General features: G+C 34.5%; 7 protein-coding genes across 7 annotated transcripts; 5 read left to right on the top strand and 2 right to left on the bottom strand.

Annotated features, from left to right (window-relative positions):
• The first annotated feature begins 2,951 nt into the window (after positions 1-2,951).
• Positions 2,952-3,890, top strand: LOC105995497 (olfactory receptor 5AS1-like). The gene has a single exon (XM_013029211.1). It carries the CDS (start codon positions 2,952-2,954, stop codon positions 3,888-3,890), a length of 939 nt encoding a protein of 312 aa, XP_012884665.1.
• Positions 3,891-8,974: 5,084 nt separating this feature from the next.
• Positions 8,975-9,880, bottom strand: LOC105995368 (olfactory receptor 10AG1-like). The gene has a single exon (XM_013029072.1). It carries the CDS (start codon positions 9,878-9,880, stop codon positions 8,975-8,977), a length of 906 nt encoding a protein of 301 aa, XP_012884526.1.
• An 8,294-nt stretch (positions 9,881-18,174) lies between these two features.
• Positions 18,175-19,080, bottom strand: LOC105995439 (olfactory receptor 10AG1-like). Its single transcript, XM_013029152.1, has one exon. It carries the CDS (start codon positions 19,078-19,080, stop codon positions 18,175-18,177), a length of 906 nt encoding a protein of 301 aa, XP_012884606.1.
• Positions 19,081-23,238: 4,158 nt separating this feature from the next.
• LOC105995367 (olfactory receptor 5AS1-like) lies at positions 23,239-26,872 on the top strand. Its single transcript, XM_013029071.1, has 2 exons — positions 23,239-23,347; positions 25,893-26,872. The coding sequence occupies exons 1-2, from the start codon at positions 23,239-23,241 to the stop codon at positions 26,870-26,872; spliced, it is 1,089 nt and encodes a 362-aa protein (XP_012884525.1).
• Positions 26,873-37,972: 11,100 nt separating this feature from the next.
• LOC105995366 (olfactory receptor 1052-like) lies at positions 37,973-38,911 on the top strand. The gene has a single exon (XM_013029070.1). The coding sequence runs from the start codon at positions 37,973-37,975 to the stop codon at positions 38,909-38,911; it is 939 nt and encodes a 312-aa protein (XP_012884524.1).
• Positions 38,912-49,293: 10,382 nt separating this feature from the next.
• Positions 49,294-50,232, top strand: LOC105995365 (olfactory receptor 1052-like). The gene has a single exon (XM_013029069.1). The coding sequence runs from the start codon at positions 49,294-49,296 to the stop codon at positions 50,230-50,232; it is 939 nt and encodes a 312-aa protein (XP_012884523.1).
• Positions 50,233-56,472: 6,240 nt separating this feature from the next.
• LOC105995500 (olfactory receptor 1052-like) lies at positions 56,473-57,411 on the top strand. The gene has a single exon (XM_013029214.1). The coding sequence runs from the start codon at positions 56,473-56,475 to the stop codon at positions 57,409-57,411; it is 939 nt and encodes a 312-aa protein (XP_012884668.1).
• Positions 57,412-62,809: the final 5,398 nt, after the last annotated feature.

The following is a 62,809-nucleotide window of genomic DNA, read 5'->3' as shown; positions in this document are numbered from 1 at the left end:
TTATTTTCAGATAATATCTTTTGTTCTTTTTTTGGGCCAGTGAGCCTCTTACCTCCTATTCCCATTGAGACTGAAGAATTCTTTTGCAATGATCTGTTCACTTGTTTGTTGTTTCTATTGAGGATTACAATATGTTTTATAAGCATAGGTTATATTAACAATTTCTAGGAATAGTCATTAATCATAAATAAATTCTTAGCCATTATAGAGCTTCTGTGCATACTGAATCTGTTACCTTACATGACAACTCTACATCATATATGACAAAGGTATGACTTAATAGATAAGCATGGTTTTATTAACAAAGAAATATTAATATAAACACAAAGCATTTTCTTATGAATCAGAAATAAAACCCATGGTTTTAGATATTTAATATATTTTTCCAGATCTATTAAGTTATGTTTTTTGTTTAACCAAAGCATAACATCTAAAGCAGACAAGTCAGAGTTCTCAGGATTATACTGATTATGATATCTCATTGAATATAATCTCTTGGAGTTAGTGACAGAGGATCACCTGCATTGTGTATATTGTGTATATTTTATGTATATTTCTGAATGCTTTAATACTACATTTTTACTACTTCTAGTTGATGCAATCCCTTTTGTCCACAAATTCTTTCTTTGATTTGCTGTGTTTCTGGATCTTAGGAAGTTTTGACCATGCCTAGGCATTATAGTGTTTCCCTTACCCCTCCCTGTGATATTGTCATAGTATCTTACCTTAAATTGAGGACTTAGATATATATTGAATTGACTCTGGTTCAAGGTTATATATATAAAGATCTAGCATCAGTTTCAATTTTACCAGCTCTTTTTGTTCACCAGCACAACCATGTTCATTGTAGCATTTACTATAATCAAGATAAGGAATCAAACCAGATGCCTTTCATTGGACCAATGGTTATGAAAATGTGGTATATAACACAATGGAATTCTACTCATCCATCAGAGATATTGTGCCATTGATAAAGAAATGGAAATACTTGATAAAATACATTGAGTGAAGCAAGTCAAACCCAAAGAAACATAGGTTGCATGTTTTCTCTCATTTATGATAAAATGTGCCTATAAATCTACAAGTCAACACAGTGGATGTTGGTGAAACAACTTACACTGGGAAATGATAACTTATATGCATCTCTATGCATTCACACACAGTGAGACCAAAGGAGGATATTCTTATGACAGGATCACAAAGGCTCAATAATTATGTGAATATTAACATTTAAAATAATATTTACCAAAATGAACTCCAAGTACTTTAAACAAGAGGTTCATATTTCTTTGTTTCTGTTTTAGTTTTCTTTTCCTTTTGTCTTGTTTGTTCTGTCTTTGGGAGGGTAAGTGGAGCAAAGAAATGATGGGAAAAAGGGTGAACCAATGAAAAGTAATACTCAATAGACACTATGTTGAAAATGAGCTATAAAATTTTTGAGAGGGGATGTAAGGGAAAAACAGAGAACAATGAAGGGGTTACATTGTCCAAAAAGAAACATTACCTGACTGTTAGCCCTCTGTACATAACCTTTATAATAACAATAACAATACACACACACACACACACACACACACACACACACACACACACACATATATATATGTATATAATTAAAGCCACAAATTCTCCACAATACTAAGAAAAGAATAAGTAAACCATCTTTATCTCATTTGAAAAAGAATTTTATGTCCATTTGACTTTCTACAGGGCAAAGTCATTCTTTCCATACAGGCTGCTCAATTCTGTAAGAATTCTGTTTATAAAATGTGCTGGACTCCTGGGAGTTAGTGGCTCATGTCTGTAATTGTAGCTATTAAGGGGCTGAGATATGAGGATCATAGTTTCAAGCCAGCCCAAGCAAGTTTGAAGGTATGCCACAAGTGTCCCAGTACTAACCTTAGTGGATAAAGGTAAGAAACAGCACCCTGAGCACAACCCCAGGACTCACACACACAAACACACTCAGACACATGTACACACATGCACAAAAACACACTCAAATTTACCAAATACATAACTATAAAAAGAAATGGTACTGTAATATACTGAGTGTTGATCCATCTCTTTATAATCATAGCCCTGCTAAATGTGTACCTTCAAGAGAAAAAAAATATAGAAGAGGAAGAATTCTCATTAGTGGCTCAGTTAACAAAAATAAAAATATATTTGTTGTTTGTTTGATGAGGGGCTTGAAAAAAAATTAAAGAAGGATAAATCAATCTCTGTCCCTCATTTTACTAGCTGCTTCTTTAAATCTTGTCATCTCTTAGAATATTATTGTATATTACATTAATTTTCTCCCTCCATAAATACAAATTATTTTTATTGTAATGGTGATGTACAGAGGGGTTATAGTTAAATAAATCAGATAATGTGTACCTTTTTGAACAATGTCACCTCCTCCCTTGTTATCTCCCAGTTTTTCCCTTCCCAAAAGCCCTTGCCCCCAATTTGTGTAATTTATTTCCAACATAGCGTCCAGTAAGTATCACAGCTGAATTGGTTCAAATATAATGCTGTGGATAAAGAGAATGTAGTTTAATTGTGGGCATATCTTCCAACTGTTTTCTCAATTATCCTTTAGAAGGAGAAACATCAGTTTAGGATTGCAAAAATACAATGTCACCTCTATAGACCATTGTCATATTTCTCCTAATATCAAATCTCATTTCCTAAGCCAATTATTAACCCATCATATAAAATGCATAACTCATGAAATAATATATGCTAAGTAACACATTTTCTGAAAAAAGTGATAATTTTGCTTTCATTAAGTGAAAAGGCCAAACAAAATCATATCACATGGAGTGCCATATCTGTGACGTTTTTAACCGTGTATTTGCTTCTTTAAAAGGCAGAATAAAGATTGTGGTCCACTCATCACCCAGGTCAATTCAGATTGTCTGATTCCATTTACCTCCAATGAGAAAAAGAAGAAAACTCCAAAGATGTCAGAGAAAAATTATTCTGTGCCTACCGAGTTCATCTTTGTTGGATTCACGGATTCTCTCCCTCTCAGAATCACACTGTTCTCCACATTTCTTATCGTCTATTCATTAACAGTGGTGGGAAACACGGGCTTAATAATTCTCGTTAATACAGTTTCAAGTCTACAAACTCCTATGTATTACTTCCTTGGCAACTTGTCTTTCTTAGACATCAGTTACTCCACAGCAATTACCCCCAAAATGCTGGCCAACTTCTTGGCTGCCAGAAAGAGCATCTCTTTCTATGGCTGTGTGGTCCAGATGCTTTTCTTTGCTTGCTTTGCAGACGCCGAGTGCCTCATCTTGGCAGCAATGGCCTATGACCGCTATGCGGCCATCTGCAGCCCCCTGCTGTACTCCACGCTGGTGTCCAGGCGCGTCTGCCTCGGTCTCATTGTGCTGGCCTATTTCTGTGGAAGTGTCACGTCGCTGGTGCACGTCTCCCTCACGTTTCGGCTTCCCTTTTGTGGTTCCAACGTGGTCAATCATTTTTTCTGTGACATCCCTCCCCTCCTGGCTCTGGCCTGTGCAGATACCCACATCAATGAGCTTTTGCTCTTTGCTTTGTGTGGCACAATCCAGATCAGCACTTTTCTAGTCATATTCGTCTCTTATTTCCGCATCCTTTTAACCGTTTTGAGCATCAAGTCCTCGGGAGGCCGGAGCAAAACCTTCTCCACCTGTGCATCCCACCTCACAGCCGTCACTTTATTCTATGGAACACTGATGTTCACCTACTTACGCCCCACCACCAGCTATGCCCCAGACACTGATAAGGTGGTGGCAGTGTTTTATACAGTTGTCTTTCCTATGTTTAATCCAATGATCTATAGCTTCAGAAACAAGGATGTGAAGCATGCCCTTAAAAAGCTCTATGAACGAAAATGGATTTTCAAATGACCAAGAATTTAGGGTTTAGCTGGAGCTGGTGGCCCACACCTGAAATGCTAGCTACTCATCAGTCTGAGATCTGAAGACTTTAGTTTGAAGCCATACAAGTTAGGAAAGTCTTTGAGGCTCTTATCTCTAGTTAACTATATCCACATAGACACAAAAAGTCAGAAAAAGAGATGTGGCTCACTGGTAAATGCTAGCTTTGGCCAAAAATACAAACATAATCTGAGGAAAGGCACCCAAGCCCTGAGCTCAATCCCAGTACCAAAGCAAAAACAAACAATAAAACAAAACAAACAGAATAGACAGAAGAAGTATTTGGTCATAGGTTTGGATGGGTGTTAATCAAGTGGTAACATTGCCTTCTAGCAATTGTGAGGCCATAAATTCAAACTTCTATACTGCCAAGGAAATACAAAGGCCATGTGTTTCTTTCCAATCTCAAATGGTCATCCTCACCCTCAGAAACCAGATCATGCAAACTTCACTTGTAATTTATTACAAATTTGGCAATAATTTTTTAATGTGATATGTAAGTCACTTTGAGTAGCATGCATATACATCCATATTTATTATTCTAGTAAATAAGCATATCACAATTTATTTTTAACTTCTTTTACCCATATTTTATGGCTATTAATTTGAACAATAAAGTTAAATTTATTCCTGAATTTTTGTTCTATTGCTATTGTAAATGACATTTACTTCCCTTATTTTGTTCCAGGCATTTGCATAATTCTAGGTTCATGTCTTATATATACTTTTCTCTTTCATAAGTCCACCAATTGCTGGCACTAGTGGAATGTTTAGGATACTGAGAACAGTAAACACCAAAAACAAATTTAGAAATAGTGACTGCAGAAGACAACTATGATCTCAGAGTAGTAGGACAAATGTTACATTTATAGTTCATATCTATATGTTAAATTCTTGTGGATATAACCTTAGAAGATTCCAGGGAGTAGTCTTTAGGAAAATGAATTGTGAGAAAGCATATTGATAATATGAGATGTCAGAGCACCTGAAATTGTCATCTAAAATTGAAACATAATATCTTCAACCATGCCTTTAAGTTCCTCTAATTAATGTGTTTTGATGTTATAGTCTCTGCTTTTCTTTTGGTTCCTTACTGTCATGGTGTGCTCCAAAGTGTGCCCATAGTTGGCACTGAAGGCTCAAGTCTGTATTCCTAGTTACTCAGAAGCCTGAGATCAGAGGGTTGCAATTTGAAGCCAGCCTGAGCAGAAAAGTCTGCGTGACTCTTTTTTAGAAACAGATTCAATATAAAGCTAACCTATAGAGGAGTTACAGTTACATATGTCAGGCAATGAATACATTTCCTTTTTAACAGTGTCACTTTCTCCATTCTCTACTAGTTTTTCCCTCCCACCTCCTTCTCCAAGTTGTATAGTTCATTTCCAACATAGTATCTAGTGAGTTTCACTGCTGTATTGGTTCAGTCTTTCTGTGCTTCCCCTCCCCCACCCCAAATCAGGTAAACATACACAAGACAAAAGGAACAGAAATCGAAAACAGCCACAGAAGGGAATAAACCAAAGCAAAAAAGAAAAGAAGAAAAAAAGTGTCGCATTGACTTTTCTGCCCAGGCTGGCTTCGAATTGCAATGTTCTTATATCAGCCTTCTGAATACTAGGATTAAAGATATGAGCCACCAGTGAACTCCAAGAGAGGGAAGCAAGAGGATTTTTATTGTATTGTTTGTGGTTCTGCATGACTCTTACCTCCAGTAAATGACAAAACATGCCAGAAGTAGAATTGTGGCTTAAGTGGCAGAGCCTTGAGTAAGAAAAAATAGAAGAAAGAAAAAGAAAAAAGAATTCTCAGTGCTCAGAGACAGTGCTTGAGCCCTGAGATCAAGCCCCAGTTCTGGTATATATCTATATCTATATATATACAAAGAAGTGTGTTTAAAGCCCCTGGTTTATTCTCACACCAGTTCTGCTAGGCACAGAAACCCCATAGCTGTCCACACTCTTGACATAGAATGACCAAAGCCTTTCTCAGCTGTGGCTGCTCTCAATCTGTACCTCAGAAGCCTCATCAGGCTGCAGTGACACCTGTCTTTTATCCTTAAGCTTGAACTGAGAGTTTTTATAAATGAGGGGATATTGATCTTTGTTAAATGCTTTTCTGCATTTATTCAAATGATAATACGGTTAGGACCTGTGTTGTGCTAATGTGATCCATTGTGACTTCTGATTCACATATGCTGAGCCATCCTTGTGTCCTTGGACAGCATCTCACTTGATCAGGGTGAATGGACTTTTCAATGTGCTGGTAAAGACTTTGTTTATCTGAGTGAGATTAGCCTGTAGTCCCTTTTTTTTCTTTCTTTTTGGTATTATCTTGTTCTAGTTTAGGGATCAGGACAGTGTTGGCCTTACAGAATAAATTTGGAAGCACTCTTCTTACTATAAAATATTCTGAACAGTTTGAGTAGAATTGGTATCATAACTTGAATTGTTCTCTTTAAGCATACAAGATAGTTTTTTTTTAAACTTTTAATCCTGGAGTCACTTCAGGAAAACAGTGACTTGTTATTCCATCTATACATTTCTCTAACAGAAGTTTTTGTTTTTGTCTGGAGCAAGCATTCAGCTTCTGGAGTTCCAACATTTACAGACCCATTACTGAGCATCTACCACATATCTACCTTGTGGTAGCTACATACATGTTATTTGTCATTCAGTGAAGCTGCATGCACATACCATCCCCATCCAAAGTGAAAACGTAAGGGGTGGGGTTGCCCTGTTCAAGGCAAATCCCTCAGGAATGTAGGTATCTTCTCATGTCACCACTGAGTAAAAACAACTGAAAGATAATTTCATATGTTTTGTGGATTATTAGTAAATTATCTTCCTTTGCACCCTAATCCTTCTCCTAAATTCTAATCCTTATTCTTCATAGCTTCCACCAGTAACTTCTTCCCCACAGCGGACAATCAGCTAAGATATTTGTGACTTCTCTGATTTTGACAGACTAATGGAAATATTTTAAGGGATCATTCTCTTAAGGAGGTACAATGCATATAAATACACATTTTCTGTCCTGTCACTCCTCTGGGTATAAGACTAGAAACTGGACTAACCACTAGAGTCATAGCAAATTTTCCAATGCCTAGACCAGTTCAGAAAATCATAGTTTTTGATATTCCTTGAAACATTTGAAATACTTATGCTTGAGCTTATTTTAAACATTTTCCAAACAGAAAAAAATCCTAAAGTATATCTTTAGGACAGAGATACTTTAAAGTTTGAGATTTCTTCATTCCCTGTTGTGTGTTTATCAGATTACTTTTTTCAATGACCTGGTTGTGCTGAAGTCAATGAACATTTTATTGTTCTGATGTTTCTAAACAGTTTTGCTCAATTTTACAAATTTCTTTTCATTTACATTTATTTCTATTTACATTTTTTCCTTTGGAATGTCATACAAATCTTGTTCACAGCACGAATCAACTGGCATTCTGACAGCTGTAAATTTTGAACTAGGTATTATTGAATGATGAGGCATTACGGATTCATAGATGTGGAATAAGTTAAACACAAAATTACATGTTAGATGACATAATTACATATTCAAAAATGGAAAAATAAATTTAAGTGTTAAGAGAAGTTCCAAAGAATAATTTTCAAGTCAATGAAGTATCTCTGTTGGTCTTGAAGCTACATGGAAAATGTACCACATTTTTATGGCTTCAAATTTGAACATGTATTATTTTATATTATATGATATTGTCATATTCTTTATTACTAAATAAAAATTAGAAACTCTTAATATCATACATGGATGAATAAATACCAAAACCTTTTAAATTTTTGTCATGATATTTCTAATAAAATTATTTTACTAATGCATTTTAATTTACAAAGTTACTTCTTCTGGTCTTTAGTTGTACTTTTCTAGTAAACTATTATGAAACATAAATCCACCTTTATAATGCTTGAACAGGTTAACAGATTTGTGTCTGCAACAGATGATGCATTCAATAAATAATATATGCAAAAGACTGGACATTCAATAAAAAAATTGTAGTTTAAAATATGGGTAAGAACAGCCAGGTTTCAATGGCTCACACTGACAATTCCAACTTCTCAGAAGGCTGAAAGCCTAAGGAATGTGGATCAACACAAACTCAGGCAGAAAACTCCAGGAGAGTCATTCTCCAAAGCATCATCATAAATCTGGTCTGGAGTTTCAACTCAAGTAGCAGAATACCAACCGAGAAAGCAAATAAAACAAGTGTGAATCTCTGACTTCAAATCCCAGTAACACCAAGAAAAAAATGTGTGTGGGGGTGGGGAATGGGTGGCATATGTCTGTAATTTCAGCTACTGGGAAGGTAGAGACAGGAGGATATTATTCAAGGCCAGCTCAGGCAAAAAGTTAGTGAGACCTTTTATCAAAAACATGGTAAGCATGGTGTTACACACATGTATCATAGCCACTCAGAGGGTGGGTGTAAGAAGGCTGCTGTCTGAGGTCATTAGGGGGCTGAGAACATGGGAGATGTAATTTTTTTATTTTTTGGAGAATAGAGAAAAAATAGAAGCAGTACATGCATACTCAATATTAATTTTTAAAAGAATACTATTATTTGGTTGTCATAAATAATACTTATTGCTACATGTAAATTATTTCTATTACTATAAAGTCATTCCCAAAGAAAAAATTATGTTTCCCTAACACACTAAGAGAAGGATTACTACAATAAGCTAATAAAGACAGAAGGAGGGAAAGGATACTGATTGGGAATCTATACCTTCTCCATTGGCTACAAACACTGTCTGGTAGTACAAACAAACATAAGCCCCATTAAACTATTCTTGTGCTATTCAGGCCACGTCTCACCAAAATTACAAATGAAAGGAAAATTTGGTGTCAAACTATATCTTTACAATTGATCTGATTGCTACTTTGGTAACACTGAAATCCTTAAAAGAAAAATCCTGGGTACAATGGTGATGGTAAATCTATAATGAATTATTATTTTTAAAGAATATAAGGGCAAAATGTTCTCTTAACTAATTGACATAACTGTAAAGTAACATTTCTCAGTTTTCAAGTTCTCATTTCAATCTATTGGTTTTTAATTTTTTTAGTGCCATCAGGATGTCTTTGTTCCTCATAGAGTATATGATTGGATTCAAAGTCGGGATAAAGACAGTATAGAAAAGAGACAACAGTTTCCCCAGTCCTTCAGACTGGTTGGTTTGGGGTTGTAAGTAAGTGATACTGGCTGTCCCATAGAATAAGACCACAACTATCAAGTGAGATGAACAGGTGGAGAAGGCTTTTGACCTTCCTCTGGCTGATGACAGTTTCAGAATATTGGAGATGATTTTGCCATAGGAGACAATGATCAACAGAAAGGGCACAGTGACAATAACCACTGCTACCACATTGGCTTCTACCTCATTTACAAATGTGTCACCACAAGCAAGCTTGAGCACTGGAGGGATATCACAGATAAAATGGTTAATCCTGTTAGGCCCACAAAAAGGTAAAGAGAAAATCTGATAGGTTTCTCCAATCACAACTGGAATCACACTGATCCAGGAGGCAGCCACCAGCTGCACGCAGACTTTTTGGTTCATGATCAGAGCATAGTTCAGGGGGTGACAGATAGCCACATAGCGGTCATAGGCCATGACTGTCAGTAGGAGGCACTCTGTGCCCCCAAGAGTAAGGATTAAACACATCTGGGCAGCACAGGCAAACAGAGAAATATTTCCTTTCCGGGTACAAAGGTCCATGAGCATTCTGGGGATGGTGACTGTCACATAACAGATCTCTAGAAAGGAAAAGTGGCTAAGGAAAAAATACATGGGCGTCTGAAGATTAGGGTCAAGGTTTGTTAGCAGTATGATGATGCTGTTGCACATCAGAATAGTCACGTACATGAGTAAAAATATCCCAAAAAGAATCCACTGGAGATGAGGATTTTCGGAAAACCCCATGAGAACAAATTCCATCACGGTAGAGATATTAGAGTTTTCTGTTCTAATTTTCTCTCCATCTGCAGAGGTGGTAAATTCAAGATGATTAATTACACCAGGTTGGTATTACACTGGCGTCCCATTAACTCATGTGAATGCATGAACATGTGAAAGCAATCTCTTAAATGGTTTCTCCCATTTTCTGGCTCTGATTGTATAAGTTGCGAAGTCAAGCTTTAGGATGCACTGGTTTTGCCATTAAAGTAAGTTCCATTCAAGAAATAAGACTCATTTTATTAGACGTAGTATAATATGACCAGGTTATTGAAAAGTAAAAGTTATTGTTGCAAGCAGATGGTGGAGAAATAATATCTCATCATTTTGTTCTTATTGAAATTATGTTACATACATTTTCTTTAGACTCTTCTGAGTATTTTTCTCTGTATCTATAATTGTGTGACTCTTCTTGCATTTCTTTCCTTATTTATTCTAAATGAGTTTAGGTCCTTTGTATTTTACCACAGTGGACAACCAATTTTCCTTCTCAAAAGTCTGTCACTGAGAAAATGTATTCATTGTTATTTATTTATTATATACCTTTTCTTTGTTTGTTTTTTATTTCTTGTATATCTTTCCGTTCTTTAACAATAATTATGAAAAACATTCATTTTTAATTAATGCCTCCTGAACAGTATATAAGTATTAGCCAAGTGCTCAGAAAATAAATATAACTGATTCCTCATAATATTATTACTATACTTATATTCTTTTCCATGTGTGGCTTAAAATTTTTAATAATAACCTTAGCACCTAATAATTTTTATTATTATTTTTATTGTGAAAATACTTTACAGAGGGGTTACAATTACATGGGCAAGGTAATGAGTACATTTCTTATCAAGAATTGTAGCCTCCTCCTTTGTTTCCCTTTTCCATCCCTTCCCATCTCCCACCTACTCCACCTACACCCTCCCCAGTCAAAGTTGTAAAGTTCGTTTTTCAACATAACATCTTGTACATCTCATTGTTAAAATGAGTCCAACTGTATTCCTGTTTAAACGATTTGCTTTTTCCCTCCCCCTCCACAAATTATACCAACATCAAATGCAGGGGAATTTGAAAGCAGGGGTTATACCATGGGAGAGGGACATACAAAGCAACAAAAAAAGTCATCTTATAAATAATATGTTCACTCCTTTACTATCTAATAAAACTCCTTTTCTTTTGTCCTTCAATAACATTATTTCTAAAAGTAGAGCTTTTAGTAAATTCAATTATTATTTACTTTGGCCATACAAGAAGCTAAATTCTTGAAACTGAAATCTCAGATTAAATCAATATACACCTTTACTGCTTCTGAAGTGTATCATCCAATACAAATCACTCTACACAGCTTCATCATTCCCAGCATATTTCCTTAATGCTAGCTCTCTTCAATATTTAAAAGAAATAGATATTTTCTTCTTTTTTCCTAGCTACTATAAATATAGAATTACTAAACTAATCAGATCATGTGCTTGTTATTATGCATTTATGCATCTTAATATTTAATGTATGTATTGACTTTTATATTAAAATATATGCATGTTCCATTCATATTTGTCCTTTAGTTTATATTAAATATTTTATTGTTAATGTCTTGACTAGCACTTGACATATATCTAGTGATGAAAGTTATAATACTTATGCATTAAATAGTTTAACGACTCCTTTGCAGATAAATAACACAAACTTTCATGCCTTTACTTTTATTAATTCAGAATGATCCTTAAATACATGATTCAAACAGACTTGTTAAAGCTTACCTTGATAAATTTGCATGATGAGGTCTAAAAGAATCTAAGTAATGGTTAGTCTATAAAGTTTTAACCTCTTTCAGAAAGTCACACTGCTTCTACAATATCTTTGCTCGCTTCAAACTTAAATTGCTCTTAAATAAAATTCATCACACTGACCCTAGGGATGATTTTCTCTTGTGTGCCAATTTAATTTCTAGAGAATGGCCCTGCTTGGCCATTGTCCAGGTTCATTATTCAAAACTAGGATCTTGCGAATGTCTCTGTGGCTCAAGTGGTAGAGCACTCACCTTGAGCTGAAGAACTCAGGGACAGTGCCCAGGCCCAGAGTTCATGCCCCATGACTGACCAAAAAAAAAACTAAAAACTAGGATCTTTTGTAGACCAGTCCATTTTATTAATCCATCATGTACACATGGTTACTACTGCTGGACTGGGAGAGGCTGGGACAGTGAAATAGTAGTTAATTGTCTAGTTTTAGTGTCAATTAAAAAAAGGTACAGAATTTCTAGTCATTGCATTTAAATCGATCTGGACTTTTCCTCACAATATATTTTTCTTAATTTGTACAAATTCCTACTACTGAAAAATTTGACACTTGTTCACTGACACATACATGCCATGCTTGCCCTTTGCTATTTAGTATAGTAGAACCCTCTTTAGAATTGTGACTTTTATTATTGATTTAACTCATAGGGAACTTAAAGCAAATCATCTCTGGATAACAAAATCTGGATTATTAAAAACATATATTCAGCACCAATTTTTCTCGACTGTAATAATTATGACTATAATGAGATGAAGCATCAATATGTTTTTTTCCAACTTGTTAGACAATTACTTTTTTCTGGTACTTATTTGGATATTTGGGAATTTTGCTCTAAGTGTCTGTTTAGTTCTTTAAGAAAAAACAAAACAGAATCTCAAAATTCCTTCCTGAGTTTCCTATGTTCTTATTCAAATTCCTGAATTTCTCATTCGTGTGTGTGTGCGTGTGTGTGTGTGTGTGTGTGTGTATGTGTGTATGTGTGTGAATGTGTTTGTGTGCATACTTCAGTTTAAATTTAAGGCCTCACATTCTCTCTCCTCTTTCCATTCATTGCTAGCACTGACCACTTGAGTCACATCTCTACTTCTGGGTTAATGTTGGTTAATTGAAGATCAGAATCTCACTTTATTTTTAATTCCTAAGCTTATTTTGAACCTCAGCTTTCAGATCTCAACATTCCAAGCAGCTATCATCACAGGGGTGATACAACAGCACCCAACTGACCACTTCTTGATGTGACGTCCTAAATCTTTCATTTTTTATTTGCATTTCTTTGAGTTTATCAATCAATTGTAAGACAAGAATTCTAAGTTCTTCATTTAATATTTCAGCTGTTTCTATATTTAGGATTCTGTTAACACATGGCTGGAAACATTTGGAGGTGTCATGATTGTTTTGCTTTTAGGCATGTTTTTTAAGTTTCATATTGTAAAAATACCATAAAAGAGGTTACTGTTACATGAGCAAGGTAATGAGTACATTTCTTATCCAGCATCTTTGCCTCCTTCTTTATTTTCCCCCTACCATCCCTTCCCTCCCATCTCCTCAGCTACACTCCCCCCACCCTGCCCCCCCATATAGTAAAGTTCATTTTTTGACATAGTGTCTTGTACATCTCATTGTTGCAATGGGTAAATCTGTATCCCTATTTAAACAATTTGTTTTTTCCCTTGCCCTCCCCAAATTTTACCAACATCAAATATAGTGAAAACAGGGGTTATACTATGGGGAAGGGACATACAAAGCAACAAAAAAATCACATGGTACCTTATAGAAATGTTAGAAACAATAGCAAAGAAGAAAAATAAACACTTACATTTCTACTTTGTTGTGATAGCTACCAATTTTTGAATTAATTTTCTTGAGTTAGTAAAACTCTCTGCTATTGTTCAGAAAAGAGAAAGCACATAATAGGAAATCAGCAATAATTCAATAAACTACACATTTCAATATAGTAAAATACAATTGGAACAATATTATCAGGAAACTTAGAAAATTAAAAATCTGGGTACTTTTGTAAGAAACACTAGGGATATTTAGAAGTTATTTAAATGATTAATAATATAAGTGATGGATGGGGCAAAAGAAAAAAAGAAGCAAATTTTAAGAAGAAAACAATATTTGCCACAGTTATAAAGAAATAGTAGGAATGGCTTTGTGATGCTAGCTAATGTTTGCTATTCTTGCTATTTAGGATACAGAGTTTGGGAGGCCAGCCCAGATAGAAATGATTGTTAAATTCTATCTCTAACATAACAGCAAAACTGAAGGCAGAATGCATGGCTCAAATTGTAGAGTATAGGCCTTGAAAAGGTTGAAGCCCTGAATTTGAATCCCAGTTTTTCCTCCAAAGTACTAATAATAGTAATATGCTAACCAATAAAATAAATTCATAGAAGATAAACAAAAATGAGCAGTAGACAATGAATTTTTTCTGATGTGATATGGGATGAAGATGTTTATATATTTTTCTTTTTGTGTTTATCTTTGGGCTGAGGCATTGAAGTACAGATTCAATTTCTCTCAGGAGCCTAGAAAGGTTAGAACAGAAATCATTGTCTTTCAGCTAATCCCTACCCTGACTTTTGTCAACAACATAATGGCACTGGCCAATTATGCCCTGACCATTGCTGGGTGGAATGATGAATTGCTACAATTGTTTTCCCATATTCAGCTTTAATATTGTGGGAATTACAGTACCTATTCTTTGATTCTCCCTGTCAGCTAAGTGTGAGGATATCTGCTGGATTTTGCCTCTATGCTCTGCCAATGAAAGCACAGCTTGGCAATGATCGAGTCACAGATACCCACATGACTTTGGAATTCTGAATAAAACAAAGCGAACTAGAGCAACACACCACTGCTTTGGATTTTATTTCTTATGGGAAACCAACAACAAAAGAGACATATAACATGGGAAGTCAGTCCTCTGCTTTCCTACCGGGAGCAGGTTGAAGTTCCCATTTTCTCAAAAGGAAACATTACATTTTAACTGCAATTAAGAAAAAAGAAAAAGAAAAGAAATAAGCACGCATACAACTTTGAAGAATTCTGGGATCTGATGAATTCATTGAAAATAAGATGTAGGCATTAAACAAGCTTAAAGACATAAGAAGGGTATTTTAGAAATTGGAGCAAAACCTTATCCAAATATTGGGAAATAAATAAGTATCCAAGTACAAAGAGCATATAGACCCCAGAGAATGTAGATCAGAAAATATCATATCAAACATGAAATGTCAAGCTAAATGACAAAGCAAAGGATACTGAGAGGTGAGGGGAAAAGAGTCCAACTATATACATGAGCAAATGATAAGAATCACTCAGTTGAACCACAGAAGATATAACATATAATGCCATAGTTAAAACATGGGGAACAATTAATTGTAAACCAAAAATAATATACCCAGCTAACTTATCCTTTAAAACTGAATGTGAAATAAAGACTTTAAAATGTAAACAAATGAAAACAATTTCTAGCCACTAAGACTAAATTTCCGAATATACACAAAGAAATACTTCCCATAGGAAAGGTAATCATAACAAAAGAGATTAGGTCAGAATAAATTTCATAGGAGAAATAGATGTACATAAGATCATATGAAAGAATCCATGAGTTTAAAACTCAACTCTGCAGATAAATGAGAGTGAGAAAAAATAAAAGAATAAAAAGTGATACAGTCAACAGGGAAGACAACGAACAAAATTCACAAGGACCAGAAAATATTTTTTCAATAGTATTGTTAATTATAAAAGGTCTTACATTTCTAAATAAGATCATCTATCTATGAAAGACAAGATTCAACTGTTGTTTCTCTACAAAAGACTTAAAGAGAAACCTCTCTGAAGAGGAAAGAAGGATGCCCAATAGACACATGAAGAAATGCTCAACCTCTCTAGCCATAAAAGAAATGCCAATCAAAACAACATTGACATACCACTTCACCCCAGTTAGAATGGCTATAATCAAGAACTCTAATAACAACAGATGCTGGAGGGGATGTGGACAGAAGGGAACCTTACTGTGTTGTTGGTGGGAGTCTAAACTTGTTCAACCACTTTGGAAAGTAGTATGGAGGTTCCTCAAAAGACTTCACATAGAGCTCCCCTATGACCCAGCAATCCCACTTTTGGGCATTTAGCCAAATTATCACAAACAAGACCATACTAAAGCTACCAGCACGACTATGTTTATTGCAAAATTATTTACAATAGCTAAGATATGGAACCAACCCAGATGCCCGTCAGTAGATGAATAGATCAAGAAAATGTGGTATATATACACAATGGAATTCTATGCCTCCATCAGAAAGAATGACATTGCCCCATTTGTTAGGAAATAGAAAGACTTGGAAAAAATTATATTAAGCGAAGTAAACCAGGCCCAAAGAAACAGAGGTCCCATGTTTTCCCTTATTTGCAATAACTAGTATATGTCTGAGACAAGTAGAAAAGATCAGATAAGTTGATGTTAGGTGAAATGAACCCCAAGATAAGTATTCAAATGTTTTTTCTTTCTTGCAATTGTTTCTAACATATTTATAAGATATTTCTTTGTTGCTTTGTATGTCCCTCCCCCATGGTATAACCCCTGCTTTCATTGTATTTGATGTTGGTATAATTTGTGGAAGGGAAGGGAAAAAACAAATCATTTAAATAGGGATACAGGTGGACCCATTGCAACAATGAGATGTACAAGCTGTTATGTCAAAAAACAAACTTTACAACTTTGGCTGAGGGGCAGAGGGTAGATGGGAAGGTATGGGAAGGGGGAACAAGCAACAATGCTTGATAAGAAATGTACTCATTACCTTGCCCATGTAATCGTAACCCCTCTCTATGGTATTTTCTCAATAAAATAAATAAATAAAAAGAAACATATCTAACTGGAAAAGAGCATATACTGCCTGGAATTGAAGATTGGAAAATAATATATCAAGCAAATTAATTAAAGGAAGAATTCATAGGAAGTAATGTATAAAATTTAAAAATATTCTAAATATTCTTGATGTAACAATCAAAATATGGGTAGAGGGAACATTATCAGCTCTGACAAGACAGGAGACAGTTAATTTCAGATGACTTAAGAGATCAAAACTTTAAGGTGATTATTAATTTAATAGTATGTTATTTCTCTAATTGTATGTTGAATAGTTATCTCAAGTTAGGTACCCAAATAATCATAAAATTAGTCTCTCACAATTGTTGAGGTAAGTTCAACTTCCTCAAAATAGTTTCCTTATTTGTTTGTCTGGTTCCACAATGAGGGTTTGAATTCAGAATCTGGCCTCTATCCATTTGCTTTCTCACTCAAGGCTACCACTCTGCCACTTGAACCACCACAATACCACTTCCAGCATTTTTGGTTATTAATTGAAGAGTCATATGAATCTTTCTTCCTGGGTTGGCTTTGGACCAGGGTTCTCAGATCTCAGCCTCTAAATAGTTAGGATTATATATGTGAGCAACCAGCACCTGACCCACTAAAGGTTTCAAAGAAAACTCCTTCCTTCAGTTCTCTATCCTTGGGGATCTTTCCACCTTCCTTGGTTTGTGACAATGTCTTCCTTCTTCTTTACAAGTCGTTCATTTTTCTTTCTCTGTGTCCATTTCCTAAATCTCTTCTATTCTCTCTATTGAAGCTAAGGATCACTAGAAATGGGTTTCCATTCTAAACTATAGTGATCTCATTTCAAAATCCTTACTTCATTATATCTGAAAAACCCCTTCCTTTATTCAAAGATCTGTGATTTCTGGATTTCTAGATGGAGTTAATTTTGAGGAAATCATATTCAACTCACAGAGACCACTAAGCTAGAGGTTCTTAGAAGACAAAATACATGCAGGATATGTCTTTTGAAAAAAAAATAAGGAGGGGGAAAACAAAGGAGGAGGTAACAACGCTTGATAGGAAATATACTCATTACATTACTCATGTAACTGTAACCCCTCTGTACAGTATATTTACAATAAAATATACTAAAAAGAAATAAATATTGAAATAAAAACTGCAAAAAGAAAATTAAAACAGATAAGGAACAAAATAACATAGACTGTACTCCTTTGCATCCACCAGTTTAAGATTCTCTGTTATTTACCATAGAAAAAAACCAAAGCACTGAATCAGAAAAGGGAAGCTAACACCTCTGGCATGTAAAAAATTCAGAAAACTCATCCCAGAACAAAACCCAAATCCATGGTTATAAATCATTTCTCCTTATCTTTCTGATGCCGTTCAGGGAATGTTTTCTTCACTCTAGTTAACAGTGAAAGGGAAGATTAATTTTTCAAAAGGATGTATTTGCAACTGAGTTTATTTGTACTCTCATTAACCAGAGGCTCTTGTTAGCCTAAAAACTACCAGTGTCTCTTGGCTATACGAAAGCTAGCAGCGATATTAAATTTCATTATTGAAGAAGAGAACAAAAAGTGAAATATTCTTTCCTGTTGTAGCTAACTGACAAGCATACAAGATGTGCAAGGCTTCATGCCAGTAACTTATGCAACCGTTTCTTCAGTGCCACGGTAATATCCTTGTTCCTCAGAGTATAGATGAGTGGATTCAAAGTAGGGACCAAAATGGTGTAGAAAAGAGAGAGCAGTTTTCCCATCCCTTCATATTGATTTGGTTTGGGCTCTAAATAAGTGATGCTGGCTGTTCCATAAAATAAGACAACCACTATCAGATGAGAAGAGCACGTGGAGAAAGCCTTCGACCTGCCTCTGGCTGAGGTCAATCTCATAATGTTGGAGATGATTTTGCCATAGGAGACCATGATCAACAGGAAAGGAGCCACGATAAAGACGACCACAGCCACGTGGACTGCCATCTTATTCACGAACGCATCACCACAGACAAGCTTGAGCACGGGTGGAATGTCACAGAAGAAATGGTTGATCCTGTTAGACCCACAAAAGGGCAAAGAGAAAATCTGATAGGTTTGTCCGATCACGACTGGAATGACACTGATCCAGGAGGCAGCCACCAGCTGGGCGCAGACCTTGTGGTTCATGATCAGGGCATAGTTCAGAGGGTTGCAGATGGCCACGTAGCGGTCATAGGCCATCACTGTCAGCAGGAGGAACTCCATGCCTCCCAGCATAAGGACAAAGCACATTTGCGCAGCACAGGCAAAAAGAGAAATGGTTCCTTTTTGGGTACAAAGGTCCCTGAGCATTCTTGGGATAGTGACTGTGACATAACAGATTTCCAAAAAGGAAAAATGGCTGAGGAAAAAGTACATGGGCGTCTGAAGGACAGGGTCCATTCTGGTTATTAGTATTATTATGCCGTTGCACATTAGAATAGTCAAATAGATGAATGAAAATATGCCAAAAAGAACCCACTGGAGCTGAGGCATATCGGAAAACCCCAAGAGAATGAATTCCATCACTGTGGTGGTGTTCGAGTTTTCTCTTCTAGGTTGCTCCCCATCTGCAAATAAAATACGAGTAAGGTGGTGAATTCGTCCTCGTGTTAAAATAAATTGAACTTTTATCCTACTGACATTAGATATATAGGCGTATTTTATGAGTTTTTAAACAGTTTCCATTTACTTAGCTTAGACAAGATGAAATTTAAGATTTCCTAAGTGAAACAACATATCGGCCATTAAAACGAATTAATAAAATAAATTTCAGGATTTTTATTGGATTTGCTATAAATTTACCAACTCCAAGGGAAAACCTAACAGGGAGAAACCATGCTTTCTTACATTATCCTCAATAGTGAATTCTGTTACAGATCTTATCTATTGTTTTGTTCTGTCTTGTTTTTGTTCCTCTGTTATTGTAGTCATGTCCATAATTTTTCTTCTTTACCTTGATAAATTAATTTACTTTTTATGCTCACACTAGAGCTTGAACAATGAGCCTCATGTTTTCACTGGGCTTTTGTTGTTGTTTGCTTTGTTTTAAATTTAAATTCTATTGTAATAGTATCATACAGTTACAGTTACACAAATAAAGTAACAAGTACATTTCTTTTTGAACAGTGCTACCCCCTCCCTCATTTTCTCCCACCTTTTTCTCCCCCCTCCCCAATTCTTCTTCCCCCTAAATTGTAAAGTTTATTTCCAACACAGTGTCTAGTGTATATTACTGTTGAACACAGATGGAGCTAATCCTTGAGCTATGAATGCCGTCTTGTTTTTCTGCTGGCTAGTTGAAAATAAGAATATCATGGATTTATTTGCCCAGGTTGTCTCCAACTCATGATGATCCTCAGATCTCAGCCTAGCTAGCTAGCTAGAATTAGGGGCCACTATGGAATAATAGAGTCACTAGAATCTGGCTCCCACTTTTTCAAATCAAAAATTTCCCCTGGAAGTCCTTTTTAAATTCTTATTCAAACTATGTTTATGTCCCAGCTTTGTACTCTGATAAGAGTCATTTTGAAAATAATTTCTTAATGAAGAAAAAAATGCTTGCATTACTTTTGCTTTATTTATAACTATCTCTACTTACACAATATTTTTAAAAAATCTTGGAATACTACTTCGTTCAAAGTGATTTTTTTAATACACTAATACCTACTCTACATGAGTTAAGTTCAGCAGGAAATCTGACTTACTCCATACACTATTATCGTCATATCTTTCCTCTTGTCAATGGCAATTCCTCCTTTGTCATACAATTCTCTGGCAAGAAAATGTAATTCCCTTTTTACATTTCCCATATCATAATGATGTTTTGTAAAAGTTGTTGTTTGTCTAAAGCCAGTGGGCTGTGACTTAACCCCCTCCATGCCAATGGCAAGATCACATGAATATGATTTAAATACAAAGCAAAAATAAGTTTTCTTAATCAATCATTCATTTTAATATAATCTAATTTGAAGAAGTCAACACTTCTTTACAGGTTCCACTATACATGTTTTAATGCTGTACTCTCACTTCCCTCCTTGAACATTTTCCAAATCTTTTCAGATTGTTTAATCTGTATACTATTGTGTTTCACAAGGCAGAGCTTTAAAATTAGTAAATTAAGAAAAGTAGCCTATATTCTCAGATTTATTTTGTACTCATTTCCAATGCTATCTGAAAGAGTTTCAGGAATGCCATTCCCATTATTTGAAAAGGTCTAATTTCATAATTTAGTAAATTAAGAAATACATGTGATTGAAGAAAGAAAAGAATGTATATTTCAGGTAGAGATCTCTTAATTTTAGGCTTTTCTGATTAATTAGTTTGAATCTTGATCCTCCAAATGAAGGAAATCCTTCAAAAACAGTGGAACATCTTGTTTACAGCTTACCTTTATCGATTTGCATTGAAACAATATGAGGCGTGGGTTTTTAGATCTTTATTGGCTTTTCCTTATTCTCAAGTAATGCCATTAAATCTATAATATTTTTTGGTCCTTTTATATGTCAATTGCTTTTAAGAAGGAATATTATTGTGTACCCTGGGGAACATCTTCTCTTGTGTATTAATTTAATTTCCAATGGATGTTTATGTTTCTAATGTGTTTTCGAAGATAAACATGGTTTAATCAAACTCTCCTATTATCATTATGTGTCTTTTGTTTTGGCTTTTTTTCTCATTTATACTGCATTTTGCAATTCCTCTATACAGCATGTTTTCTTCCCTGTCCTATGTGTAATTTTGCTAATTTTTCTTCTAAAATTTAAACTTTTCCTGCATGACTCATATACATTCTTCTAGGACATCCATGTATGCAGCAAAGTCCCCAACTTCCCAAAGTATCTCAACTTGAGTAAAGCATTTCCAAAAAGTATCTCAGCCTTTGCTTGTAGAATTAAATCTATTTTCACTTTTATATACTAAGGTCCATTCAACTTTTAGAAAAATCTTTAAGAAGACAGAATTTCTGTCACTTGTCCAAGGGATCAATTCTTAGCTGCCTAAGACATCAGAGTCTTGAACCCTAACCACACCATTCTCCAATAGTCTCTCCTCTTCCTTGGGTTTTAAGGATTCAGATTCTAGTAGTAACATTTACCATCACTGCACAAAATCACCATCTCCAATCCAGACCTGTGTTCACATTGGTCATAAAATCCTAATACTAATCCTATAGAAATAATGAAAGATTCAGTTGCCATTTAACAATCACAAGTATGTCTGTTTTCTGGAATATAAACCTATGATAACAACAACAACAACAACAATAATAGTAATAAGCCTATAATATAACATAATGCAAGTATAGTATAATAGTACATATTTAGTTGATTTTCCCTATCAACACAGAGAAATGAAGAGATAAGAATTTGTCTCCTTTTTTTGAATTTTCTGGTTTTAGACAACTCTGACATCTGTATCTTTGCCCAACCTAGAAGATTATATTAGGTACTAAATTTATTTTGGAGTCACTATCTTCTTCTGAAGCCCAACCTGTCCTAGACCTTCTAATTCTCTTGTCTTCTCTCCATTGCTAGGAATATAATTGTGTGTCACCACACCCTGTCTTAAGAAATCAATTTCCTTCCTTCCTACCTTCCTTCCTTCCTTCCTTCCTTCCTTCTTGTCTTCCTCAGGGAATAAATGAATTAAATGATTTGGTTAAAATATCCTTTAAATTTTTTAAAGTCAGTTCTATACATAATTTGACATGTTTCATCTCCTTGCATATTTCAAGTATTGCAGTGAATATTACTTGTGTAGCAACATTAAATATGCTAATATTCACTCCAGGATGTCTTTTAGTGTATTTGTAAGCAAATATATGTAATGGAAATGTAAATGAAAACAATTCCTTTATGAAGTTACTTCTGAAAACCATTTTACATCAAAGAATGAAAAAAAGTTTCAATTCATTAAATATCCACAATGGGCTTCACTGCTCTAGAGAATCAAAAAGAAATAAAACAGCTAGAAAACATTCAAATACTGAACACTTTTCCCTGATGTAAAAATCAGTAAGTATAATATTCAAAGGGATTAATTACTAGTAAGTAAAAAACATTCTGTAGGTATCTAGCTTCTTTGGCATGTGTTCATTGGTCTTCTCTCTCAGGATCATCCTTGCTTGTATGCTTTTTCATAGTAATTACTTTTTACACTCAGTTCAACCTAAAAATGCGCAGAATATTACTGTTAATGAGACGCACTAGGCATTCACTTTGGTTAATCTGTCTCAAAATGTGGCAGCAATTACACTGGAAATTTGTAGATAAAAAAATTGAATTGGCAATGGTTGAATAACATCTGTAAGCAATTATCTACTCACTCGACACTGTGTTGAAAATGAAATTTACAATGAAAATGAGAGAGGGGGTAACACTGTTCAAAAATTAATTTACTCATGACCTTACTTATGTAACTGCCACCCCTTTGTATATCACCTTCATAATAACATATATAATCAATATATATAATAACATAAAAATCAATTAAAAATAAACTCTTTTGTAAACTACTTATAAATAATTCTTTTAAAAGATGCCAAAGACCTCAGTGTAAGACATAAAACTTTGGAAGTACTAGTGGAATTTCTAGAAGAATATTTTCACAGTATAGTCATAAAAAATCACTCTGAGGAATCCTGTAGATGATAGCTCAGGAAATAAGGGCAATGATTTGTGAATGGAATTACATCAAATTGCAAAACGTCTGCAGAAGAAACAAGTACCACAATGTAAGGAAAGCCTACAGAAGGGGAAGAAATCACTGCCAGGTAGTCATCTGATAAAAGGTAAGCATATTCAATGCACAGAGAACTAAAAAAAATTAAGCACCAAAAAAGAAATAATCAAATAATTATGAGCAAATGAATAGAGCAGACATTTCTGCAAAGAAAAAAAACTTAGTTATGAATTAATTTTTAATTGAAATACAGGAAATAAAAATTATATTCTCAAAATTGTGAATAATTATGCAAATAATTGTGAATAATTTTAAAAGATCTTGAATTGTTAACATTCAAAATTCTTTTTTCACTATTTAATTTGTCTGTGGAGTTTATATGTAGATATTTATTTTGTTTTCAAACATACTGATGGTATATTTTTAAATGTAGTAGTTGCTTAGGCTTTCATATAATACAAAACGAAAGAAGTATGACTTGATTTTAAGTAAAAGTAAAATATGTCAGAAATCCAGGATCATTGTAATTTGTATGATTTTCAAAAAAGACTGTTACAACTCAGAAGATATATTACTAAAGGGAAATATTCATCAAGGTAAATGAAATGTTAATATTCAAGTTTAATATTATATATAATATATCACATGACTGTAGAACAGATAACTTTAAATATTTTGTGGACAAATGTGTTTTGGGAGAAGGATTCTGAATAAGTCTCCTGGTATGAGAGCCATCTTCATTATCATGCTTTTGATAATGAATTTACTGCTCTAATAAATCATGGTATGTGTATATATATATATACACATAGAGAGAGACACATAAATCAAATATTAAATTACAAACTTGAATGTGTCACTTACTGTGGTTCTGTTATACTTTAACATAGTTATTCAAAAAGTTGTCAAAAGATAAAATGTATCACGGGAATATTTAATGAATCCAAACAATAACCAATTACCTACAGGCATGCTTTACAAGAGGTATCAAAAATCCTTTGTTGTTATTTTCTTTTCCTTTTTGTCCTGTTTGTTCATTTATCTTTCTTTGGAAAGATAAAGGAGGCAATGAAATGGTAGGAAAAAAGGTGAAGAAGTACACAAGTATTACTCACTAGACATTATATTGAAAATGAACTATGATATTTGTGGGTTGGAGTGGTAGGGTAAAATTGAGAGAGAGCAAGGGAAGGGGTGACATTATCCAAAATGAAATGTGGTCATTACTTGACTTACTTAATTGTAACCTCTCTATACATCACCTTTTCAATAACTATATATATATATATATATATGTTTAAATCCCCTAATTCTTGACAATAATAAGAAAAAATAAATCCTCTTTATCTCATTTGAAACACATTTTGTGTCCATTTGAGTTCCCACAAGGCAAAGTCATCCTTTCTGTGAAGCATACTCAATTTCCTAAGAATTCCTTTATAAAATGTACTGGACTTCTGGGAGCTAGTGACTCATGCCTGTAAATCTTAGCTATCCAGGAGTCTGAGTTCTGAGGATCACAGTTCCAAGCTAGCCCAGGCAGAAAAGTCCACTGGACTCTTACCCTCAATTAACCACTAAAAAACAAACAATAAGAAAGCAAGCAAGAAGTGAAGGCATGTCTAAAGTGTTCTAGTACTAGCCTTAGGGGATACAGGGAAGGGCACACAGGCCCTGAGTTCAATCCTTAGGACTCACACAAACACACACTCACACACACATGAACATACACATAAACACACACATTTGTATAACCAAAAATGGAAATGCACTCTAATATATTGAGGCTTAATCCATCTCCTTATTTTTGCTTTCAGGAGACAAAATATTATAGAAGAAGAATCTCCATTAGTGGCAAATATTAGTGGCAAATATTCTTTGGGTATTTTTTTGTTTTATAAAGAAGGACATATCAATCTCTGTTACAAGCTTTTAGTAGCTGATTCTTTAAATCCCTACATCTCTTACACGATTATTGTGTATTATATGTATTATATTAAGTTAGTACTTTCATAAACATATATATTCTACTTTAAAATTTTGATTGAAAAGTGGTATATAGAGGGGTTAGAGTTGCATAAATCAGGTACTGAGTACATTTCTTTTTGAACAGTATCGTCCCTTCCTCATTTGCTCCCAGGTTTTACCCTTCACCCCACTTCCCCAAAATTGTATCATTAATTGAAAACATAGTGTCTAGTCAGTATCACTGCTGAATTGGTTCAAATATGATTTTGTGGATAAAGAGAATATAGTTTAACTGTGAGCATATCTTCCAACTTTTATTTCAATTATCAATTAGAAGGAGAAACATCACTTTAGGGTTATAAAAATAGAATTTCACTCTATAGATCATGGTCACCTTTCTTATTCTATCAGATCTCATCTCCTGATCCAATTCTTCACCCATCATATGAAATTCATAACTATCAAGAAATAATATATCCTAAGTTACCATTGTTTTCTGAAGCAAATGATAATTTTAATTGTTTTCATTAAGTGAAAAAAGCCAAACAAAATCATATCACACTGAATGCCAGACCTGTGACATTTTTAACCGTGTATTTGCTTCCTTAAAAGGCAGAATAAAGATTGTGGTCCACTCATCACTCAAGTCAATTCAAATTGCCAGCTTTCCATTTACCTCCAATGAGGAAAAGAAGAAAACTCCAAAGATGTCAGAGAAAAACGATTCCACATCTTTGTTGGATTCACGGATTCTCTCCCTCTCAGAATCACACTGTTCTTCATATTTCTCATTGTCTATTCATTGCCAGTGGTGGGAAACATGGGCTTAATAATTCTAGTTAATACAGTTTCAAGTCTACAAACCCCTATGTATTACTTCCTTGGCAACTTGTCTTTCTTAGACATCAGTTACTCCACAGCAATTACGCCCAAAATGCTGGCCAACTTCTTGGCTGCCAGAAAGAGCATCTCTTTCTATGGCTGTGTGGTCCAGATGCTTTTCTTTGCTTGCTTTGCAGACGCCGAGTGCCTCATCTTGGCAGCAATGGCCTATGACCGCTATGCGGCCATCTGCAGCCCCCTGCTGTACTCCACGCTGGTGTCCAGGCGCGTCTGCCTCGGTCTCATTGTGCTGGCCTATTTCTGTGGAAGTGTCACGTCGCTGGTGCACGTCTCCCTCACGTTTCGGCTTCCCTTTTGTGGTTCCAACGTGGTCAATCATTTTTTCTGTGACATCCCTCCCCTCCTGGCTCTGGCCTGTGCAGATACCCACATCAATGAGCTTTTGCTCTTTGCTTTGTGTGGCACAATCCAAATCAGCACTTTTCTAGTCATATTCGTCTCTTATTTCAGCATCTTTTTAACCATGTTGAGCATCAAGTCCTCGGGAGGCCGGAGCAAAACCTTCTCCACCTGTGCATCCCACCTCACAGCCGTCACTTTATTCTATGGAACACTGCTGTTCACCTACTTACGCCTCACCACCAGCTATGGCCCAGACAGTGATAAGTTGGTTGTACTGTTTTCTACAGTCACCTTTCCTATGTTTAACCTGATAATCTATAGCTTCAGGAACAAGGATGTGAAGAATGCCCTTGCAAAGCGCTATTTGAAAAGAAAAGAAAAGAAAAAAAAGCTCTATGAACAAAAATGGATTTTCAAATGACCAAAAATTTAAGGTCTAGCTGGAGCTGGTGTCTCAGACCTGAAATCTTAGCATGTTGAGATTTGAAACCACACTAGGTAGGAAAGTCTTTGAGACTCTTATCTCTAGTTAGCCATACCACACAGACACAAAAAAAACAAAACAGAGCTGTGGCTCAAGTGGTAGAATCCTAGCATTGAGTGAAGATACAAAAATAATCTAAGGAACAGCACCCAAGCCTTGAGTTCAATCCCCTGGACCAATGCAAAAAAAAAAACAAACAAAAAGCACAAGAAGAAGAATTTGGTCATAGGGTTGAATGGATGGTAATCAAGTGGTAACTTGGGTAGCAATTGTGAGGTACTGCAGAAGAAATACAAAGGCCTTTTGTTTCTTTGTCATCTCAAATCGTCATGCTCATCCTCAGAAACTAGTCCATGAAAACCTTACTCACAATTCATAACACATTTGCCAGTAATTATTTTTAATGTGGTATTTTAAATGTGGTATGCTACTTTGAGCAGCATGCATATTTCATCATGTTTATTCTTCCAGCAAATAAGTATATTATAATTTATTTTTAACTTCTTTTACCCATATTTTTGGTTATTAGTTTGAACAATAAAGTTAAGTTTATTCCTGAGTTTTTGTAATATTGCTATCGTAAATGACATTTATTTCACCTATTTCTGTCCCAAAAATTTACTGTTATTACAGAGAATATTGTATGTTAACCTTATTCCTGTAACTCTCCTAAATCTAATATCTCTAATTATTTTGAATAGGGTTTCTTTATGAACAAGATCATGTCATCTCAGATAGGGGCGATTTAACCTTTGCCATGCAGATGCCTTTTATTTCTTTCTCCTCTCTAATTGTTCTACCTATGATTTCTTTGCCATATTGATTTGAATTGGAGCAAGTAGGCATCCTCTTCCTACAGGTCTTAGAGGCAAATGCCTGCAACATTGTCCCAAGCAGTAGGACATTAACTGTTGGGTGTCCTATGTGATTTTATTGTATGAAGGTAATTTCTTCTTTTTTAAAATAAAATTTTTATTGTAAAGATCTGTACAGAGGGATTAAAGTGAGTACATTACTTGTCTATTATTGTTACCTCTTCCCTTCTTGTTATTGGCCCACTATTTCTTCTCTCCCCCAAATCCCACACTCCTCCCCCACCCCATCCTCCCACACAAAGTTGTAAAGTTCATTTCCAATATGCTGTGGGTATCCTTGTTTCAGGGTTTTGTTATTATCCCCCTTCCCCTTCCCAGATTTTATATATATATATATATATATATATATATATATGAGATGCAGGGTACCAAAATGAAGTACAGTGACAACAAGGGTATATGCCATAGTGGAAAGAACGTACAAAGGAAACAACAACCACAAAACAATAACATGTTACATTTAAAAGAATAACAATAAAAACAGGCCTCTTGTACAAACAAGACCATACTAAAACTATCAACACAACTATGTTTATCGCAGCATTATTCACCATTGTTAAGCTATGGAATCAATCCAGGTGCCCCTCAGTAGATGAATGGATCAAGAAAATGTGAATTCTATGCTTCCATCAGAAAGAATGATACCACCCCATTTGTTACAAAATGGAAAGACTTGGGAAAAAATCATATTAAGAGAAGTAAGCCAGTCCCAAAGAAGTTTAGGTCCCATGGTTTTCCTTATTTGCAATAATTAGTATACATATAAGATAATTTTATCGGATGATCTGAAAAGCTCAAAAGCCATGTACATATGACTATATAAGATGATGCTAAGTGAAATGAACCCCAAGATATTTTCTTCTTTTATCTAATAGTAGCCTGAACTTTTATTCACTTAAGCGAAATCACATAAAAGACGTATCTGTTGCATTTATATACTCATTAAGGAAAAGGGAGAACAGATCTATTTATTTCAGTGGCTGCTCAATATCACATAATCATCATATCACAGATCAATAACAAATTTTTCATCAAAAGAGTGCCTTACTATGTACCTCTGACCCATTGCTTCTCCTATCTTATCATTGTTTTTTCAGCCATAACTATTTTTAGTAACACAGCATTTGCAGATGAAAATAAATTTCTAAAAGTTCAGATACAAATTACAGAACTGCTGGGTATAAAAGACATTTATTAATCCAGGGCTACTAGCATCATTGGTGATACATTAAGGCTTCATCTTTTCAGAGAGCTTACTAAATTTTTAATGAATCACTGCAAGGAGCTTCTCAATGATAGGCACATTGTAACTCAACATGGAGAATAGTCTCCCTTCTGAGAGTTATCATTGGATGTTAACAAATGAAGTAAATTCCAGCAATACTTATGAAAAAGTAGTTGTATATTTGCAAGAGATTTTTCTGCCTACATCATTTGATCCAGGAAGCTGCCTTATGGCTCTAACATAATTTTATAGAAGAATATCAATCAAGTAAAACCAGTTATTAATTAATCACTCAGCCATTGAAAATTTGCTTCATTTAATATAGTTTATTGGAGGATAGATTCACTTATTGCTCTAACTTTCCTAACAATTTAAAGTCAAAATGCAAAAAATGTTTGAGATTCTATTTAGAATATAAAATAAAAATTTCCATTCTTTGCAAAATAAACATGCCATTCCATTATATAGGTACAAAAATTAATAATACAATATAAGATGTTAGAAATGAAATACAAATTATCCTTCTCTCACAGATTTGAACAACTATATAATATAACCAAAAACCTCTTTCAGGCAAATGATCAGACAGAAATGGATGTTTCTAGAGCAATGATTCTTAAATGATACAACAATGAAGCACCTATCTTCTTTAAATGATTTCTTGAACATCTTGGAAAGTGAGGGATGGTGTTAATATCATAATTCAGTGTGAAGACCATGACCATACAATGTTAGTTCTCCACTATTTTTTCTAAGTTCTTTATTCTAGAAATACTGAACAGAGGGGTTACAGTTACATGATTACGATAAGAGGATTGCAGTTAAAAGCCAGTCTGAGCAGAAAAGGCTGCATAACTCTTTTGTTGTTGTTGTTTCACTGTTGAATTGGTTCACTCTTTCTCCACCATTTCTGTGCGTCTCCTACCCCTCCCCAAATCAGATAAACATATAAGACAAAAGGTACAGAAATAAAAAACAGCCACAGCAGTGAATCAAGCAAAGAAAAAAGGAAAGAAGAAAATAAATGTCATATAGACTTTTCTGCCCAGGCTGCCTTTAAGTTGAAATTCTCTGATTTCAGCCTTCTGAATGCTAGGGTTAAAGACATGAGGGGCTGGGAAGGTGGCTCAGTAGTAGAGCGCTTGCCTTGCATGCATGAGGCCCTGGGTTCGATTCCTCAGCACCACATAAGCAAAAAGAAAAAAAGCCGGAAGTGGCACTGTGGCTCAGGTGGTAGAGCGCTAGCCTTGAGCTGAAGAGCTGAGGGATAGTGCCCAGGCCCAGAGTTCAGGCCCCACGAGCAGACCCTAAATAAATAAATAAAGACATGAGCCACCAGTGAATTCCAAGAGAGGCAAGTAAGAGGATTTTTACTGTATGGTTTGCGATTTTCATGACCCTTATCGCCAACAAACTACAAAACATGCCAGAAGTGGAACTGTGGCTCAAGTAGTAGACCCTGGAGTAAAAACAAAAATGCTCAGGGGACAGTACCCAAGCCCTGAGAACAAGCCGAGGTTCTCATACATACACAAAAAATCAGTGTGTCTAAATCCCTTTGATTTTTTGTGTATGTATGAGAACCTCGGCTTGTTCTCAGGGCTTGGGTACTGTCCCCTGAGCATTTCTTACACCAATGCTGCCAGGCACATATACCCATCCTGGCAGTGAATAGGTCTCTCTTCCCATCTCTTGACATAGAATGACCAAAGCCTTTTTCAGCTGTGGCTGCTCTCAATCAGAAGCCTCATTAAAGGCTGCAGTGGCACCTGTCTCCTATCCTTAATACTGAACTGAGTTTTTATCATGAGGGGATGTTGATCTTTGTTAAATGCTTTTCTGCATCTATTAAAATGATCATATAGTTAGGACCTGCATTCTAATAATGTGATAGATTGTGACTTCTGATGTTTGTGTACTGAGCCATCCTTGTGTCCTTGGACAGCATCTCACTTGATCATGGTGAATTTTAATGTTCTGTCAAGTGTGGCTGATGACTGCTCATCTAAGTGACATTGGCCTGTAGTTTGATTTCTTGTTCTTATTGCTTTGTGGTTTTACCTTGTTTGAGTTTAGGCATCAGGACAATGCTGTCATCACAGAATAATTTTGGAAGATCTTTCTTCTTATTATAACATATTTTGAATAGTTTAATATTGGCATTAGTCGTTGAATAGTTCTCCTTTTCCTAAATAAATTTTGTTATTTTTTTATTTTGAGTTTTAAAACTTTTTATATAAATTTTCATTATATTTTCAAGGTGATTTAATGATATCCATGATGTTTTTTCTTTTGTGATTTCCGCCCTATGATTTATTTCCTGTTGTCACTATATTTGATTTTTGTATCCTGGGTATTGTATATACATTTATCTGAATTAGGGAACCAAGGGGAAGAAAAAAATGGTGAATTGTTGTCTTTAAGCAAGCAAGATATATACATACATTCAATTCAATCCTGGAGCCATTTCAGAAAAACCATGACTTGTAATTCATCCATACTTTTCTCCAACAGAAATTTTTGTTTTCCTCTGGGCCAAGCATTAGATTTTGGTCATCAGATATTTATTGACACATTCCTGAGCATCTAATTCCTGTCAACACTATAGGTGTATAGTATTTGTCAATCAGTGAAGCCTCATACACACCAACACCATCTACAGAGAAAGTTGTAGGAGTGGGGTTATACTATTTAAGGCAAACTCACAAGACATCCAGGGATTTTTTTTATGTCACCATGGAGTAAGAGGAGTAGATGAGGTAATGTCATAGGTACTGACAATTTCTAGTAAGTATCCTTTCCCTAAACTCTAAACATTCCCCTAATTCCTAATCCTTATTCATTATGGCTTCTACTAGTAACTTCATTTCTATTGCTGACAACCAGCTAAAGTATCTATGATATCCCTGACTTCAGCTGACAAATGGACTTATTTTAAGTGTTCATTATCTTTTTAGTGGGGGGGTCTGGTCATGGGGCCTGAACTCTGGGCCTGGGAGCTGTCCCTCAGATCTTCAGCTCAAGGCTAGTGCTCTACCACTTGAGCCACAGCGCCACTTCCACCTTTTTTTCTTTTTGCTTATGTGGTACTGAGGAATCAAACCTAGGGTCTCATGCATGCAAGGCAAGTGCTCTACCACTGAGCCACTTTCCCAGCCCATGTGTTCATTATCTTAACAAGGCATAATGCATATAACACAGGCATTACCATCCTGGATCTCCTCTGGTTATAAAACTAGAAACAAGCATTGACCACTAGAGTGGTAGAACTTTTGTAATATTTAGATCTGTTGAGAAAATTGCCACAATAGTAAATCATAGGGTTTTTAACAAATATTTCTTGAAACCTTTTAAAGACCAAAATTTGATCTTATTTAGAATATCATCCAAGAAGGAAAAAATACTAACATATATCTTTAAGACAAAGATCAGTGTTTATCAAATTATTTTCTATTCAATGAGCTGGTTTGTGCTAAAGTCAATGAACATTTTATTGTTCTAAATTGATGTTTCAAAAAAATCTTTCCATGTAATTTTATACTTATTTCCACTTTCTCTTTGGAATGTCATACAGATATTGACATTCACACAATGAATCAACTTACATTCTGACAATAGTATTTTTTAACTAGGTATAATTGAATTATGTGGCATTACAATTTCAGAGAACTGGGGGCAGTTATATATAAGAATTAGATATTAAATTAAACACTAATTATGTATTTTAAAAAGAAAAAGGAAAAAATAAATTCCAAATGTAAGAAAAAATTTCAAGTAATTTTCTAGTAAATAAAATTTCTTTGTTGGTCTTTGCACTATATGAAAAAGGTACTCACATTTTCATTATTTCAAATTTGAACATATATTTTTATCTTGTTATATTCTTTAAAACTGAAAAGAGATTTTAGAAAAAAACATAACATCAGACATGGATTGATACACAAATATCAAAATCTTTTAGATTTAATCACAATATGTACTAATAAAATAATTTATTTTATTTGAGTAATTTATATAGTTACTTATTTGGATTTTTATTTTTACTTTTCTAGTAAACTATTTTAAACATACGCCTTTAAAATGATTGAACAGATTAACAGAACTGTGTCTGAAAGAGATTGCACATTCAAAAAATAATGTATGCAAGAAAATGGACATTCAATAAGTAATAGTAGCTTAAATATGGGTAGAAAAAGCCAGGTACCAACTGCTCACATTTGTAATTCTAGCTACTTAGGAGACTGAAATCCTAAGCAATGTGATTCAAAATGGACCCAGGCAGAAAATTCCATGAATCAATCGAACAAGTGTGAAACTCTGACTTCAAATTCCAAGAAAAAAAGGCAGTGGGGTCAGTGGGAATAAAAAGCCAACCATGGTCACATATTCCTTGTAATTTCAGCTACTGGGAAAGTGGAGACAGGAGCATATGGTTCAAGGCTAGATCAGGCAAAAAATTAGTGAGATTTTTATTAAAACCATGGTGAGCATGATATTACATATTTGTAATCATAACCACATGGAAGGCACTGTCTGAGATCATTAGGAAACTGAGAATTCTGGAGATGTTAATTTTTCTAAAGAACAGATGTAAAAAAGTAGGTCATGTATGAGTGTACTCAGTATTTATTTTCAAAAGAGTGTTTGTCAAAAATAATACTTTTAAATAATTACAATTGATACCTAATAGTCAATATTTTTATCATAAATGCTTATTTACTATATATAGGGTAACATGTACTATACTATATAATTCTTACTGCCATAAATAAATTCATTCCCTAGGAGTAAATTGACACTGAGCTGAGACAAGTATTATCACATTGACAACACAGATAGAAGTAGGAAAAGCATATTAATTAGGAAATGGTATCTTCTCAGTTGGCTGCAAACACTAACTCTGATGGTGTAGCTATAATCCACAGATCTGTGATGTCTGTTTGTGAATTATTAAAGAGAAGAAAAGCATACAATTTTAATATAAATTACCCAAGTTGCCATGCTACTCACACATACTCTATGTGTGTATGCTCTTGATGTGATCTGTAATAAAACTTTAAATCACTAAGTGAACTTTCAGGTTTTCAGAATACGTGATTTATTAACTTAAAAAGAAAATAATTATATAGTCATGGAATGTATGAATTTCCTTATTTTATAGAATAAAAAAGAAAATAAGCTATTTCATAATTAGAACAATTAATCATTTTTCAGATTAGCGTTATGTTTATACTATATGGTATTGAATAGGTAATATTATATATGATTATGTAATATATAACAATAGTATATGATATACAACAATAATCATATATATATGTGATAGATTAGATTATGTAAGTAAATAACATATGATAGATAATCATATAGCTTAGATATCATGTATAATTATGTATAATTATATATATTATGCCATTTAGAAAAATCACTATATCTCTATTATGCCATTAAGAAAAATATTTATATATAAAACATATTATAAATCACATAATGTATATTATAAAGGGATTTTAAATATAGATTTATTATTTCAACTTGTTGAAATTTAGGTTCTCCAATGACATTTATTATTTGTACTGTACATTTACCTAGAGATGTTTGAACTTAGAGAATTTGTAAGCTCTTTAAGTATCCTATATATTTTATCACCTTCCCCTTTTTAATCTGTGAAATAAAAGTCATCTACTAAGCAAAGGTTGAAGCACATAAGCTCTGTGATTAGCTTTGGTCTCAAGGGACCACAGGGATATTAATGATCCAACTCTGGACAAGTAAGATTCATAACCACACAGTGAGCTTCAGCCTCTGTCCCCAAAAGAATAGTAACTGGCATAAAATATCTCTATTATTCCCAACATTAAGAATTTGGAAAACCTGTTTTGCTTTGTCTTCCAGATAGTGCTTATTTGATCTAAGCTTTACTATCTTGTGTGAGTACATTTAGAAAGTGATATTCATTTTAAATTTATAATTTTTATTGTTATGTCCCCTGTTTAATAGACGTGATTGTTGCTGATAAGATTTCCACATCCTTCTCAATTATTTTGAAGTCAATTTCTTAAACTGTGTTTTACTTAGGTTTCAGTGGTCTTCTTATTTTGTGTAAAGGGGTAATATTTACATAATAATTATGTCAAATAGTGGGTGATTGTATGGATCTCTATAACTTGATTTGCATATTACCATAAACTTATTTTCCTACCAATGCAAAGTTGCTCAAAACAGAATATGAGAAATTCACTGTTCTATAACTAGGTAATAGTAAAACATTTATTTCAAATTTAATACACTAATAAACATTGGAAACTGTGCAGACCTAATTTTATCTTATGATTCCAATAAGACATTTTAGCAATGATTTTTTGTTTTCCTTGGGCTATCATTTCACGCTTTGTGTAATTAAGGAATTGTGCTCAGTCACCTGACAGTGCCCTTCTCCAAAGTTGGTCTCCCTCCTACCCCTGGTAAAGTACTGTTTAGTCTCACTATGATCCTAGTAGGCTTGAATACAATAGTCTTAACAATAATGCCCACAGTTCCTAAAATAAACTACAGAAGCTATGGTGGACTTTTATAATTTTATGTATAATTTCTAAGTTTCTTGTGTTAGTTGCCTTTGGCCTAGAATATAGAATATTCATATTCTATGCAGTTAAATGAAATTATACCACACCTTTTTTCTGATTTTGCTTAATGATTATGGTCCTGGAATATGGAGATAATCTGCTGGTAGACTTTTATCTGGGTTCCATTAAATTATAATAAAATCATTTTAGATTTGCGACTTCCTATTCTTACATCTCATTATATTGTTAATCACTTTATGTTGTTGGGTTAATAAATTACTGTGAAGAAATTTTATATTTTTAAAAGTAGAGTAATTTTTTAAAAATTTTATTGTCAAGGTGATATACAAAGTGGTTACAGTTACCTAAGCAAGGTAGTGATTCCATTACCCCCTCCCTCATTTTTCTCCCACTTTCTGAGCACCATTGGCTCACCTGTAGTTCCAACTAGTCAGGAGCCTGAGATTTGAAGATCATGGTTTAAAGCCAATCTGGGCAGGAAATTTTAATTTTTTTAACTAATATTTGTTTTTTGTCAGGACACTGCGAAATATTAATCTGAATTTTAGAAAAAAATCACATTTGCATCAACAATTAGGTGCTAAAATGTTTTTCTTTTAAACCAATATTCATTTCCTGAGAGAAAACAAAAAGAGATGAGCATTGTAAGGCAGTCTTTTACTTATTAGGAAAGTGAGGCTAAGTTCCAAGGTACTAAGCACCTTTGCAGAAGATAAAATACAAGGTTTCACTAGGCAATACACAGTGTCCTTTTATTTCCAAAGTGTTTGCTTAAATTGCATATGTTACCCATCATATAACTTGATTTTTTGCTTTTGCAATCTGATTTTGTTAACAGGAAAAAAACCTGCTACTTCCAAGCATCTCATTTCCTCTTTTCCTTGGATAGAGTTCAACTTGGATTTATAATATATAATATCTGATATAAAATACATATGGGAACTGATTGACATGCTCAAACTTGAGGGATTGACCTATGCTTACAGAATGAGTACTTGGGCTTTGGTTTAGTGACACTACTTCCCAGGTATACTCAAATCTTATCTTAGTGATGTGAACCTCCACAGAGATACTATCCAAACATCCTGCTTGATATTATGAATGCCTAACATTTTATATATTGCCTTCTATACAGGACATGATTGAGGAATGATAAAGCGATTTATTATTTTTATATTTTAAAATGAGATAGACATATTTCACATAGGAAATAGGAAAAACTTGTATTCTCACAAAAGTGACTTATGGGGAAACTAAGACCATCATGTGAAGACAAAGAATTATGAATCTTTTTTTATGATTTCACATAGACCACTTACTAATAAAGTAAGGCTATTGTGTAACAGTTTAAATCCAAAAATATTTTCTGTAAATACACACAAAATGATAAAATAGAAAGAGAGAATGTTCTCTTTTCTTCATTTAGTAGAAATAAATTGATATGTTCTTAGACTATAGAAAAGGATGACAATTGGTAGTGGCAATTATCAGATAAGTAGAGCTATAAGCATTTTCATGAATTTATCCATATCATTTAAGCATTTTAGATGTTTCAATAAAATAACAAATGGTAGCTCAATTTATATAATTCCTAGTGAAACAAAATTGGAAATTAAGGCACTTGCATATTACAGAAGTGACTGTGTCAAGCTTAACTGGGAATAAAAGGAAAGCATTAGGGTACTCACAGTGAAATGGAATATCTGTTCTATATTCCAGAAGAAATCTGGAATATGTCATAGAATGAGTGAGAGCTGGGTATTCAGCCTAGGATTTGAATATCCATTCTAATTATGAATAGTTTTCTGAGATAACAAAGTTTGCTTTTTGTAATCCAATTCAATTTTTTAAACAGTAGATAGCCCAGGCTGGACTGGACTCACTATGTAGGCCAGACTGGACTGGAATTTATGATCCTTCTACTTCAGCCTTCTCAGTGTCAGGATAACAGATAAACCACACTGTGTTTGGCTTGAGGATTGTCATGGGTTTTCTCTCTCTCTCTCTCTCTCTCTCTCTCTCTCTCTCCTCTATTTTTTTGATTATTATGTTGATTTGGATTATCAGAAATAAAATAATCAATCTTACATTTCAAAAGTTTGAATCACAATAAAATGGATTAAAATTTAATTACCTGGAATAAAACAATCAATGATAAGTTTTTTTTTAATTTGAATAATAAAATACATGGATTGTCTTCCACATGTGGGGCCCAGTGCTAAAACTAATCTCTTCTTCATGTGAACTTCAGGGGAGTCCTAAGCATCTCATGGAATAACAAATCTTACATCATGGAGGAGATCACATGTTTCTTCTCTTAGTGACTAAAGAAACCCATCAAGCTGAATGCATGGCAAGTTGTAATCGCACAGGTGTGAAAGAATTCCTTCTGGTGGGGTTGACTGAGAATCCTGACTGGCAGCTCCCTCTCTTTGTGCTTTTCACTCTGATTTATCTCATCACCCTCGTAGGTAACTGGGGGATGATTGTCTTGATTTGGTTAAATGCCCAGCTTCACACCCCAATGTACTTCTTCCTCAGTAACCTCTCCTTTTGTGACATCTGTTACTCTACCGTATTTGCTCCTAAGATGCTGGTCCATTTCCTATCGAAACACAAGTCTAGCACGTTTGTTGGCTGTGTCCTACAGAGTTTCTTTTTTGCAGTGTATGTGACCACCGAAGGCATTCTCCTGTCCATGATGGCTTATGACCGCTATGTGGCCATAGCAAATCCTTTGTTATACACCGCCATTATGACCCAAAGCCTCTGTACTCGGATGGTCCTGGCATCTTACTTGGGTGGGCTAATTAATTCTCTGACACACACAATCGGTTTGCTCCGACTCGACTTTTGCGGTCCCAACGTTGTGAACCATTACTTCTGCGACATCCCTCCTCTTTTAAGATTGTCGTGCTCTGATGCGCGCACCAATGAGATGCTGCTTTTGGTCTTCTCCGCGGTCATCGCCATGTTCACTTTCATTGTCATCATGGTCTCCTATGCCCGCATCCTCATTGCCATCCAAAGAATCCGCTCGGCTGAGGGGAGGAGGAAAGCTTTTTCAACTTGCGCCTCTCACCTGACTGCTGTAACCCTGTTCTATGGGTCTGTGACCTTCAGTTACATCCAGCCAAGCTCTCAGTATTCACTTGAACAGGAGAAGGTCTCCGCCGTGTTTTACACACTGGTGATCCCCATGCTGAACCCACTGATTTACAGCCTGAGGAATAAGGACGTGAAAGATGCAGCAAAAAGATTGCTTCCCTGGAGGAGAAAACTCACGTGACTGAATCTTATCCACAGTTTTAGCCATCTGACATTAATCTGAACACACCTGTTCTTTAAAAATTATACCAAAAAAACATCGCAAAGAAAATTATGATAAAGACACTCTCAGGGCATGTAGAACAACAGTTTTGAGTTTTCCCTGAAGCCTGAAAGTCACATTCATTATTTTGGTAGCTTATTGATTTTATTCCTTCAAAAGCTAATATCTATATCTATATAGATATTTATGTCTTTTGTCCAGTAAGTGTTCATACTACAGTATGAAAGAGCTCACTGTGGTTTAAAAAGGAATAGCTAATAATAATTCAAGTCAAAACAATGTTCTATAACTATGCATTTATTAAATGCACTGTTGTCTCAGTGAAAAAATTAACATCTTTGCATCCAGATGCTACCATTAGTTTTTCTAAATGTCATTCTTTTAGTAAAACTACCTTCCCTTTGATATTTAGAGTTAATGTCTCAACATTATCCTAAAATGGCTCATTACTTAAAACTTTAAATAAACATACTTCTACTGCATACATTTGTTGTGCCAATCACATTGTGTAATGTAAAGCTGAAAAGATTTACAAGATAAAAAGTAAGTTATTAGAAAGAGCAAAAAAGAAATTAAGGCATGTTATAAATGAGAACTGTTATTTAAAGAAAAGAAAATATTCAAGTTTGTCTATAGCATGAAATTTGAGGCGGATATATTAGGGGAGGAATCCAAAGGCATACATAATTCCTATAAACAACTCTTGGTAGACTTACATAATTCCTGTAAACAACTCTTAGTTGGCTCTGACTGAAAATCTCAGCTGAGGGAAAAGGAATAAGGAAAGGAAGAAAGAAAGAAGAAAGGAAATAAAAAAGAAATAACAAAGAAAGAAACAAAGAAAGAAAGAAGAAGTGAGTTTCAGTAAGGAGGAAACGTTTTGGTGGGTGGACAAAAATGGGAACACAAGAATTTAAAAAGGAAGAGTTAGAACACTTAGCCATTATATTTAATGTATATTATGGAAAAATCATCTATATAACCTGGGGGTTAGGAGAGAGGGGAGAAAATGGGAGAGAATGAAGGAAAGTGGCATTGTGCAGGTAGCATTGTACTCATAACCTGAGTTATGAAAGTTAACCTATTTGTACAAATACTTTATAATAATAATATCAATAATGATGAGGATACTAATAAAACAGTTATGTAGAACTATCTCTTGCAAGCATATGCTCTATATATGTTTCCCCATATATGATGATGTTTTAAAGACTCTCTCAAAGGCTACAAGTTAACCCTGAATTAAATGCAATTTGTATGCCTCAGAAAAGTTTGCACAATGTCACTCTTATCAATATATACTAATATGACAGAAAGAATTGTTAAGTAAAAAGCTACTAAGAACCTAAAAAGAAAAAAGTGAAACATGTAAGAAGTATGTAAATAATAGAGAATGGTGAACATAGTTAAGAGAGCTCATAAACAAGAATGAGAGATTTGTGTTCTTCAGAACAAGGTTTATAATGATTGGAAAATTCTGACCCTATGTCACTACCACAATAAAAGAAAAAATAAAAGTTAAGTGTAATAAGCTAAGTAACATTAGTTCTAAAGGAACTTAAGGATAAAGGCAAGACATAAACTCAAGAAGTATGAGATGTTCTAGACCATTCAAAACAAAACAAAATAAACAAATACCTTACAGGTCAGAGGTGTTTTAAAGAGAGGAAGAAAAATTTAAAAAATGGAGAGATAGCAGTGGAGTACAGTAAGTGTGTAGAGATTTTGGGTCTGAAAGAAGAGAAAGGTACCAGGCTTAGTTTAAATATTAAAAAGGATACTAATTTCATAATAAAAAGATCATAAAATATATTCACAATGGACCATAAGGCTGAGATATTGCTCAAGTGGTACGACACCTACCTAGCATGAAAGAGGCTCTGAGTTCAAACTTTAGTACTGCCAAATATAAAAAGAAAAAAAAAACAAACACTAGAACATCAATGACATGAGAAAAAAAGTCCAGAAAGATTCCTGTCCAATCGCTCAGCTAAGTATTCTAAGTATGTTAAACAAGGTTTATTACAATCAAACTAGTGAGAAGCATAAACTTGGATATGTTATTAAGATCCTTTCCACAAGATGGTAATGAAAAGAGTTGATAATGGTCATAAGATATTTTCAATACAGAAACATAAGACAGCAACAGAATTTGGAGTTTATACACTCTGCATTGTTTTCAAACAATATAGCATTTTAAAAATTGATTATATAATAGGGAATGATGTAAGCCTTAGTAAAAACCAAAGATTTACATATTGTTCAAGTAATTATATTACTTTGAAGTTTCATAGGTAGAGAGATGATAGAGATAGGTACTACATGATAAATATCTAGATAGGTATTTAGATTGATAGATGTGTGTGTGTGAGAGAGAGAGGAATCCCAGGAAATAAATATAGTAAATATTGTGTCCCATTAAAGGAATGCAGTATCATTTCTGAGTTATTTGTCCTATGAGTGCTCTGGGGAAAATAAAAAGGGTAGAGTTTCAAGCAGTTATGCAGGCTGGAAAGATGAATTTGATTTTAATGAAACTTTAATGCAGCAGCGGATTCTGCATTTGGACTGGGCAGAAGATGAGAGACTGTTTTGAATCACAAAGGTTTACAGAGATCTCCTGCACTCAGGCTGCATCCAGAAGATTTGTAAAAACTAGTGGCCAGTAGTAGGTGCAATGCTGGTTTTCCTCTCAAACTATCTGACAAGAGTTAATCCTGCTATTAGACAGGTACAGATTTTAAATTTTGTATATTTATTATTATTTGCCTGTTTTTCTATTTAGTTTTTGTTTCAAATTCTTTACTGTGATGAAGTGATAATTTCCCAAATTTCACAGTATTGTGGGATAGTGATGCTTAAAGTCACAAACACATTCTAACTTTCATGGGGCAAATTTTCTATCAAGGTCTATAACATTTATGAGTTCTATGAGCTTTGCAATACAGTTATTTCTTCCACATTGGTGATATGTACATTTCTTTTGTTTTGCATAGCATCAGCTGTTCCTTCTTTCCCACTTGTTCCCTCCCTCCTATCGCTGCCATGGAGTTTCTTAGTTCATTTTTATCAATTAGACAGGTACAGATTAGAATTTTCTTTTTTATTTGTGGGGCTTGAACTGTGGACCTGAGCGCTTTCCCTCAGCTTTTCAGCTCAAGGCTAGTGTTCTACCATTTGAGCTACAGTGCTCCTTCTGGTTTTCTGATGGTTTATTGGAAAAAAAAGTCTCAAGGACTTTCCTGCCTGGGCTGGCTTTGAACTGCGATCCTCAGATCTCAGCCTCCTGAGTAGCTAAGATTATAGGCGTGAGCCACTAGCACCAGGCTAGAATTTTCTTTTAAAAAATCTAAGAACTAAAGTCCTTAGAGACAGAGAGATGGAGCTATTTATTATTATTTATTATATTTTTATTATTTATACATTTTTATTGTTAAAAATATTGTACCCATGGGTTACAGTTACATGAGCAAGGTAGTGAGTCCATTTCCTATCAAGCATTGTTACCTCCTCCTTGTCTATGTGCTTGGTTTATGACTTGCCACTAGTGTAAGACACCAGCAGCCTCATAGGGATATTGATAAACAGAGGAAAGAGTTACATTGTGGGGGGGGGGCAGGGAAGGGTGGGCGCCAGTACTCGGCTTGAACTCAAGGCCTTACATACTCTCAGGTTTACTTGCTCATGGCAGTGCTGTAACACTTGAGCAGAACCTCCTTTTTTTGTGATTACTTGAATATTGGGTTTCACAAAGTTTTTTGCTAAGGTTGGCTTCAAATAGCCAGGATTGCAGATGTGAATCACTGGCACAGATAGTTACACTTACTTTTCAAAAATTATTTGAGTAGAACAATTGAGCCACGTTGTTACTAGAAATATATATATATATATATTCATATATATTCACACAAACATATATATATATCCCTATATATATATGTGTGTGTGTGTGTGTGTGTGTGTGTGTGTGTGTGTGTATATATATGCATGTGTCTGTTTCTGTGTATCTGGTTGTATGTGTGTGTCTATACATATATATACATATGTAAAGTTATATATGAATATACATTCATATATCTAAAATCGTGATCAAAACCAAGTCAAATAAGTAAACCTAGATAGAATTGAACAGAAAACTGAATGAAACTATAGAAAAGGCATATGGCACTAATAGATATCAAATAAGTACCAAATACAACCATACAGTACCTCAACCTTAACAGTTGTGTAGAAAGAAAAAGATCTAAAGAAATATATGGTTATAGTTTCAACAGAAAGGCCACATTAATAAAAGTTAAACTATACTGACTTCCCTTGACAGATGTCATGGAAAACCTGGATATCTTATAGATCACCAATGAAAATGTAATACTTGGAAATATTTTTTCAAGAAACTTTGAGCAGGGTGCCAGTTGCTCACGCCTGTAATCCTAGCTCCGCAGGAGGCTGAGGTCTGAGTATCATGGTTCAAATCCAGCCCAGGCAAGAAAGTCCATGAGACTCGTATCTCCAGTAAACCACTAGAAAACCGGAAGTGGCACAGTAGAGTGCTCGCCTTGAGCTGAAGAGCAAAAGGACAGCACCCAAGCCCAGAGTGCAAGCCCCATGACCAACAACAACAACAACAAAAGAAACTTTGAAAAAATGTTAGGAACTGTTTAATATCGACGATACCTATTGTAAAATGAATAGTTCCCATAAAAAAATCACCATACTTCCAAAGAAAAACAAGAAAAGATATCATCCTTACCTAAGGGAATAGAAGAAGCAGATAAAAATGGTCTCTGAATAATCCAAATATTGGATTGAGTGAAAGAAAGTGATTGCTTACTTGCTCTTACGAAGCTAAGGTCAAATGAAGCAAATGCATAAGTAAAGTGCAGAGAAATATGAAGAGTATGACACCTCAAATAAAAACATTTCAATTTATAGAAAATAATTCATAAGCCAGTGCCTGGGCTTCACACCTCTAACCCTAGTGACACAGTAGGCTGAGATTTGAGGATCGAGATTTGAAGCCAGTCAGGACAGGAAAGTATGTGAAAATCGAATTTCCAGTTAATCACAGAGAAAAACAAAAGCCAAAGTTAGTTCTGTGGCTCTAAGAGTAGAGTGCTAGCCTTGAGCAAAAGAGCTCAAAGACACTCCCCAGACCCAGAAAGTAAGCCCTAGAACCAACCAAAAAAAACTTCTGGGCTTATTTGAGGGGAGACAAAATGTGTGAGAAAAGAAAGAATAATGGGAGATGAGTGATATTGAAATGATTTCTGTCTAAGCATGTATGAAGATGACAGAAGATAAACAACTGAAAGCCCATGAAAACTCAAGGGGGTAGAGAAGAAGGGTAAAAGTCAAACAATAGAGGGAGTTAATCTGACCAAAGTACTATAACAGGATGTTTGAAATGCAATGGTGAAACTGCTTTGAACAACTAATATACACAGATAATTAAGGAGAAATCCACAGAGGATTTTAATCTATAGGATGATAAAGTAAATAATTAAATTCACAGTAGCATCACTGAAAAGCATCTCATTTAAAAAACAAAACCACAAAGAATGAGGAAAACTTAGTAGAACCTCTTTAGATTTTAAAAAGCATAAATATAGAATGGATTAGCAGTCACTGAGGAGACAATAGGAGAAAGAGAAAAAGTATCTGTAATAGCAGCTTTCAGCACTTGGTGGAAATATATTCAGCATTTTACTGATTATGGTTCTTACACAATATAGTTGCACAGAAATAAATTCTAGATCTACGTATGAAGGGAGAAGAATAAAAATAAAGTAATAAATGATAAATGAACAATGCCAATGGAAGAACCTCACAGCATTCAACTCAGAAAGTAAGAAGTGGAACTTGATTAATATCTATCAACATCTAATCAATCAATTATCTATCTGTCTGTCTGTCTGTCTGTCTGTTTGTACTAGGTAGTATCAATGGTCTTATTCATTCTAGACAAATGTTTTACCACTGAGCTATATCACCACCACACAGTGAAAATTATTCTATACAAATATAATCTTAACCATTATTATAAATATAAAAATCATTTATTTTTATAAAGAAAATATTCCCAATGCATTAGTTTGAGATAGATATTTAGGAATAAGTAAAGATGAGCAGAGTGAAATATTTCCTGTAAGAAGTGAAAACTATAAACCATTGCAAGAAGACTTGTCCTTAGCCTAATGGTTCCCTAAGAGAAGAGAAAATATTAGTCTCATAAACATAGGTTACCTATTCCTCACAGATAAACTGGGAATGAATTGTAGTAAAGAGAGAAAGGAACAGAGAATATGTTATATACAAAGAAGGTTCTAGGTCTTGTAAAACAATAGAACATTAATTTCTGCCCTAACTCAATCTTAGGATAATACTAGGTATGTGTACCTGTGATCTCATAAATTTAAAATTTGGGAAATTAAGAAATTTTCAATTACATTGAAGAAATTAAGTTTTAGTCCAAAAAAGGGCTAATTTTTATCATTCTTATACAAATGACCAGGTAAAAACAGTGCAGCATTCCTATCCAGTGAAGCAAATGGACATAAACATCAGTAGAGAAGTGATAGGTGAGAGGAAAAGGCATTCAGGATGGAAGATGGGTCCACTTCAAAGGAGCCTTCTTATAAAAAGCAGTAGTTTGCATTTCCTTTGTTATTATTCATGTCATTCAGGGTATCCAGACAAAAGAAAAAAAATACTAATGGCCTCTTACTCTCTCTTGACTTTTTCCCTGAAGGCTGATATTCTATGACTAGAACCACACCTATGCTTATGAGGTTTTGCTGCTTAATTGGAGATGAGTCTCTCGAGTTTGACTGCCCGGCCTGGCTTTGAACCATTATCCTCAGATCTCAGCCTCTTGAGTAGTTAGGATTACTATCATGAGCCACCTACAGGTAGCTAGGAAATATTTTTCCCTTTTTTTTAAACTGTAAAGGTGCTGTAAAGAGGGGTGACAGTAGTTATTTAAATAAGGTAATGAGTTCATTTCTTTTTGAAGTGTTCCTCCACCCTTGTTTTCTCCTACTTTTGTATCATGTTCCACCACATTAAACTCCACGTATGATTCATTATGTTTATATATTTTTCCCAAAACTTCAATCCATGGAATGTGTTCTGAGAAGGATGCCAAAGGCATTTCTTCCAATGCTGTCACATTTTTTCCCAGAAAACATAATTCTCTTTCTCTCCTGACTTCCTCCACATTTTCCTCTCTGCATTATAAAATTCAAGAAAACAAAATGTCTTAGGGGAATCATCATGTGTGTGAGAATTTTCTAAATCCCTGAAGAAAGTTAGTAATGCAAATATTACATGTTTTTAATCAGTTAACTCCATTGGGGGCAGATTCCCACTTGAACTAATGTGAATATATAATTGAGCTTCTCAGGGAAACGTGCCCTCTGGCATGATTTTAATCATCTTGCTCTCACTTTTATACCAAGGATTCTGTACTTTTGATTCTTCCCTATGAAAGGATAAGTTTGAATTCCATCCCTGCTTCCTGGTACTACTATTAATCACCCAAGTAATGAATCATTTTAAAAGTAAGATACCTTTAATCGAATATTTTCAATGTTCTGTTTCTATTTTTGCTTGGGGTAAACAAAGAAAAAAATCAACTCTGGGCATGGCTACAGGTTTCCTAAATGAGATGAGATGTTAAATATCTTTGCTTCTATGATAGGTTAGATTCACCTATTTAGTCTTACATAGTCATATCTAACAAATCAATTATTTTGTAATGGAGAGGAAAATAGGTGCTGATAATAATGAACATTTCAAGTTACAGGGGAAGGACAAATGATAATTTAGTTCTCTGTTCACATCCCTTATCCTGCCTGTCCGTCCTTCTTTCTGTGTTAATACCAACTAGTTGTACACATTCTGCTCATTAATAAAATACTTTCCTTCTGAAAGTATGACTCACAATTCAAATTAATCTAAGTCAAAAACACAAGTATTTTTCAATTATTAGTATAGATCACCCAGATATAACATAGTTATCTTCTTTTTGTCTTTGTTTCTAATGTATTTTTTTTGAATTTTGCCCATTTGATAGGCAACAGAGTCTCAAAATGACAGAATAATGATGCAGCCAGTGAAAATGTTATTCCTTACTGTATTGTGTAGAGGTAAAGGTACCAGTATCCTAAGGCTTCAAATATTTATGTACATTTGCACTTGGCTCAGAGGGTCCAAGAGGTAATTTAAAGGACTCTGGCTCCTATGGAAAATTCTTTTCTGCACAAGTTGTCCTGAGAGGAAAATACTGATCAGGACTAGAGACTCCCTGTGCTACTATATGGTTGTAGAAAACCAGGGCCTGAACTCCAACACTTGTTTGTAATTCTGTTATTTTTGTTTCTAAAATAGATAAGATAAAATCACCACAACAAAAGTAACACAATGTTCTGTGTATTAGAAACCAAATTCAAGAAAGTTAAACTCCCTGCTTTAGAATCATGTAAAAGGGTACATGAAAAAAGCCAGAATACAGTTTAAGGAATATGTAAAGAAGCAGGTTAGAGATTCTGCTTTCTAGTCTGTCATTGGTGAGCAATAGTTTGTAATGTGATTTAGAATAAATAAATCAAATTTTCAAATGATTCAAAAACAGTGCTTCAAGGTAGTCCAGGTAAAAAATCTTGACCTTGACTATTAAAATTATATTTTAAAAATCTCATCTTAAAAAATCAGACTTATATTTTAAGTATACATGTATTTATATATGTATATATATATGTGAGAAAAACATATTACATTTTTCGTGCAAAATTTATACTAATCAGAAGATAGGTATGAAATTATTATGTATTGTTACATTTTTCATGCAGAATCAGATTAAAACATGGAATTAAATAAAGCTTGGAAAGAAATGCAAGTATCTTGGGTGGGTTTGCTTTGATTCATAGGTTTGCTTTTTCTCAGAGAAATGAAAGAATTTGTTTATTGAGTTTCAGTAAGCATTTCCATTGAATATCAAAGGACAGTTGTAAGTTGTTTTTCTTTTTTATTATCTTTAAGTAGCTGTAAAATCAAGTTTCAGTTTAACATGTCAATGTATAACTTCAATGCATCTTGATGAGTGTCATCTTAACATCATTCTCCACCTGGCCATCCCATCCCTATCCATCCCCTCAAGTTACTTGACTATACACCACTTGCTTTTGATCATGTTTCATGTCCCAGCACAGACAACTCTCATGTCATTACTGGTATTTCCTCAGAAGCCAGTATCACCTGTTGTTATTTAAGCCTGACTTCAGAAGTTTGGCATGGTAGGTCGCACACTTCTGTCACATTATTTTTTTTTCTTTTTTATAATTGAGGAAGTTTAAGAGTATAACTCAGTAGTGGTAAGCTTGCCGAGAACACACAGGGACTGGAAACAACCTAGTGCTAAGAAAAAAAAAAGTGGAGCAGAAACTAATTATAAAGGTATAGTTAAATACCTCAGATTAAGAATGTCAGGCTAAAATGGGTACTGGTAACTCATGCCTGTAATCCTCGCAACTCCAGAGGTTTGAGTTCTGAGGATGATGGTTCAAAATCAGACTGGGCATGAAAGTCTGTGAGACTCTTAAGCTCCAGAAAACCTAGACATGGAGCAGCGGCCCAAGTAGTAGAGTGCTGGCTTAGAGCACAATGATCAGGGACAGTGCCCAGGCTATGAGTTCAAGCCCCAGGACAGGTACCAAAGGGGGGAAAACAAGTATATACATGTATATATATATATATATGTATATGTGTATGTATTCATGTATTTGTATGTTTGTTTGTCTGTCCATTTATTCTGTGTGCCAGGCAGTAAGTAAAAAGAACCTTGTCCATGATAGGTATTCACTCTACATTTGAGGTGTACCCTCAGACCCTTTTATTTCTGTTTAATAGGAAGAAGTCTTGTGTGTTGATTTATTTCATATTACCTACCATTAAAACCAAAGCATAAAAACTACATTGGGAAAAGAGATTAAAGTTCTACTTCCAATTTGTATGTATGTATAAACCAGAGTTTTCTTAACATATCTTTACCATGGAATTCTCTTCAGGTTCTTGTTCATATTAAAGGTAGCAAAGACAAGCCTTCTATAGCTAGGACTCAGATTTTATATATATATTTTTTCCCAATATGGATTTTTTTAAACTAGAAGTGAGTAAACCATAGACATTCTAGTTAAATTTTCTAAAGCATATATGCACAACATCTAAAGATGAGAAGCTCTTGACTTCGAGTCAGAAGATATTAAAGACATTAACATAGCCATGGATTCTCCAAACGTATCCCAGTTTCGTTGTGGTTCGCAGGTACCAGGAAACCCAGTCCGATGGCTGGCGTCAATTTTACCCTTGTGACTGAATTCATCCTGCTGGGGCTGACCGATCGGGCTGAACTGAAGGCGTTCCTCTTTGTCTTGTTCCTGCTCATCTATGCGATCTCCTTGGTGGGCAATCTGGGCATGCTGCTTCTCATCCAGGTCACTCCCAAACTCCACATGCCCATGTACTATTTCCTGAGCTGTCTGTCCTTGGTGGACGCCTGCTATTCGTCCGTGTTCGCACCGAAAATGCTCCTGAACTTCTTCGCTGCGCAGGAGACAATCTCATTCCGGGCATGCATCGTGCAGTATTTCTTCTTCGTGACCCTTTTGACCACGGAGGGCTTTCTGCTGGCCGCCATGGCTTATGACCGCTATGTGGCCATCGCCAACCCTCTACTCTACACGGTGGCCATGACGAGGACCGTGTGCGTGGTGCTGGTGTTCGGATCCTGCGTCGGAGGTGTCATCAACTCATTGACACACACCATCGGCCTGCTGAACCTGTCCTTCTGCGGGCCCAAGGTCATCAGTCACTTCTTCTGTGACCTTCCCCCTCTGCTGAAGCTGTCGTGTTCTGACACCTCTATGAATGAACTGCTGCTTTTAGTCTTCTCTGGCATCATCGCCATGATTACATTCTTGACGGTTATGGTGTCCTACGTGTTCATCGTGGCTGCCATCCTGAAGATCCGCTCGGCAGCAGGCAGACACAAAGCCTTCTCCACCTGTGCCTCTCACCTGACCGCTGTGACTTTGTTCTACGGCTCCATAAGTTTCAGTTACATCCAGCCGAGCTCCCAATATTCCCTAGAACAAGAGAAGGTAGTCTCGGTGTTTTATACCCTGGTGATCCCCATGTTGAATCCCTTGATTTACAGCTTCAGGAACAAGGAGGTGAAGGAGGCTGTGAAGAGAGCGGTGGAGCTGAAACCTTTTCGTTGTTAATTACACACTATACATCTCCAATGAAATGATCTAACAAAAACAAAACCAGTGCTTTGCGAGATATGATGACTTTTTTAAGTTAAATAAAGTTGTATTCAAAATAAAGCTGTGGTCTATTTGGCTGGAGTCCTGTGGGTTACAATGGTAAAATCATAGCTACAGTAATCGTACATCATAGCAAAAATGGAGGAGAAATGTGCTAACTAGCCTAAAACCTGGATGGAGATATAGCCCATCATCCTAGACATTTGACTGCTCCTTCCTTTCATGAGTAGACATGAACATAAAGATGTATGGATTTATTATATAGAGATAAACAAAGAATTATATATCCCCAGTAGAGACAAAGGACAGAATAATAAAATATCTCTTAGCTGGTTTCCTTGGTTGAATATAGAAAGAAATTGGGGGCGGGGAGGAATGGGAAGGGATGGGAAGGGAAATAAAGGAGGAGGCAACAATGCTTGATAAGAAATGTACTCATTACTTTGCCTATGTAATTGTAACCCATCTGTACGGTCTTTTCACAAGAAAAAATAAAAAAGGTAAAAATACTTTTAAGTCATAAAAAATACTGATACTTATGCTACCAAGAAAATTCAGAGACACATTTTCCAGAAGTTTGCCTTGGTTGTTTATGGGCTGATATTCCCTAAAATAAAGGTACAGGCTGGGGAGTTAGCCTAGCCGTAGCATTCTTGCCTCCTGTCAACCAAGTCATGGGTATGATCATAAATACTGGAACTTAAAATAAATATACACAATTTGAAACATTAAAGAATCTGGTCCTAGATTATCTTCCCACTCAGAGTTTATTCTAACACTTTCTCCGCTGTTGCTCCCAGCTTTCACTCACACATATGAAGTGATACCAGAAAGAGAGCACCCACTTTGTCAGTATTCTATATAGGAAAACCACGAAAGCCTAGAAAAGTTTGTTCTGAAGAATTTTCTTTACTATTTAGAATGAGTAAATCCATGAACCCTAGGGCCTCATTAGAAACTATAGCTGATTCTCATTTTAAGTATCTTCCAACATTCTTTAAACATTATTTTGTGTTTATTATTTATTTGTCACTTAAAACTAAAGAGAAAGGCTGAACAATTTCCAAAGAAAACATCTAGTGTACAAACCATGATTGTTTTTCATTATTGAAGATAAGTCAGCTTTCTCCTGGGATTGGCTTAGCAACAGTTCAACTGAAGAACAACATTATCTACAGACATTAGCCAAAAAAATCTCTGCAATGTATTGTAGCAAAGGGAAGCCTGCGAGTCCATTTGTGTTTTTTCTTATTCAAATCATAGATACAAGTGTACCTTCACAATATCAACCCTGAAATACTGATTTTATATAATCTATCACCAATTTTTAATACCACTGAACATAAAATCCAAGGGGCATGTATGGAAATATATATAGGCAATAAAAATGATATGAGAAGAATAAACTCCACTTCTTATAAATTCTGCATAATATACAGTCTCTAAAAGGTCGGTTTGACCTCCCATGATGCAAACAAAACAATATAATTCCAAAATATGCATGTGTAAAAGGAGGCAATACATCAGAGGAGACATGATATTTTAGGCGATACCAGCCTTCAACTCATTCTATCAACTAGTTACAAGATAATTGAATCAATAACTAGAAAAATATACCTTTCCTTAAAAAATTACTTTCTTAGAAGTCTGAAGAAAATTGAGTCTGGTAACTCTTCAATAAGGCAGTACGATAAAATAAATGATATAGCTTCATATATGTATATATAGTCACATATTGATATAAAGTGTCACATATATTCAATGGTGATATTCTAAATGATCTTTGTTCTAATATAGGCTTATCGTGAACATAAACTGAGCCAAATATATTCAAACTGATTTACTATAGTTGAATTAATCAGTAGTAAATAAATAAGAATTCCATTGATAAAATACCTGTTGCTATCTCATCTGTGGACATATGAAATTATTAAGAAAAATGACCTGAGGATATATACTTGTTGCTCCAATCTCAAACTGATTATTGCTTAGGATCATTGTTTCTCTAACAAAACTTGCCCAAGGTTTATTTGTGAACTTTACTTCAGTTTCTGAAGGAATGGTTATTACATATGTGGTACTGTTTTATTCTACGCACATAGATTTGCAATTTGTGATTTGGGGACTGGTATAATTCATTGAGGAAATGACTCCCTGGTATCACCAGTTATGGCTGCATTTTGTATATAGTCATGAAACACACATATACTACATGTGTTGTATTTGCACAGGTACCCAGAGCCTAATGCAATAAATTCATGGTCTAACCACAGAGAAATGTCTTGCTGGCCCTGCCTGGAGAAGTTAAGGCTGCATTTATATCTTAGTCACATGTGTTTTTACTTGCACAGTTATGTATGAGCGCCTGCCATGAATTCATGGCATAACTCGGGGAAGTGAGTGACTCACTGGCACCATTGGATTGGTCATAGCTACATTTGTGTCTTGTATGTTGGTGTTTTACTTCTATAAGGGTCAATGCTAGGAACTCATAAACCTTTGATTTAAGGTTTGGTTTTGCTCTATGAGTAGCCAGTGATGGCATGATGCCAGCAAAAACATAATGGGGATTGTCAGTTGTCCTGAGTGAAATGTGGCCTGTATATAACTGCCATTCCAAATAATCATGCAAAAATCAAACAACCATCCTATCCAAACCCTTATGTATTACTAAAGACTCTGACTAAATTAAATAATGATAACAATTTTTTCAGTTTGAAAAGAGTGACTTAAAGCAGACATGGCGTTTTAGTTATGTCTTATAAGGTCTGAGTTCATATGTTCTTATTCTTCAGTCTTTAACTTCTCAAATGTTTGTTTTTGCTTCAATACCCTCATAATTCTCCTGGTTTTCATGTAAACCTTGAGCAAGTTCTATAGTGGCCCAGCATCCTTTATATCATGACTCAGGTAAATCCGAATTTTTCAGTAAATAAAACTAAATAATGATTAAAGATAATGGTTACTAAGTGCTTGGTACATATTAGGCCCATAAAAATACAAACAGTCCCTCTTGATATTAGTGGTCCAGAGAAAAAGCAATAATTATTTTAGCAAAACGGACAGTACCTTATGTTATTAGTGTTTTCACTTTATTTCATGTTAAAGTCACTCCGAATTTTGCTTGTTGTTTTGGTAGCATATGATTAATATTATTCTTCTTGTAATTATTTATCTTATTATTTTAATTTTGTATAACATTTAACCCACCAACTTACCCTGAATTTGCTATTTTTATATTTTATTCTGTTTTTCCATTTCCTGTTTACTCATCATTTTATAAATTGCTTTCATATTCATCCAATATAATAAAAAAATGTTGAACTTCATCTTAATACACCACTTGGATGAATTGTCACTAATATAAAAAAACCTGATGGGTGAAAGTACATTTGAGTATATGCTTATGTACACACAACACACACACACACACACACACACACACACACAGAAACATGAAATCCTATTTAGAAATTGCTTTTGCTATATTGGATTCTTTCACTTTGAAACAAAAATATATTTTCTAGTTTTAAAACTACCACTACTAATATATTTATGCAATCACAGTCTCACCAATGAATAAAACTTAAAAATTGAATTTAATAAATTTTATGGATAATAGATGCATATAATTGATAGAAATTATTATTTAAGCACAGTTCTTAAGAGTTTAGTTTTCCTTTGCATCAACATGAAATAGTCAAGTCAATTGTTCTCTAAAGCTAAGGAAAGGCTCAATATACAAATTGCTACAATTTTGGAAGAGTGCAAGGGACTTAATTTCCTCAGAGCTATCTAAGTGCTTTAACGAAACCTAGGGTTCACAAAGCCCTGGGGATTTCATCCTCCAATGATCAGAAAACAAATATAAACCCAACCTTGAGGGAACTAAGAGGAAAGGACCACAGTTTCTTCTCTAGTCCAGGTAAGCGCCCTACTAATGTGTTCTAAAAAAGGATTTATCAATATTTTCTTTGATTTTTCTAAAGGAAAAATTAGATTCAAACATTGAATCTAATGTGAGGAGAAATCTGCTTTAAATACATTCTGATTATGAAAATATCTCATTTACACCACCATTGGCATTTCTTAGAAGAGTGTGGATTTATTCCACAGTTCCTCAAGTAGCTACATTTAATGAGTCTTAGTTTTGTTTGTTGAAAGTTGCAAAGGAGAATTTGTTTAAAATCCTAAAACCTAAGATGGATTGATGTCAACTGTTGAATTTTGCTAACTCTGAGGCAAATAGCAAGGATTTTTTGGAATTATTGTTATCAAAACTATTTTTAGACTCAAATATTAATTTATTACATCACAGCTGATTTTATAAAGAAAGAAAACTGCCTTTGGAAGGCAGTCCTAACACTAAAGAAACAACTATGAAATTATAGAAATTAAAAGAAACACAGTCACATGTAACACAATTGTTTTGTTTCCAAAAGCAGGTCAAACAGTGTGTATTATCTGAGGACAATTAAATAAAACTGATGAAATATAAATGTTGGCTTAATCAAAAAGCCATTTTAGAAATGTGTCAACAGATCATCTCCATTTTCTTTATTTGTTTTAAGTAGGCAATGACTGGCTTAGGTATATTCTTGCATTGTAGATGACAGTTTGTATGTATTTTCTTATGTAATCCTCACAACTGTATGTGGAAGGTTTTCAGAGGAATGTAATGGTTGGGCCAATTGTTTGGCTGAGAGATTACTCCAGTAAAAAATTATTGTTTTAAAATCCTTACCATTTCAGTAAAACAGACACAAATGAAAAGATCACATAGGGGTGTTCACAGTATTTGCATTATTAAATGGCTACCATATTAATATTACACAGCAATGATCTCGACTCATATCTTCATCACTTTCAAACATTACAAAATATTATCAAATGATTTGGGGGTTATTGATTACAAAATAAATAAAATATTCAGTATTTAGGGGAAAGTGAGTTTGTCATAAAAATGTGATAAATGACATTTTTAGATAATGATGTGATAAATAATTTATAAACATATATAAGTCATATATAAATATAAATTATTTTTCATTGAAAGTACCCAAGCCATAATGACATATTGCAAATTCCTAACAGACTTATAAGGAGAAGAGTTTTCCCCTAAACATTATTTATCCAAGATTTATGCAAATATTTTTGATATAAGTGGTTTTTTTCTTATTTGGGGGAATATATGATCATACTTGAAATAATATATATTTAATGATTTAATTTGTCCAGAAGGAAAAGTCAGAACTATATGATATGATTGAGTGTATAGGAAATATGATTCTTTTCTTAAAATTATATTTGAGATTTGACTTCAGGGAGTAAAACATATCAAAAAGTTTCCCAAACCTATCAACACACACACACACACACACACACACACACAATTCAAGAAATTATGGAAATACCTGAGGAAAAATTCCAATCATTCAATAATTTCTCCAGTGATTTAGACAATAAAGTGGTATTATTTGGAATCACAAAGAATGATTTCCTAGAATTAAATTAACCTTAAAAAATAAATATTTTATGAAAAAAAGATTTCTTTCCTTTTTTTACGATAAAATGATTTCTTTTATTTTATAGCCCATCTACCAATGACACACATTTGCTTTTCCTTGTATGTTTTATTACATGATACTGTTTGCAGCCATGTGTATGTCAACATGCATATACAGACCTATAACACCCATTTGTATTCTGTTTATTTGTTTAACTTGTCTAAATATCATCAGAATAATTAATAATCAAATGTCTCAGAACACTCATTGCTAAAAATCAAGTTTTGTTTGCTTTCTTTCTTGTTATAAGTTATTCTTCTTCAAAACATGAAATTCATGACTTATTCTCTTTAATCTAGAGTATTCTATTACCTTGGGTCTGATTCTTAAACTCTACCAAGCAAACACTTCTGTCAGGGCTTTCCCAGGAGATTATAACTTCTCTACATATTTTTATGTAATACATAATGCCAATTATTTTCCCTAAAGAGATCCAACTACAATTTTGTAGTCATCTCTTTTTGTCATCGGAAGATTTGCATTTTCTATGGATTATGATTGCAGATAATGTTGCACCATTTTCTGAGAATCTTCATTGATTGAATCCATGTTTCAATCTGTATGTATTTAGTTATTCCTTCCCCCTGCCCTTGTTTTCCTGCAGATTCCTCCTAGGGGAGCAGCATAAATGGCTGACAGGAATGCCAGTGTGGTCACTGAATTCATCCTCCTGGGTCTGACAGATAACCCTGAATTGAATACCCTCCTCTTTTCGTTGCTTCTCTTGCTCTATGTTAGCACAGTGTTGGGCAACTTTTGGGTTATCATAGTCATTGTGGCCAGTGACCAGCTTCATTCTCCCAAATACTTCTTCCTTAGCCACTTGGCTTTCTTGGATTTCTGCTATTCTTCCGTATTTATTCCTAAAATGTTAGTGAGTTACATGGCAGGGCAGGAAGTCATCTCCTATCACAGCTGCCTCCTGCAGTACACCTTGGTCAGCATGCTCCTGACTACAGAATGCTTCCTCCTGGCCACCATGGCCTATGATCGCTATGTTGCCATTTGCCGCCCACTTCACTATAGAGCGGTCATGACCCCCAGGTGCTGCATCTTCCTGGTGACTACTTCTTACCTGTTGGGTTGTGCCAACTCCCTCACCCACCTGAGTAGCTTGCTCAGCCTGTCCTTCTGTGGGCCCAATGTTATTAACCATTACTTCTGTGATATTCCATTGCTCTTTCAACTCTCCTGCTCGGACACCCACCACAGTGAGATTTTATTCACTGTCCTTTCAGGAGCTACATCAGTGACTACATTTTTGTCTGTAATAGGTTCCTACCTGGGAATTCTTCTCAATGTCCTGAAAATGCACTCTACCAGAGGCAGGTATAAAGCCTTGTCCACCTGTGCCTCACACCTGACTGTAGTAACTCTCTTTTATGGAACAGTGATCTTTACATATCTGGGAACCACTTCTAGCTACTCACAAAATAGAGCTAAAATCGTCTCCATGTTTTACACACTCTTGCTTCCAGTGCTCAACCTTCTAATATACGGCATAAGAAACAGAGAGGCCAAAGAAGCCATGAAAAGAATAATACAAAGAAAGGCATTTGCTCAGTGAATATGAATTTACAAGTAAAAACATTTAAGGAAAATGTATTGACGTGGCAGGCTGGCACATTGTTAAATACCTATGAGACATAGGGAAGGGGCATACTTTAGAAAGCTTATGAATGTTAGTAACCTGAATATCAATAACCTGAATAAGCACACATTCATATGAAAATATTCCTTTATCCTGGGAAGCTCTCTGTGGGAGCCCTGGGAACTAATTGGTTTAAAAAATGAACAAAGAAAAGGGGCAATGTATTTTATGCATAGGCCAAATACTCCTGAGTCTCCATAGTTAGACAAAAAGTCAACATACCCAATTTAAAGGAAGATAGACAGCAGAAAGAAAATTAGGGGAAGAGAAATGGACTTTAAGTAGACAATTGGGAGGCTAAAATGTATGTGGTTTGATGTATGCTGTGTGAAGGTATATGTCTCTGTCTTTCCTGGAGATGGGTCTGCCTTTTTCTTCTTCCTGGAGTGAAGCTGCCTAGAAAGATAATTTGTGACAGCCTTAATGTTGGAAAAGTCTACTTCTAATCAGAAAGGGAAATTCTAGAAATTGCTTTGCTTTTACAAGTATTGACAAGTTGGAACCCTTCGCTATATCAGGTAGTTACAAAATACAATATTTACTTCCATAAAGAATATAGAAGAAGCCGTAGGAAGACAATACTCAAATATCACAGTAATTTCACAGGCAAAGAATTGTTTCTTCAACTTTCTACTTGGCAATTTGACCAAATTGTTGAACACAGTTGTCCAAAAATCCAGATTCAGGAAATTTAATGCTTAGAAGTTTTATATTTTAATACATTGTGCTTAAAGCCATATATTATATATATATATCTATGTACTAGGCGTTTATTGTTTAGCTTGGTATTGTTAGCATGCTAACAGTTTCCCTCAGTATTAATAAAGGAATGAACATAGCATCTCTTAAGTGACACATTTGTAATATGAAGTTTTGGATTTGTGAAAAGTATGTTCATCAAATAATACTAGCCAAATTGTTTAAAACAATTCTTTTTAAAAATAAATTTTAACTGTCAAAATCTAAAAGAGTCTGGAAGTATTTATAATTGTTTGATAAATTTATATACATATACAAGAGACATTAAAGTTAATTTTATTTTATTTTTTACCTATAGTCCATTCTTTCCTTTAGAATGCTTGTGTTGTCAAATATTTCGATTGAATATCATTATAACAACACATTCATTTCAAAATATAAGGGATCAGAATTAATAACCAAGTTTACAAAAAATCAACCAAGACACATAAATCTCCAACTTTTAATAACAGAATCTGTAAAATATAACAAGCTGCTCTTTGAAACATATCTAAATCTGAATTAGGTACATTAAGTATTCATTTCTGAATATAAATTACTTAAGATGTGACATTTGATAAAGTAATTTGTACAATAATATTAGAGCTCAAATGGCAGTCTCCCTTTTATCTCCAGTTTTAGTTTTTGGATGTTCAGTCACAAGGGGTCAGCAAGAAGTATAAGCAAATAGAAAAATATGTTTTGAGAGAGAGAGAGAGGCAGAGATGGTTCTACTTTATTACTTACTCTTATTTATAACTATACTTGATTTATTAAATTTCATCATAAGTGTATATGTACAGGAAAAATAGTACAGTCTGCTTTTTGTATACTGGTTTCACATAAATAATCAACCAATATTGAAAATATAATGGAAAACAGCAAGAAAAAATATAAAATACTTAAGTAAAAATGCAATACAACAACTATTTATAGAGTGCTAAGGAGTAATCATTGTAAAAAATACTAAAAGTAACATGATAGAATATTTTGCAAGATATCATTGGTTAAATATAATTATGATACCTTTTATATAAGTGGTTGAATTGTATTGGAAATACTGCAAATAAGCCTCACTATTTGTTGGACACTCCAAATTCCAGACAAGTTCTCTTTTTACTGCACATACAGCAAAATAGTAACTTGTTTTCAAGATAACCAAGATGATGAAAATTATCTGAGCCAACACACATTAATCTTCTCCTTAGATACTTGAGCAGATTACATTTTACTCTACAGAATTATTTTCTCTAGTTTATAAAGATTCTCAAAGCCAGTGCTCTAAGACTATATCACCACTGTGTACCAATTTTCTATCTTTAGATTTTATTTCTTGATATAATATTGACACTCATTTAGTGACTGATGTAGCATGCCAACTGGATTCATCTCTTACATGCCCACAAGTATTTATTTGTATTCTGTTGATTCATCTCACAAAAGCCCACTAAGAAACTTGTTTTCTTTTTAATCTAGCTAGGGACCCCATGCTCTTTAATCTTTTAAAACACTCATCTTCCTATAAAGCTTCCCAGATCCCCTGTAACACAGAAGGTCAGTTTCATTAAAGGCATGAGGCACATCATAATTGAATATTTCTTTTAAACATTATGCAAAAGAATTAATGTATATAATTTAATAATCTTCAGGAGCATTTGAGAGAGGAACTAGTATCATCACTGTAAAAATGATTACTGAAGAACGGAGACATTCAGAAACTGTCATGTGAATAAATATCTATATGGGATATTTCTGGACACAAACTCAGAATCAGGTTCTTCCATAAAAAAAACAAAGATTTGCAATGGCATAGAGGTTATGCAAAAAGTTACAATGATGAAATATTTGGAATTTAAAATTATGATCATACTTTTGATATATTCTTAAAGAAAATACACACACATATAGCAATGGTTGAATTTGCTCAAATCCTGGTTTGTAAAAATGCAAAATAATAGCCATTTCTGTGTAGAGAAAATGGTCAATTTTAGAGCCTTCATGAAAAAAATAGAGAGTGTAAGGAAAATATAAAAGAAATAATTTAAACTACAAAAAAGGCCGGGACATGTGTCAGAAGGAAAGCACACAAAAAATTTTGATCACAGTTCTATTGGAATCAGAAGTCCAAATTCATTTGATTCTATCAGGACCAGCTACTCAGCTCTGCATATAGGACGAAGAGACAGTAATGGTAGAGGGCAGAGAAAGAAGATTTTTAGTACATGGCACAGGAAACCAAAGGAAGGCAGAACCTCAATCTTTCATCAGCCATCTTCAGGGCAAAGACATGATTCTATAGTGTTGAGTAGAACTCAGGGCAGGAGGAGAGAGGCATGTTTAATAGTTAAGTAGTCCTGGTTCAGTCCCAGTTTGAGGGGTGATTTCAAAGAAGGAGAAAATGTTATTACTGTTACCACTGGACAGTAAGAAGTTCTTATCTGAAAGGCAGTATGTCGTATTTGGAGGCTTTACTGTCCTTTCTGAGTAGGTTGGATAGGTTTACCTCCTTCTTCGTTAAAATGTTATCCATTAGTATTTCATTCTTCCTGCCACCGAAGCTGATTGCAAAATAATAGCTGAGAAGACAACTTAGAGTACAGATACACATAAAATTGGAAAGAGAGATTCAGAGCTTTCTTCCCATTTTTAGTTAATTTGTGGGGCCTAGTCAGCTGCTAGTGCCTTTTAGGGAAGCAGCCTTGAAAGTATCTGTTTCAGCAAATCTAGAACAACTTAAGCAACAAAATGAATAATAATACAAAAGAATAAATACCGGATATATATTGAAAGGAATAAATGAATAAAAATAATAGTAAATAAGTTAAATAAGTAAATAAAATAATGGGAAAAGTAACTTTCTTATAGAATTCTATTCCAACTGAAATATGTTAAAAGAAAAGAGGTACAAATATTATTTGCCAAAATAAAATAGCTACAAGCCACACAGATATTGGTGAATTAGCAAAGGTAGTCATGGGATATTTAAAGGTCACCTGGCATATTTATGAAGATAATAATAATAGTAACTTTGTAAAGAAGAAACAATGAAACTTAAGGGGTCAAGTATAAAATTAGTATCACTTATTATCCTTACATCCTATGTGATAAAATGAGAAAAACACATGCATTACATACCTGGAACTCATCCAAATAGCAAATGAACCTCAACTTAATAATAAGAAAATGCAAAGCAAGTATACATTGAGAGATTTTTCTACTAAGTACTTAGCAGTAATCTGAAAAAGTATTATAGTTACAAAAGACAGTCAGAGTTGGAAAGGACTAAGGAAACTAAGCACTCTTCATATATCACTATGAATCTCAAAAGAACACATCACTTTAAAATTTTCAATGCAAAACCGGGCGCTGGTGGCTCACGTCTGTAATCCTAGCTACTCAGGATGCTGAGATCTGAGGATCGTGGTTCAAAGCCAGCCTGGGCAAGAAAGTCCATGAGACTCTGATCTGCAATAAACCACTAGAAAACCGGAAGTGGTGCTGTGGCTCCAGGGACAGTGCCCAAGCCCAGAGTTCAAGCCTCACGACTGACCAAAAAAAAAAATCAATACATTTTTGGCCACATGCACTGAAATAAACAAAAGAGAAATGTATGTATTTTTCAGTGTTTTCACTGGAGACACTCTGCAGACAATTTAGGAAAACCTTGGAGTATAATTAAAATGCAAATCTCAAGAGATCTTAGATGTGACTGATCAAATCCTTTATGAGATGAGTTTCAGGGTTTTACAGGGAGGAATGCAAATATAAGAACTGTATATTATATACTAGATGGTAGAAGAAACTCCTTTGTGGCAGGGCCACTTTTGAAATACCAAATTTATCCTATAGATGAAGTCAGATTGGGGCTAAAACTGAACTTTTAATTCTCAATGAGATGCATTATTAATGGAAAGTAATATATGTAACCTTCAAGGGTATCATCAAAGCTACTCATATGGTTACCAACTTCATAATATTTATATAAGGGTACCCGATAGAGGATAGAGGAATAGAGTTCAATGATAAGAGTGGCAGCAGCCACAGTTTCTGCAATAACAAAGACAAGCTGTTGTTTTGGCAGTTCACAGGATTCAGAGCGATACATGAAAGTAAAATACTAAAGATACAAATAAGTAGACAATAGTTGAAAGGAAGTGGACTTTGTTTGGATTACTGAGTCCGGTAAGTCTAATTTGAGCATCATAGACTTTCCATAATCCACATGCATGTATGATGCATGTGTATGTGTGTGTAAGAATTGTATGTAGGTGCTTTTTATGTTCAAATTTGTTCTATTAAATGTTTGTATAATCCAATGTATTTTCTTTTTTAAGTCCTTTTTTATTGTAAATATACTGTGCAGAGGGGTTACAGTTACATGAGCAAGGTAATGAGTACATTTCCTATCAAGCATTGTAAGTTACCTCCTTTGTTTTCCCCTACCATCCCTTTCCTCCCATCTCCACAACTACACTCCCCTTCTTTCCCCTCTCCCCGCTTAAATTGTAAAGGTTGTTTTCAACACAGCATCTTGTACATCTCATTATTGCAATGGGTCATCCTGTATCCCTATTTA

Source organism: Dipodomys ordii, unplaced genomic scaffold (assembly GCF_000151885.1).
Source record: "Dipodomys ordii isolate 6190 unplaced genomic scaffold, Dord_2.0 Scaffold117, whole genome shotgun sequence".
NCBI classification, from domain to species: Eukaryota; Metazoa; Chordata; class Mammalia; order Rodentia; family Heteromyidae; genus Dipodomys; species Dipodomys ordii.
The sequence above is the reverse complement of the archived record's forward strand: the minus strand, read 5'-3'. Positions and strand labels throughout refer to the sequence as shown.

Excerpts from the sequence above, each read along its gene's own strand:
- LOC105995497 (XM_013029211.1), top strand. The coding sequence starts at position 2,952 with ATGTCAGAGAAAAATTATTCTGTGCCTACCGAGTTCATCTTTGTTGGA.
- LOC105995368 (XM_013029072.1), bottom strand. The coding sequence starts at position 9,880 with ATGGAATTTGTTCTCATGGGGTTTTCCGAAAATCCTCATCTCCAGTGG.
- LOC105995439 (XM_013029152.1), bottom strand. The coding sequence starts at position 19,080 with ATGGAATTCATTCTCTTGGGGTTTTCCGATATGCCTCAGCTCCAGTGG.
- LOC105995367 (XM_013029071.1), top strand. The coding sequence starts at position 23,239 with ATGGAATTACATCAAATTGCAAAACGTCTGCAGAAGAAACAAGTACCA. Across the intron at positions 23,348-25,892 it reads AGGTAGTCATCTGATAAAAG|GAAAAGAAGAAAACTCCAAA; the intron begins GTAAGCATATTC and ends ACCTCCAATGAG.
- LOC105995366 (XM_013029070.1), top strand. The coding sequence starts at position 37,973 with ATGGCAAGTTGTAATCGCACAGGTGTGAAAGAATTCCTTCTGGTGGGG.
- LOC105995365 (XM_013029069.1), top strand. The coding sequence starts at position 49,294 with ATGGCTGGCGTCAATTTTACCCTTGTGACTGAATTCATCCTGCTGGGG.
- LOC105995500 (XM_013029214.1), top strand. The coding sequence starts at position 56,473 with ATGGCTGACAGGAATGCCAGTGTGGTCACTGAATTCATCCTCCTGGGT.